The following is a 72,089-nucleotide window of genomic DNA, read 5'->3' on the forward strand; positions in this document are numbered from 1 at the left end:
TTTAATCGTTTTTCTTTTATGTACAGTGCCAGGTTTCTCTCTTTCTAAACACCAGCAGTAGTCGGCCATCATGCTTGTATTCCACCTTCCCTGGTACCACTGCTCCATTTCCTTTACGTCCTGATGGAATCTCTCCCCTTGTTCTTCGCTCATCTGTGCAAGACTAGACTTTCGGGGGAAAAATCAAGATGGGAATGCAAAAAGTGAATTTTGACGCTCATATTGCAACCTAAATTGCGAAGCTTTTCGAGCATATTTTGAACAATTTTCTCATAATCCTTTGGTTTATGATTTCCTAGAAAGATTTCCATTACACTTTTAAAAGCAATCAAGGCTTCCCTTTCAGATGAACAGTAATGAAACTACTATGACATCAGTCATAGTAGTTTCATTGCTGTTCATCACTGACGTCTGACTAGAAGGAAGACAGCATTCACTAACAGATTTTCATATCTCTGAGTTAATCGTTCAGAAAGAGAACTTGATCCAGGATTTCTGTATTTTGGGCTCTGAGCCTTCTATTCTCAGCATTTAGGCAAGCAAGGGAGTCCATTGTTGGAGACAGGACCTCCCCTAAGTTGATCTTGAAACCCTGAGGGAGGGCATTGAGCGTAATGGGGGTTGTCATTTAACACGTCTTTCATTTCCAAAATTTCTAAGGGGATATTCACCGGGGAGTCCGTAGCGGAGACCACAGGAGCGAAATCGTATTCCCGTTCCAAAAAGGCATCATCTATCCCAACCGGTAAGTTTGCATTCTCGATGTAGGCGATGATGTAGAGCTGCCGACATTCGAACATAACCCCTGAATCAACCCAGAGGAAGCAGAAGGACTTGCCTCGGTAAGGGTGATAGAGCGTACCTCTTCCTCCGAGATATCCGCCGGTTTTAAGTTACTTGCACAGAGATGGCAAAGCCGTTTTTCTTCTCCTTTGTTTGCTCAACCGTTTAAGTTTAGGAGTTTGGCAATTACGGCAGAAGATTCTCTGGCATGAAAAGCAACGTATCGTGGGGGTCTCCGGTTTACTCTCACAATCGGCACAGGACATTTGCTGAACACCCGTTCTATCCTTTATTGTATCAATCTTAACTGGAAGTGAAGGCGCTGGCTTAAGAGGGGATGAAGAGTATTGCTAGTTAGGCAGTAATCAAGAAAGTGAGAAAGCAGGGCGAAAGAAACTGTCTTGATGCCAATTCGACAAATTAGCAGCTTGAAACGCAGTATAAATTCCGAGAAAGCTCACAATTAACAGTCAACGTAAAAGTGGTCTGTTGAGAGTGCTGTCCAAGGCAAAAAGCTGACAATTTCCAAAATTTGGTTTCTAGGCATATAGCAGACAAATAACCAAACGCTTGATTGCCAAATTTCTTCCGACTCGTGGCTGGAAGCAGTCTCACAAGTAGGGCTGGAGCGTAAATAGGTCGGAGTTGTAAACATCGTGCACTACAGGGGGTCTGCTGGCGAATAATTCCCAACACAATCTAGATCGTAGGTATAGCTTAGCTTAATTTTTCAGCACTCACCTCATAGTAATCCGCTTAGTTGGTGAAACGTTTTACCACATATATAGTGGTTATGTGATTCTAATAACTTACGGGGATTATAATTTTAAAAACTAAGTTATGGGCTTTAAAAATTTTGCTAAGAAAGGAAAGTGCACCTAACTCTGCCCCTTTATCCGAAATCTATCTCGCTTCTATTGAAGAAACAATACTCCAATCCTTTCCCCCGGGATTAAACTATATATGAGATAGGCAGATGACGTCCTGTTAATAGGCAACAGAACCACCATCGATACTTTGCTGAACACGTTTAATACATCACATGAGAGACTCAAATTAACCCTCGAAGTAGAAAACGATAATAAAATTAATTTTCTAAACCTCACTATATACAAAATAGGTACATCTTTAGGCACCAAATTATACATAAAGAATACACATACAAGTAAATTCCTACATTACCACTCACACCACCCTCTATTGGTCCTTGAGGTTGTCACAGACATTCTCTCAGATATGCCAGACAAGCTGTATTTGCTACCTGGGAGTCTAAAACGCTGATGGAATTGATATTCGGGTGACACTCAAGTCAAGTGGACCCAATTTCGGCGAAGTCTGGACGGTCTGTGACAGCCAAATCCTCTGCTTGCACATTCACGATGGTGGCACTAATAGTAATCCTAGGTATAACCTCCATGCACAAGTACATGGTGGGTGACCACCCAGGTGTGAACCAAGGTAAGCAGGGGTCGAGGTGTGGCGCCCACACCACATGGAGGAACGCCGCCCCTCTATGTTACCAGGCAGTACTAGGTGGTAGATGACCCTCATCAACCGGTGCAATACCACCACTTTGCTTACTGGAGGTGTGAAGTGGTGGATCCCATGTTTAGTCTCTAGAGCTAAGTTCTGGCCAACCCTTCCTATCTCTTCCATCATTCAGTATGATTGATGACCGTTGAGGTTATGATGAACGTCGTGGTGAGATCCAATATTCCTTACATTTCGAGGCTACAGCTCTAAAACGGTGTTCGCAGGCCGGCCGCTAGTTAGTACACCGGACCGAACCTATTGGTAACTCTCTAGGAAGCTTCCGGATCAGCTAGTGTATAATCTTGCTACCTCTACTCTGCCAGATAGTGACTGGAGGGAGTCCGAGTAGTGTGTATGCAGGGATTATTGTCGAGGCCACGTTATATCAAGGATCTGGGTATATTCTTACCACATGTACGCCATATGCAAAAATTTCATTACTTCATACAGCATGTCCAACCTACTTTTTCTTACTATTGAATACACCATGAATTGTCAAACTAATAGAGCAAGCTTATCTGCGAAAAGATCTAGACCTCCCAAGTACTTCCTAATTCATTTCACAAATATACGTGGTCTCAATTCTAATCTCAACGATGTCCATTTCCAATTGCAGTCTGCCAAACCCCATGTACTTTTTCTGACAGAATCTCAGTTATCGGTTGATTCATCTACTGCTCATCTCAGATACCCAAATTATTCGCTGTATGATTCCTTTCGCCTCAAAGGTGGTACTTAGTATTAGTATTAGTATTAGTATTAGTAACGGCCGTATAGTGCAAGAAAGCCTATGGCTTATGCTGCACAAGCCAAAAAAAAAAAAAAAAAAAAAATCCGAACAAAACAATGATAAAAACAAAAATTAAATAAATAAATAAATAAATAATAATAATTAATAAATAAATAAAAATAATAAAATGAAATAAAAAATAAATAAAAAGGAAATTAATCCTATCATCCTATGCGCTTCCCTTACCCGAAAGTACTATCCAGATGACCTTTGAATTTCCCCAAACTGTCGGCCTCTACCACCCATGAAGGCAACTTATTCCAGTAATTTATAACTCGCTGGCTAAAATAAAACTTCCTGCAGTCCAATCTAAACATTTCCCCACGTAACTTGAATTTATGTCCCCTAGTTCTAGCATCATTTATAATCTCGAAAATTTTGTCCTCATTCATTTTACTGATGCCTCTCAGAGCCTTAAACACCTCAATCAAATCTCCTCTAAGGTGTCTAGTTTCCAAACTCTGCAACCCACTTATTCGAAGTCTTTCTTCATAAGGACGCCCTTTTGACGATCTCACCAAGCGAGTTACCCTTCTTTGCACCCTTTCAAGAAGCTCGATGTCTTTCTTTAGGTGCGGTCTCCATACTTGAACACAGTATTCCAAGTGTGGTCTAACATAAGCCTTATATAATGGGATTATCACGTCCCTATCTCTACTTGCAAAGGTTCGATAGATCATCGATAGGACACCATGGGCCTTCCTTGCAACCAGTTTACAATGCTCAGAGAATTTCATGTCTGACCGTATCGTAACACCCAAGTCCCTTTCGTCCAGTACTGGGTTTAGTTGAACTCCACCAAGTGAATAAGTTATTTTGGGATTACTGTTTCCCAGGTGTAATACCTTACACTTTGTTGGATTAAAGCACAGCTGCCATTTTTCTGACCATTCTTGAAGTCTATCTAGGTCTCTCTGAAGAAGCTCAGCTTGACAGTGATCATTAACTACTCTACCAATTTTAACATCATCTGCAAATTTAGACAAAACGCCCTCTATCCCTTCATCAATGTCGTTTATGAAAGTTAAAAACAACAGTGGTCCTAATACTGATCCTTGGGGAACCCCACTTCTTACATCAACCCAATCTGAGGAATAGCCATTTATCACAACCATTTATCACAACCATTGCCACCTGCCCTGAAGCCATCCTTCTATCCATCTAAGGATTTTCCCAGTGATTCCAACCTGTTCCAGCTTATAAAGCAACCGCTCATGTGGGACTGAGTCAAAAGCTTTGCTGAAATCTAAATAAACAATGTCGAAATTATTCCCTAAATCCAGCTCGTGAGTGACCCTTTCGAAAGAGCGAACCAGATTTGTTAAACATGATTTTCCCTTTACAAAACCATGCTGAGTATCCCTGAGAATTTCAATTCGATCCATATGATCCTAAATTCCACCCTTGATCATTGCCTCCATGATTTTCCCTACTACTGAAGTCAGACTGACAGGTCGATAATTTCCCACTACTTGTGCATATGTCCGTTCTGATATTCCCTGTCAGAGACTTGGCAATTTGGAATCACCTCTCTTTCATTTTCTCTGGCTTAAAATCTCTCTACCTCATTGTGTCAAATCCATCTGTTGTCTCTACCGTTCTCCCAACTCCACTAATCACTTGGAGCTCTTTGACTTCCCCTCTTTGCAATTGACTTTCTCCCGTCCAACTATCCTAACAGTGAAGTAATTTTCCTTGGTGATTTTAATGTTCACAACTCCAGCTGGCTTCCGTTTTCTAGTCACACTGACCCAGCAGGTCGAGATGCTGAGGCTTTTGCAATTAATAATGACCTAGCACAGATGTTCATTTACCTACAAGAATACTGGACAATCCTAATCATACAGCCAATACGCTTGATCTTTTTCTCACAAACAACCCTTCTAAGTACACGGTCGAAGTGAGAGGTCTTTACGCACTTCAGACCACAACTTGGTGATTGTCTCATCTCCAATGGAACCTTTATCTCATGGCTATTCCCAACCACGTGTTGTTTGGCATTACAAGAATGCAAAATATAATGACCTGCGAGACTTCTTTTCTTCTTTTCCTTGGTCAGATTACTGTTTCAAAACTTCTGTTTGCTCAGATCGTGTCAGGGAAATTATTCTTGCACGAATGGAATCCCTTATCCCACCACTCCACTTTAAAATATCGTCCTTTATCTAAACCTTGGTTTTCCAATAAATGTGCTAAGGCTGTCCAAGAGAAGAATGTTGCATATAGTAATTGGCATGTTACTAATTCTTCAGTTTCATTTTCTGCCTACACCAAAGCTCGCAACAGTTGTAAAGCAGTTATTAATCAGTCCAAATTAGTGTTTGAACAGGCTAAGAGTAGAAAACTTGCTTCTTGCCCTAATGGTAGCCGAGCATTCTGGTAACTTACCAAACCAATTGGCCGCAACTTTTGCCCATCTTTTCTCCCACCTCTGTCCAAACCAGATGGTTCTGTTGCCACTTCAGCCAATGATAAAGCTGACCTGCTAGCATCCCATTTTTCTTCCAGCTCATGTATTAATGATCTTGGTAAAACACCTCCCACCATTCCCAACACGCTCCATTCAATGCCTCCTGTGGTCTTCCGTCAAAAGGTTATCAGAAGGATTTTGATGAATCTTGATGCTAAGAAAGCTCCAGGTCCTGATGGTATTTCACCACTTGTTCTCAAAACCTGTGTTCCTGAACTTACTCCTATTCTTTGCCGCCTTTTTTCACTTTCTTATTCCAAAGGTCTTTTTCCTTCTGCTTGGAAATTTGATCATATCCAGCCAATTCCTAAAAAGGGTGACAAATCCCTTCAATCCAATTATCGTCACATTGCAATTACTTCTACTCTTTCTAAAGTAATGGAGAAATCAATTAACCGCCAACTCTTAATCTACCTAGAAACCTTCTGTCTGATCAACGATCACCAGTATGGATTCCGTCAGTGTCGATCCACTGGAGATATTGTGGCTTATGTTACCCATTTATGGACTAATTCAATGGAAAGGTTCGGTGAAACACAAGTAGTTGCTCTTGACATCTCAAAGGCTTTTGATCGTGTTTGGCATAAAGGTCTTCTAAACAAGCTTCCATCTTATGGTTTGCCAACTGTTTCTAGTAATTGGTTATCCAGTTTTCTCTCTGATCGCTCACTGAGGGTGATGGTAGATGGCTCTCTGTCTTCTAACTTCTCCACTAATGCCGGTGTCCCCCAAGGTTCAGTTCTTTCCCCCACTCTTTTCCTCTTGTATATCAATGACCTTCTTCCATTGACTGGAAATCCTATCCATAGTTTTGCCGATGATAGCACATTGCATTCCACTTTCCATTTTGAGAAACCTTGTCCTGCTCAATCAGCTTCAACTTCTCGAAAATCTGCTACCAATTTCTTAAATGCCGATCTTTAGGTAATTCTCCAGTGGGGCAAAGACAACTTAGTTGATTTCAACCCTTCTAAAACTCAGTCTTGTGTTATATCTCGCACAAAGGATTCTTCTGCTCCTATGCTTATCTTTAGTGACACTCCGATTTCTAGGCAAAATCATATATCTCTTTTGGGGATTACCCTGACTTCTAATCTTTCTTGGCACAAGCACATTACAAATATTGCTTCCTCTGCCTCTAAAAAACTTGGTTTTCTCTTTCGCCCTCGGCGTTACTTTTTTTCCAAACAGCTGCTCACTCTGTATAAATCGCAAATCCGCTCTGCCATGGAATATTGTTCTACATCTAGGGTGGTGCCCCCAAAACCTCTCTCAGGCTTCTTGATTCCATTCAGAAGAGGGCAGTTAGGTTAATTAATAATTCATCTCTAACAGAGTCTCTCCTCTCGCTTTCTCATAGACGCACTGTTTTTGCTGGATGCCTCTTCTACAGATACTTCTATGGGCACTGTTCTTCTGAATTGGCTTCTATAATTCCCGCTCTCTCTTTCAAAACAGTCCGAACACGTGCCGCCACCAGCCAACATCCATTTACTGTCCAACTCCAAACCCACAGAACCAACTTTTCATCTTCCTCATTTATTCATTCAACTGCCGTTTTCTGGAGCAACCTTCCTTCATACGTATTTCCTGAAAATTTCAGTCTACAGAAGTTCAAGTCCAATGTCAAGAAATATCTTCTTTCGTCTTCTTAGCCGACCGGGCTAGCCGGGTGGGTAACCCAAAGGCTGCGGGTTCGATTCCCGCCTCGGGCTTGGATCAAAGTACTGCAAAAACCGTGGGAGGTGCATTATGGCCATAGAAGCTTATGCGCCAACAACTACAAAAAAAAAATAATAATAAAAAAAATAAAAATAAAAATAAATAAATAAATAAAAATCGACTTCTTAACCTCCAACCCAAGCACGGTACTAACTACTATAGGTTCTAATACCTACCGTGTTTGGGGTTCACATAAAAAAAAAAAAAAAAAATACATCAAAAAAGCATTTCTATACAATAAGATATACAAGGCTTTTAAATATAGCCACACAGAAACAGACCTATCTGTAGAATTGCAAAACCTCACCAAAAAATTCATCGACAGAAAATACCCACACAACTAATAAAAGAAACCATCACCAAAGTCCATAATAACACTAATAACCCAAGCAAAATTAATAACCCGGCGAATAAGAATAAGATACATAAACCCTTATCACGCTCCCAAATCATCAACACTATGCTAGAAGACTTCAACAGATTTTTATGAATACAGATAACAAATTAATCTTCACATCTTATAACAAATTAAGTTCCAAATTCAATTCACACAAGACAGCACACGAGTACGAGACACAAAATCATAACAACATTATATATTTGATCAGATGCCAATCAGATTGCCAAGTAGGTTACATAAGCAATACAACAGCAAAATTCGGGACATCAAAAATTTCCAACACGCGTGCATAGTACCATTTTAATAGCTTCGAATCTAATCTAGCAAGTACAGAACAATAACAACACGTCCAATCTTATAATCATAACCCACTCATCGATTCAGCGATCACAGTACTCAAATCAAATCCAGGGACTCACATCTGGTGAGTATGGGTTTGGCACACCCAGGGTCCTCAGCTGGATATCATCATTCTTCTCTTTCTTGGTGATTCCCTTCTACTTCTGACTCTCTCTCTCTCTCTCTCTCTCTCTCTCTCTCTCTCTCTCTCTCTCTCTCTCTCTCTCTCTCTCTCTCTCTCTCTCTCTCTCAGGGTAACTTGGAAAGTTTCTTTTGGCTGGTGCAGCATAAGCCTCAGACTTCCTTGCCCTATATGGCTAGTAATAAAATAATAATAAATAATAATAAATTCCAGCTATAAAATCCTTCAAAACGAGCCCTCGTCATTGAATGGTTTAAGCGCCATACATCACTCAACGTATTAAACAAAAAGATTCCCGCCAACTTCTCCCCCATTTAGAATTTACACGTATTAAGTTTCCACATGCACTGAAATGCATTTCGAGAACCCGACCCGTATATAACACAGTCGCGCGCTCTTTCCTCCCCACTATAGCTAACTGAAGACGATTTGGAAAGTCGCTCGTGCGTGGCTATTAGCTTTTATGTCGCTTCATTTAATTTATTTTAATTAGACAACCATAAAGTGGAAGGTGCACTTTCCTTTCTTAGAAAAATTTTTAAAGCCCATAACTTAGTTTTTAAATTTCTAATCCCCGTAAGTTTTTAGAATCTCATAACCACTATAAAAAAAAAAAAAAAAAAAATGTATGTGGTTAAACTTCCCACCAACTAAGCGGATTACTATGAGGTGGGTGCTTCTTAACCCATCAATCGGTGAATCAATCAATCGGTGTTGACTGTGAAGTGCGCGTCGGTGTGTCGGCTGTCTGATCTTAAGCTCCTCAAGTTTTCAGTGTTTAATGCACTTTTTTTTAGCGAGTGTCAAAAATAATAATTTGGTATAGTGACTTCCTGAGTTAACCTCTGCATCATTGATGACGACGAATACCACGAAACTTTAGGTAATTATTGTTTTCACATGATTTGTTTCTTGCCTGCTGTATTCATATTTGCCACATTTGCTTGTCTCAAAGGCCCGGATGTTAACGCCTTGGTTACTACCCTTCACTGTTCTCTAACCCTTGCCCGCTACCGGCTGTACCACAAGGTCAAGCAGTTGCATTGTGTTGTGGGCCTTGATATTTTAAGCATGCACTCTGTTGTATTTGAGGCAAATATTTGATAGTGATCACGAATATAGGGGCATAAAACTTGTAAACCATTGCAGAAACTATAGTTATGTACACATCTGCGTATAATGCCTAGGTAATATTTTGTTAGTGAATTGTGAAAAATCTTTACGTGATAGAAACAAACGGACTTCGGTTTAGTAATCAGTAAACATGTACAAATAGCTGTCACATACTTTTACTCAAACCCCACATACACTGTAAACCAGTGAAATCAATAAAATACTCTTCCAGAAACATGTGAAAGCATTTTAAATACATTTCCTCATTATTTATCTGATATTCCGAGAATAATAAATTTACGTATTATATCAGGGTCACCAGGACAGCAACTTTCAACCACCCATGTGTGTTGTGTCTCTAAATTTGCATGGGTTCTCTGGTCGATTTGCCTGCTGCTGTAGGAAAAAAACCCCACTTTCTGTAGGGGGGAGGGGGACCTTGTTATCTACGCCAGAGACCGACTAACTAAACAGTGACTCGGAAAACAATGGAAGACGTAATAATTTAGAAAAAAATGAAGTCGACGAGAAAGATCACGAAAATTATGACCATGAACGAACAAATGACTGTTTAAAGGATGTTAATGGGAAACATACGAGCTGAGGACTCGATTCTGACATTTTAAACGTCCTTGGTTGTGACACTGTCCCGAGGACTGTCTTCATGCAAATCCCCCTGCCAGCCCACAGGCAAACCCACCTAAGGCTATGGCTAATCGGGCGGACACCGCCTTTCTCAGTGGCACGAAACAAATGCTCAAAAGCGTAACAGATGAAGTATTTGGGGAATTTCTTAAACCCTGGAGCCTTTTCTGGCGCGGAATCAGAATTTTATTTCCTACGCCGATGATATAAAGTATTCTGTTGTCTCTAACGAAGGATCTCTGGTGTCCGACGTCAATTTCCATGCCAACGCTAAGCTGTATGAACTGGAGACATACTTGCGAAAAATCGGTTTGTGGCTAAACTCAGACAAGTCAACACAACTGACAATAACTAATAAGAAGATAAAAAATGAAATCAAATTATCTATTAATGGAGCACAGATTAAGAAAGTAAACTCATACACCGACCTTGGAGTGACGAGGGCCTTACCTTCCAAAGGCACTTTCAGAACATGAGAACAAAACCCTTGCTGCCATATGGGCTGTAAGACAGGAAATAAATGGGATTCGAAACCAGCAGCTAGTGACCCAATATATCCAACGATATGGGCTGTAAGATAGGAAATAAATGGGATTCGAAACCAGTAGCTAGCGACCCAATATATTCAAAGATGTATCGTTCCTGTATCCTTATATGCTTCGACAATTCGGTCTTCTGCCCCAAATAGTTATATCAGGAAATTTCTCAGCCTGTAATATTGGCTGCTCCGGTGGTTAAATAGGATTGCCGGGAAGCCCTTCACAATTTCGAAATCCGTACTGTACGAAACTTGAACATAGCTCCATGGATTCATATGTTCACAATACGTAACATCTGCACTCTAGCACAACTTCTGAGTGGGAGTTTAGATGCCCCTCAAATTGAAAATCTTGTAGTAAGGCCCCGCCCTGGAGCCCGCCTCCACAACCCTCATATTCTCCGAAGCGCTCTTAATAACGCGGTGGATTAAGGCGGATGTTTCCTGCCAATACTCTGGAGCCCTTGAGAGACCTCAAAATAGACCCGGGCAGATACTGCCATGAGAAAACTTACAAGAAGCTTATTGTAGCGGATCTGTATACGAAACTACAAATATGATGAAGAACGTAATTGAAGAAGGACTTCAAGTGCCCTCGAACTCATAAAAATCTTAAATGAACGATATATTGTGTTTCCAAAAGACTCCTGTAGGACTGAGGGAATTCCTTTTGTTCAGAAAATGACAATGAGGACCAATTCATAGTGTAAATGACGATGTCATTTTTTTATGCATGCATATTGTTTTGTAATTTTGTAAGTTTTCTATGAATGTATATATGTAATTTTTCCTCTTTGTTTATATATCTTATGTATTTGCTGATATTTTATCCTACGTTACACTCTAATAAGTTTAGTTGGATGTACGTATGCGCCACCCTCCTAGATAATTTCTGTACGGGGGTGTTTGTTAAATAAACTGATGATGATAATAATAATAATAACTCAGCCTCCGAGTGAAAAAAGGTCTTTAAAGTTCCTCGCGTCATCGACGGGATACGAACTGGGGCTTTTTCCACCCGGTTTGGGGGTGGACGGTGATATACTACTGTGCTGCTGCACATACTATCAAAAATCTATCAACATACTATTCACAGTGTCGAATGCAGTTATTAGCATTAACTCAAAAAACCATTGGTTCATGGAAGAGCTAGGCTATAGCTAGACCATCCAAAAAAAAAAATAATAATAAATAATAATAATAATAATAATAATAAAATAAATAATCGAACAAGCAAAGTCGAAATGAAATATATCTTTAAGATTATATCTTTATTGCGCAACCTATGATCAATCAACCGTGCGTACCCAGGTAACTATGGGAACAGCTCGTATGGTGTCCTCGATTATGAAGTGAGATTTAGGCAAGGAAAGAAGCAGTTTCGTTGTGACAGCAGCGGAAGAATAACATTTATTACTCCGGATACGTTTCGAGCTATAAAGCTTCTAGCTATCGAAGTTTATCACTTTTTTATTTTTAGGTTTGTCTCTACAGTTGGGTTCTAAATCATGCATTTGCACTGCTTGTACGATAGAATTTATTAGTGCTGAGCTCAGCATGAATTTTTCTCAGAAAAAAAGTTTGTTTTTTCCCCCTAAAGGAAAAAAAGTATACCAAATACGGTCGAGACAGAACGAAAAAACTTGAGAACTGCATTCGCGGCAGAGATGAATATAATACAGTGCGCTTTATTTTACTGATATTATTATAAAGATACGCGTATATATATTTTTTCTTCGTAGCAAGTTTGTATCAAACTCGCTAAAAGATTGAATGACTGCAGGTCTACTCGGGCATGTAAAACAGACATTTAAAATTACTCTCAACAGCCTTAATTTGTTATTTGTTTTAATAAACTTGAGTATAGAAAACGGAGTTCATTTAATTAGATCAGTGATGTGACCGAAGAAAGAAGCACACCTTTCAACACACAAGCCCGTATTTTGGGAGCCTTTTCAGATGTAGTTCTGCAACAGTGAATGCTAGGAAAGTCTGAATAACCAGCGTATACAAGAGACTGTCTCTTGAAGAAGGTATCCATGTTATAATTGAACGTATCATAGAGAGAAGTGTCCAAACGGATAAAAGGGGTGAAAAGTGATTTTTGAGTGGAGAAAACGTCTCCGCTTCTTAAAATGTACTTTACAATGTTAAAACAAAGGATGGACCTGCAAAGAGAGAGAAACAGTTACCATATAATTGGCCAATTTCTCTCCCTTACGTCCAACTGTAAACAGAAGGAAGTGGAAGTAATATGCTTTTGAAGCGCTCCTCATAAGAGAATATTTAGTAGAAAGTTGTACTTCTGTAATAGCAGGAGAAAGCGCGCAAAAGACAGATTATTTCTGCGTATTAGCTTAAAATACATTCAATCTGCCACGAGGAGGTATTAGGTCGAGTCCGTTACAAGGACCTTCTCTTTGGGAGCGCAAACATGGTTCTAATGAGCGAACTCATTAGGGAGTTACTTAAGTAGCTTGCAGACAGGAGATGTGAAAGAACGGAAATATGCTACTGCCCAGCTGGTTACCAGCGAAGAAATTAAGTCCTATCACGCGACACTATTACACCGCCATCGAGCTCACGTACTGTATACAGACCTCAATGGATTTGTCATCCTGCCCATCTTTATACTGCAACGTACAATGTTGCTTACAGTTATACGCGCTCCAAGGACAGTGTCGACAAATGCCTTACAGGTTATTGCAGGTACCATCCCCTTGGATTTACACATTATTTTCCGAGGTATTGTATATAACTTAAAGAAGGGAAGGGCGTTACAAATATTGAATATCACCTCTAATCCAAATAACAACATAAAGGAGGAAAAACGTAGAATTTGGGGTGAGCTTGTGAATTGCTGGCAGCAACGTTGGGATTTGAGTGAGTATGGAACCATTACAAGAGGCTTCATTCCAGCCGTAAGCTTTGCAATGGACAGGAGGGTGTCGTCTTGGTTTGCTCCCACCATGACCACGAGTTACTTAATCACTGGACATGGCTTAAGGGCCAAACTATTTGAAAGAGGATTAGAACCTGACCCCTACTGTTCGTGCGGTGAGGTGGAATCTTGGAGACATGTCATCCTTGAATGCGGACTGTATACTTCAGACAGGCAGGAATTACTAAATAGGTTGCCAAACCTCACGGAGAATAATTTACCTCTCTTGGTTCAGAGGTGGGACATCTTTGCTTTGCTTCAGGAATTCTCGGCCAAAGTTTTTAAAAGAAGACAGGAGCTAAGAAATCTATTGCAGGATACCAATTAAGGGAAGTGCTGCACATTTGACGACAGAACACTTCGTGTAATGTCATCTTTATAGGATGTTTCTTGTCTACAGCGAGATGATCTTCTGCTCCTGGACACCCAATTGCAGGCTTGCATTTGTGGATGGACTGTAAAGTGGAGATAATGTTAATGTTATTGTTTCTAAGTGTTAAGTTAATGTCATTCTAAGTGTATGTATTTGCTATTTACATGTAAATAGTCGTATAATGTTGCTTTTGTTCAACAAGTGTACATTGTTCTTAGTTGGAAAATTTTTATTTTATTTTATTTTATTTATTTATTTTTTTTCGCTGGCCTCCAAGTTTGGGCAGCCTTGGGGGCGGGATTGCTGGCACCTACCAGTATAGCACTACTTCCGGTAGGTGCAGGATTTGTGCATTACAGCACACATAGAGAATGGCGGATCCAGGTGTTAGTTAATCCCTGGTGGCTAAATGGCCTGACATAATGCTCTTTTTTTCAGGCCTGTTTTGCAGACGTTCTGAGCTTTCTCAGGAGTAAAAGGTGGAGATGGGCTTGTGTCTAGGAGCCACCCTTTATATCAGGACACACACAATCAATGTACAGAAAGACTACAGTATTTATAAGAGCATGTATTTAAATCTGTATATAAATATTGTATATAAATTGATTAATATTGTATATAAATTGATTAATATTGTATATAAATTGATTAAGATATCTTGAGAATGTATATACAGTTGTGTGTTAATAAATAAAATATAAATAAAAAAAATGCCCATCTTTATAAAATGTACAGAGAATAAATGAACTGGGGTGAAAAAGACTGAGACTAGGAAATCATGTATATATGTTAATATAATTGTTACAATTGTTTTGCAGAACATCATGTATATAACTACTAGTGTTTTTTTTTTTTTCTTAGCTGGCTGTCCGGTAAGGGCAACCTGGGAGCGAGATTGCAGGAACTCGCCAGTATTGCACTCCCTCTGGCGGGTGCGAGATTTTCGGTGGTAATAACCCCGGTATAGAAGGACTGTTGACCCAGGCCCGGTGCTAGGGATGGGCACCAGGCAGCAGCTGCCCATACGTTGGCTGCACCCTGGTGGCATAATAGCCTGTCACAAACAAAAGAACACACATACACTGACACTTTTCAGGCCCATTATGCAGAGTTTCTGCACCATAACAGAGTACAAAGGTGGAGATGGGCTAAGGCCTAGGAGCCTCCCCGATATAAGAACACACATGCAAACACACACAGTACCTTGATTACCATTATATAGAATGGATATATATATATACAAATATGATAATGTCCATAAAACTGTATATAATCTTGTATATAAATTGTTTATATCATGAGAATGTACATAAAATTGTGTGTGTAAATAAATGGAAATAAATGGAAATGGAAATGCCCATCTTTATATTATTTTTTTATTTTATTTTTTTTTCTCTCTCTTCGCGTTCTACAATCAGTCACATGGTTGTTGTTTTTTGTTTCCCGTTTTACAGTGATATCTTTTTCTTTTTTTCTTTTTTTTTGCACCACGGGAAAATCTAAATATATATATATATATTTTTTTTTTTCTCTCTCTCTCCTCTGGAGTGCGCCCCTAGAGGAATCTGGCCACATTTTTTTGGCAACATCAGGTGGATCAGAGTCTCGTATTGAGATAGTACGTGTTTAGCTGAGACTGGCCCATCTTCCCGAGGTGTGGACGAGTACCCAGAATCATCTGTCCAGGTGACTGATGCTTCTGGGTAGCAAAGTGATCAGAACATAACAACAGAACACACGCATAATACACACAAACTGACGTCACACACACATATCTGGCCCATTTGTAGTGATACTGATCTTCACAGAGATACGAGGCGGAGTTGAACTAACGTTCTAGGAGCCGCCCTTTACATATCCACCACATGTCCACACATGCCACATCTTATTACACAGTGCGCATCGCTAATACTTGAAAAATAATTCTTAAGATCCCAATAGACGCAGTCCCAGCACCACAATGCCGAATTCGTCGAAAAAGAGCTACAACTGAAGAATATTCATATAAAGGAACCACTAGGAGGAAGTGTCTACAGTGTACTGATTTGGGATTTACGTAAGAGATATAATTACCATCAGGGATAAAGGGAAGAGATTTTTCTTCCGTAAAGGTGACTACAGTGGTCTCAGACAGTTTTCAAATTCTGTATAGTGGGACTAACTGATGGTGTCACCAACAGCAAATTCTAAGTGGGAAGAATTCAGGGAACTAATCGTGGAAGCTACTAGGCTTTTCATGCAAACTAAGAAATACCGTTCAAGGTTTAGGCCTAAATGGTTATCAAATGAACTAATGAGACTCGTGGCAGAGAATCGAAATCAATGGGATGCATGTAAATTATCAGGCGACACAGAAGCCTATGGCAGATATAAACTAGTCTGTAATCAAGTCATAAAGGAGGTTAGGCACGCGAAAGCAGATTATGAGAAATCCTTGGCAAAAGATGCTAAGAAAAAGAGCAAGGACATAGAAGGAAGGGGATGAATCAAATTGGTCCACTTGATGTCGATGGTTCAACTATTGATGAACCTGCTCAGATAGCTGAAAATTTGAATGAATATTTTGCATCTGTATTCACACATGAGGAGTTCTTAAGGGAGGAATATGCCAGAAGTCGATCAACTGTAACAGGGTGCTTAATGATTTTGTAATAACTGAGAGCAAAGTGGAGGAGAAATTGTTGAAGTTAAACATAAGAAGGGCACCTGGGATGAAGGAATCTATCCAGTTATATTAAAGGAGGCGGAAAATGAAGTAAGCAAACCATTAACCACAATTAGGAGAGCATCCTTAGATTTACGGGTGGACTCGATGGATTGGAGATGCGTAAATGTATCCCCAATTCACAAAGGGGGAATATAAGAGTTACATGGGTAATTACGCTATTCAACAAAAAAATTCTTGGAATTTGTTTCTTTTCTTAAAATAAGCAAATTTTAATAATTTTGGGTCGAGAAAAACGAATATGACTTCAGAAATATTTTATTAGTTCTAATTTTCGAGATACAGTACTTTCACTGTTGTCTAAGAATACAGTAATTTCAGTAGTAGTGGGAGTGAAAAGTAATATTAAAACAATCTCATATTTACATTTTCTTGATACAACATAAATCACAGTTGTTTTTAATTAAAACGTAAAAAACAAGAACACAAGAAAACTGCAAAAGAACCGAAAGCGTTTTCTCAAAATGTGGCCTATTCACGACAGCACCTTCTTTTCGCTTGTAAACGACTTCCGATTCCTGCAGATTCAGTTTTCGATATCAGCCCGATAGAACTTGGACGAAGGAAGTGAATTTCAGTTCAATTGAGCTTCGATGAGGTCATGTGGGCAAGTGCAAAGTGCAAAGTGTGTTAGTTGTCTGACGGCACCAGGGGTTTCCGCCATTGCCGTGTTGTGTACTTTGTGTAGCACAGAACTCTGTGAAGGCCAGAGATTTAAAAAGTGTGGGGAGTGGACGGATGTGTAGTGTTGTGTATCGTTGTTCTTCTGACCATTTAGCCGTTGGGCCCCTGTTGGGACCCACCGTTACTGCACTTGGCCCCAGGGAGGCGGATCAGGTGTCCAGTAGATTTTCTGTACTCTGGCAGACCCTGCCACATAGTTTCCAAAGATTTCATTGGCAAGGACCTATGTAAAAAAAAAAAATAAATAAATAGGAAAAGGGTTTAACGCTAGAATATAAAAGGCCATGAGAAGTTTATGTAAGCATGGTTTAAATTTAGACGTTATTAACTGATAAGTTGTGTGGGGTGTACACTGCGAGTTAAACAGAATAGGGGGGGGAGACTGAAGTTTGGGGGAAAATGACAGAAGTATGGGGCTATAGAGAAGACGACTCCAGAAATTCAGTGAAGCAGGCCCATGCCTCACCAGGCGGAAGAAGGGAGTGGCAGGGGGAGGAGACAGGAACTAATATCTCCCCGGCCCGGGAGAAGAGAGTAAAAGAAAACTAGGCTAGAATGCTCGGTTTGATTGCCAATGTGGCTTGTGGCAGAAAAGCTGCTGGTGTCTCCAATGTCTGGACTTGGAGTCTTGAGTGGGATCAGGTACCAGTTGCTCTTGCCTGCAAATTCAGTTGCAGATATCAGCCCGTTGGAATTTGGATGAAGGAAATGAATTTTAGTTCAATTGAGCTTCGAAAAAGGTTGCCGGTTGATGCTACTGGAGAGGGGTGCCCAGAATCTGTCTCAAGTTATTAGTCTTTGTAGTTTAGGCTCCTTAAGTTTCTTCGTCCGTTGAAGACATCCTGTGCAAAAGTGGTGAAGTATTTATAATTGTCATGGGTATGAATCAGTACATGTTCTTGGTCCTTTGGCAAATTAATAATCTTTGTGATCAGTATAGATCTGAAGTCTTCATAGTCAGGGTAGTCAATCATACATTATATGGTACCAAGATTCGTCAGTACCACAGTGGCAGCGAGGATCATCTGTGATGCCCAGAGACGTTAATTTTTCTTGTATCGACCCGTGGCTTGTGAGGAGGTACGTTATATACAGGCCAGGGGAAAACCAGCTTGGGGCTTCTGGGTACGTGAACGTTACTTCAGGGATGAAGTTCTTTGTAATTGCTCCCTTAGTGGACGTCGTCCGTCTGTCCTGCCAGGCCTGTTGCAGGTGTGCAATAAGGCTCCTTTTCTCTGTCTTGCGATTGATTTCTAGGTTGGTGAATCCAATGGTGGTAGTGGAGATTCCTTTGTGGACAGCATGGCCTAGAGAAATTGAAGGAAGAGCGTTGCCATTGTGGAGCAAAACAGCTTTTAAGCTTAGCTTTGATGAGTCTCTGAATACCCTCAAGTCCTCTGAGTTGTGCTCCACATTCAACGCAGTCATAGAACCATTGACATCACAGCAGGCAACAAGGTTGTTTTCACTTTTAAAATATGGAGTCAAAGCATTCTGCCTTCTCCTGTACACGGACACCTTGAAATTTGGTTGCAGAAGATTCCACTATTAGAGCCTTGATCCCAGAAGCTTTATCTTTCGATAGTTCTAGGTCTAGAATTAGATCACTTAGTTCACCTTGAGTGAATCTGTGTGACTCACTCAGCGACTCAGGTTCTATCACAAAATCAGGATTCTGTGATGTTGAAGACCCAGGTTGACCATCATTCCTCACGCTGTCCCCATCTTCATCAGACTCCAAAGTGTACTCTTCTGAAGGGTGAGGTACAGTCAGACCATCCAGATGTGCCATTGGTTGGATAGCTGACGGGATGTTGGGGTATTCCACAGTCCACTTCCTTTTTTTTTTGATATGCCATGATGAAGAGGAGGCATCATGCCAAAATAACAGTCATTTACATGATTTGAAGGTTCCCTCCAAATCATTGGGATGGCAAAATTCATTGAACGTCCTTTGTTATTCAACAATCCATGGAGATTTACAGCACATGTGTTGCAACAAATATGAGGTGCCCAGGGTTGGTCTTCATCCCGCTCATCGCCTACCTTACAGCCAAAATAATGGCAGTAGATTGTCTTCGCAAGTGCAGTTAATTGGCGTTTCTCAGTGGAAAATGTGACATCAACACACACATAACAAAAATTGTCAACACTAGTAACATATCAAGTGGCATCCTGGCTTTTTACATAATTTTTGTCCATAAATCTGAAAAAAAAAAAAAATGAAGGCCACTTGCAAAGTAAATGATAAACAGAAAAACAAATACAGAAATACAAAAAAAAAAAAAAAAAACACATGGCGTACGGTTCCTGTTTCAATGTTACCAACCTATCTATTCTCTAGACTCCAAAATTCTCTGGTATTCGCCAATATTCCCCCAAATCATAAGTGGCCATATCGTAGAACCGAGAGCTAACTAAGCGTTTTAAATGTTATATTTGTTTTTCTCATGCTGAAATTCAGAAAAATTGACTATTTTCAAGCCAGAACCATTTTTAGTGTTGACCAGTTTTGCCGACCAGTTAGTTTGGCTTCTGTTCCTGGTAAAATAATGGAGTAATTGGTTAAAGATGCATTGCAGGATCATCTAGACAAGACTGTAGTAATAATTCAGACAAAGCATGGGTTCGTTAAGGGAAAGTCTTGTCTGACCAATTTGATTGGATACTACAATGTGGTCACAAAGAAAGTGGTTGCAGAAACTAATTTTGATATAATATACTTGGATTTCAGGAAAGCTTTTGACACTGTTCAGCATGGAAGACTACTGTACAAATTGGAGCATTGTGATATGAAGGGTTGCTCTACAATGGATAAAAGGATTTTCAGTGGGAGAAGACACTGGTAATCAATGGACGGTGCTCTTTGGGCACTAATGTTATTAGTGGAGTCCCCCGGGGTTCGGCGTTGGGCCCACTGTTGTTTTGCTTATTTATCAATGATAACGATATCGGGCTTAATGTCGAAGTTTGCAGATGATACAAAGATTGGTAGGGTTGTTAATGACAGTAAAGAGGCTATGCTACTGCAATAGAATCTAGAAAATTTGGACAGATGCGCTGAGAAGTGGCAACCGAAGTTTAATATTAACAAATGCAAAGCACTGCATATAGGTAGAAGTAACCCCAGGGAAGAGTACCAACTGGGTGGTGTTACACTCACGGTAGTGGAGAATGAGAAATACCTGGGAGTAATTGTGCAGTCAGATATGAAGTTTTCTGAGCAATGTAGATAGGCTGGCAGGGCAGGTCATGGGGTTTTGTCAATGATGTACAAAAATTTTGTAACAGGGAAAAGGAGGTGATTGTCCCCCTGTATAAGGCAATGGTGGGGCCACGCCAAAATGAGGGCTCCAGACCTGTACTGCGTACAGATCTGGAGGCCTCATTTTAGGAAAGATGTAGATTTGCTTGAGCGCATACAGAGAAGGGCAACAATATTGGTGAGGGGAAATGAAGGGATCCTCTTACCAAGAAAGGCTCAAGTTTTGCAAATTGCAGAGGCTCAAGAATAGTCACCTGCGAGTGATCTGATTGAGGCGTATCATGCCGTGAATGGGTTGAGCACGCTGAATTCTGATGGGATTCTTCCACTTTTTCAGATTACGAACCTGTTGGGGGCATAAATTCAAATTGAGGAAAGACAGTTGTACAATAGATGTGCGGATATTTGCCTTTTGCGAGCTGATGGTTAATTGCAGGGACAAACTTCTATCTGTCGTTGTGCAAGTTGATAACTGCACCGAAAGTGGATTAAAAATTCTTTTTCAGCAACTTCTTTTTTTTTTCAAAACTTCACAAAAAAAAAAAAAAAAAAAAAAAGAACTGTGAATCCAGGGAAGCCTTGGCAGGAAATTGTTTTCCACATAATGCTAATTGTTCATGTTTGTAGCGTTTCGAGCTGCTGAAAGATTAGGCATCAATTTCCAGGGAGTTGTTCATCCCAAAGTATTTGCCGGAAACACTGATGTAAGGTAATACACGTTTTGCAGAGAAGATTATGGCAAGGTGTTGAAGAGCACAGGGAGCGTTCTGAGGTGCTGAACTGCACCGGGCTCGTTCTGAGATGTTCAACTGCACCGGGTTCGTTCTCCCTGTTTAGCCAGGGAGATGGGCTACACTTTTACCATCTCTAGGAGCGTGCTCTATGCACATCTTGTCATGAAATCCTGGGAAACCATCATCAAAGAGCGGAACCTGTCCACGATCTTCCCCGCAAATTATGCAATTCCTTAGATCCCAGTTTTCGGAAAATAAGTTCTGAATGTATACCTCTCTGGGGATTGATACCCCAACTTTCTGTAGCTCGAAGCGATATAGACAGGACATCCTGAAAGAAGTCTATCAATATGAACAAGAATCATTATGTGGAAATAATTCCCTGCTAAGGCTTCCCTGGATTCATCGTTTTGACGTTAAAAACGTTTTTACTGCCGTTATTCCAAAAATTTTGTAACGAAAAAAACTACTTATCCTTGTAGTTTTAAACCCAGCAGAGGCGACTCCCTTGCTTCGTGGTTTTCGCTCTAGGATAAGTCGACCAGATAAAGTTGCACAACGTGTTTTAACTATTTTTCTTTTTTTTTTTCTTTAAGAACCTTTTTTTTTCTGAAATTTTATTACAGGCTGCATTTGTCGTAAAACATGCCAAAAAATAAAATAAGACCCAAACAAATGTGCATTCTCACCCAGAAAAATAAATATGGCGAAGAAATTTTTCGAAACTGTTATCTTCAAAACGTTTCCAAGATTAATTAGCTAAATACGTGGTTTACTGGGGAGTGCAACTTTCGACCGCGTAACTAAAACTCGTGCAAGAAAGACCACAAAAATAAAGGCAGTACCTTCGTTAATGACCCTTCCAATTAAGCTTTACAAGACGTGGGTTTCACCACTGCTTGAATGCCTCATCATCTGGCTGTTGGATCATGCTTTCCATTTTTCACGGCCATCTGTAACTCGCTTTCAATGCTATCTGAAGTGTTTTTTCATTTTTTTCGTAATTTAAATAGTGATGCACTTTTCATATGAGGGAGACCTTTCCCTGTATTTATGGCCGCTGGAGAGAAATATGTAAAAAGAGAGCAGAGGGATCCGGCAAGAGGCGCTTCCATATTTCCTCCGACTTGAGAGATTAAGTATCCGAGGTCACACATTTAACTTTTTCTTTGGAAGTTTCAATCGAGGATTTACAGCATCTAATGGCAATTGTAGCGCGTTACTGCAAAATTTAAATTTGATATTTAGAACGTACGCGATGCTGAGTCAATATGCAAATGAAGCAAATCCATCGCACTACGTATTTGGCTACTTTGGAGTATTTCGGTTACAACGCTTTCGTCTTTATGACGAAATTCGCAGGTTTTCGAAGACAAAATCGCGGGAGCAACAAGGCAAATCCAAAGTTGCTTTTAGATCCAATGTAAATTTTAATTTTCAACAGGAGTTCGACAACAAAAAAAAAAAAAAAAAAAAACGCTTTCTTTCCCCAGAAGACTGTCGGGAACGACCTGCGACCCACTTCCGCGTAGCAAATATCGATGGGATGAAAATAAACGAACGGGATGATATTTGAATGAACAGGCAAGTTAAAGCGCACGGGGCTCCCTTCTCCCTCTCTGTTTGTTTGTGTTTAAGGCGAGCGGGGTGGATGTCTATGAGAGATTAATTTATCCAATGCGTGCGCTCCATTCATCAAAGCCATCAAAACAGCGTCGTCACACCGACAGCTACTCCATCAAAATGACGTCGCCAGGTTGCTTTCAGGAAGGGTTCTGTTTAGGTCTCTACACAGAAAATTTTAGTACTAAACACGCATCGGCTGTCTCTTCTTTTTTAGTAACCCCAGCTCGAAAAATATTAGAACCTGCGGTGGAGTACTCTATCAGTACGCGTAATTTGAAGCTGACCAGGAAGAAAATGCCCTGGAAGATTTTAGACTCGAACAACTGTAGATGTAATTTTCAGGATCTACGTGCGAAGCAGAGTCGCCCGAAAAACAGAAGGAAGGAGTGAGGAAATGCTGGTTCTGAGAGTGCGAATATTCGTCTTCAAAAGATCTCTGCCATATATCAGAGGCCTTGCGATGTTTAGGAATTGGCGTGCTGCAGCCAAAGAATTCTTATTGCTGTTGCGGTTTTAATTATGGCATCTTGGCCACATTGAATAGACACTAGTGAACATAAAGACAAACAATAGATTTCACTTGTCACTCGCTTGGAAAGGCTGGCTTAAAATTCCTTAGGAGACTGAAGAAATTATTTAAATCTCTTCAGCAATGCTGTATTGTAGTTAATCTATTTCAAGGGAGATTTGTAGACTTTCCTCCGAAACGTCTTCAAAGCCGTTTATTCTGCACAACATGCAAACCAGCTGTGAACAAAGGCACAAATGAAGAGACCAAATGAATTAGAGTACTGTAGAAACTGACTTCTCAGATGTGGACATGGTGTGGCCTGACGTGGAGAGATAGGTTTACATGAGGTTTACATTCATTTACGAGTCAATGAATGAGCAACGTCCTAGCGTGAGAGAAGCTCTCAGAACATTCCCAATAGCAACTACTGGTGATGCGCAGTATTGCGTATGGGAGACGAAAAGAGGAAGAGATCAGCAATGGCTCGTCATGTAGCAGAGAACTTGTGATGGTGAGGAACTGGCTTGCTGTAGCCAAAGTAATCGATCCTCCGGAAACAAAAACCACAAAACAACTTCTGTGCTTTTTATTTATTTTATTTATTTTATTAAATCTGTTTATTGCTCTGCCAAAGAGCCACCCCCTGGACAGCTAGAAGCTAGGGGGGTGATATTACACACAGAGGTTAAGACAGGGACATGTGCCTGGTGGTTACATGGGGCCCATGTATGCTTAACCCGACAGGTACAGAACTTAGTGTTTATTATTTTACATAATTAAAAGAATTAAAGGATATTATTTTCTCTAAATTGCTATAAATTACATAAGCATGAGGGAAATATACAAAATATAAAGAAATGAGGCAGTCCTTCACCGGTTGTTGCACATGGTATCTCTTCAATTCTTCAATATTGAACGTAATATTGCAGCCAGGCGTCTTTGGAGTAGTAGATTCTAAGTAAGAGAGGACCTGTGATGGCTTCACCTATCTTTAACGGGATGCATTGTGGTGGCATTTTCCTTCTGGTGGCGTCTCATAAGTGTATGTTTGCATATGTGTCCTTTAGCTTCTGACGTCTGTATGAATGCTGTTCGCAGAATCTATCCAGGTCGATGGCTAGATTGTTCATCAATTCTACCGTGTTTCCTGGGAACATGCGTCTCAATCCTTTCAGGTTGTTCAAGCTGATTGTGAGTGGGAGCCTTGGGTCCATTTGATTCCTTCCGGCAATGCGTGGAGTTTTTATTAAATCAGTGATGTCAGGGGTGTCGAGTCGTCTTGTGATTAGTCTGGCAAGTGTAAGAAGATTTTCTGCCACAATCTGTTGTTTCCATGGAGTGACTTCCAGATTTATGTAGAACTGAGCCCTAGAAATGGTGTATTGGTTGCCAGTCCGCCAGTTGAGCCATTTCAGGAGCCAGTATTCCAGGCTGAGGAACTTGTTGAAGTGTGTTGTGGGAGCAGAGGACCAAATGGTTGCGGCATAGAGAGGTATAGGATAGAAACATCGGACAACATATTTCTTTACCAGGTCGGCGTCATGAATTCCCGTTAGTTCCTGGCGGATCGCCCACATAGCGGAGTACATTTTTGTTTTTGTGTTCAGGAGGTGAGCCTGGAATGTCAGCCCATCATCCCACACTAATCCGAGATCTTTATGCGTTTTAACTTTCTGAATGGGTGATCCATTGATAGTAAGATTAATGTCATTGCGTGACTTCTTCCAGGTGAAGGACATGGAGGAACTCTCCATCGTCTGCATTCCTCAAGCCACACGAGTAGCGCAATAATTATAACCACCATCCGCGCAGTGGAAAAGTCCAGAGTTCGAATCCCGTCAAGGAAGGAAGGAATTTTTAACAACGTGGTTGAATTAATCGAACTCGGATGAGAGTTCCATGATTTTAACTTCCGGAAACATGGTTTTTTATGCCAAACACCAAACTAACTAAAAATACATGCAGTTTCAGACGTAAATATTAATATTGATGCCTCATAGCCACAGTTGTTATGGCGTTTAACGCACACTTGATTCCCTGAAATTTATAGCCTTCTTTCAGAAATTAAACACCGATGCCAGCATTGTTTTTCCGCTGAAGATTGCTCAACCATCCATGTTAAGTACTCTCTCTCTCTCTCTCTCTCTCTCTCTCTCTCTCTCTCTCTCTCTGCGCCTCCTTTCTCAGTTACTTCTTCCAATCCATTGTTTTTGGAAGTTTTGCTTTAATTAAGAATTTGATACAAACGTTTGCCTGAGCATCAGTTTCATCTTTTACTTTGTGAGAACTTATTTTCCCCTAATCGAGACAGCAAAGCAGAAATTATTCAGGTCGTTGCCGACGCGATACAAAGACAGAGTCATCGTCTAAACGGATGACACTTGACTCACGACTGACGTGTCACATGCTAAAGGTGAAGTTTGCTAAGCCTTTTCCGCAACGAAGGCTTCCACCTCCATGCCCCTCTTTGCATTATGGCCAGGCTGCTGCACTCCTTTATCGGCACTGTCGAGCCCATGTTTACAGAGAGCAACTCGCTTTTTAACAACGCCGCACTTTGCCTGTCGCTGATCTCTCGACAGCTCTCGCTAAGCGAGCTATCACTTTGCAAGTAGCAACCCGCGAACTCGAACAAAAACGACATTTCCTTATCAGCGAGGCGCGCGATGATGTTTTATGCATCGCTTTCCCCGATACCCATTCCGAATATCACCAGCAGACGTTGTTAAAATACATGTTTCATGGAGCCTGCGCACTTTTTTCCGCTCCGATCGCCTACATTACCCCGCCACGTGCGGCCTTCGTTGTTACATTATTAAATCCGGAGGCCGTTTGATCTCCATTTATGATATATAAACTCGGAAACAACGCGCTGAACTTTCCGTCGGTGTTATGCACTCTGGAGGATGCAAATACCAAACCCATCCGCATATGATTGTGAGCGCAAATGGACGCGGAGAAGTCAACGTCCAACAGAGAGTCCCTTTTATTCTTGCAGATGCCACCCTCCCTCTCTTCACTGCGCACAGAGGTCTTCGTAATTTGCAATAATCGGATTCGTTACCCTCCATGGACCGCGAAAGAGCGAACTTGTTTTGTGAGCAGCCCACTTTCTCTGATGTTTATCTTGAACTTAGCATTGATTAATGCGACAGAGATAAAAACTGCACCGAATGTTTTGCTTCGACCTCATTAATGTTTGCTACAAAAGTTTTCTTCTCTCATTACACCCCTCCACTTGTAAGGGCATGAAGCGCCTAATTCATCAGAAGGTTTGGCAAATCATTAATCAAACTGTTCCACGGGGTAATTAAGGACACTCGCTCTACTCACACACTGAAATGCGAGATCTCTCTGTCTCTCTCTCTCTCTCTCTCTCTCTCTCTCTCTCCATCCATCCATCTAACTCCTCATTATCTTGCTTGCATTGGCCCTGAATTAAACACATTCTGCTCCTCTTTCATTATCCATCTCAAAAGAAATGATCGCTTCAGAGAAATCTTATTTACTGACCTCCACAATGTTCAAATATTTAATAAGGCACGTGGAATTTTACCACATCCGTTTATCTGTTGTTGAGGGTGGTCCTTCTCTAATATTTTCGGGCAGTTTTGTTTTCCGTCGCTTATATCTTAATGATGTAAATTCGATATCCCACAGAAGGGGGATCAGTTAGGTGGCGGAGATGACAACAGTGTAAAATTCCGCGCTCTGTCTTTTCGGATATTGATTATAATTGGTTATATTGGTCAGCGATACATTGGTTGTAATTAGTACTGAATGAAAGCTCAGAAGTGTCTCTTTCTGAATATACGAACAGAAGACAATAAGAATGTCCAGGTATTATTAATCTTAATTTGTACGCGTAAATTAAGTATTCGGTACGGCAATACATAATCTTCTTCTGTAGCAATCACTAAGTCAATCACTTAGCCCCCCCTCCCCCCTCAAACCTCTGATCCTCCATCAAGTCCGAAACCTAAAGCTGCAATTTAAGTGCAACCTGCCCGGCGCAGAAAGTTCTTCAGTTTTAGCTGCCACGTTTTCATGAAGAATTAGGCGAAGTATCTATAGACTAAAATTACAGTGCTCTTCCTCCTCCTTCTGTCTCATTCACTTTAGGCAAGGAAAAGAAACCACTAGATATGAGGAAACAGTCGTGTTGCAAATATAAAAATGCAAATAAATACATCATTATGTGGTGGTCACGATGTAACAGCGTAACTGCGAGGGATTGCTGTTCCCCATTTAGCATCGTACAATTAAAGCCGACAAAGTAGTTCCTTTTCTCAAGATTCCGGCCCTCCAACGAGAATGACAGAACAGAACGGAATGGAATAAAACAACTGAAGGCGAATCATGTGGCACAGATACTAATGACTCGGAAACTGGAGAACACTCCGCACAGGTTTCCCATTACATCACTGTAACGGTGCTGAGCCGGAAGCTAAATAATCTATTAGCTGAAATAGGCCGTCACGAGTGCGATTGTTAACACAAGAAAATGTGTGATGAAACCCAAGGTGTAAATAACACTCCCGACTCCAAAAAATTCGTTTATAAACATTCCAAGCAGTAATAAGCGGGCTGCAGTACTGCTTGGAATGTTTTTGAGTGAAAAACAAATCTTGTTCGCTGAAAACACGACACACAAATGCGAAAAGAGTTACTTGAAGAATTCTTCCTTCCACTATTTACTAACAGGGAATCCAAGAATTAAACAACGAATTGAAGGAACAAAATAATAAAAAAACTGCCAAACAGAAGCTAATTTATGAAAAATCAACACAATCCTCACACAACTGCAAGTAATTAACAGATGAAGCGGACGAGATAACCAGATATCCAAAAACCCACACGCTTGCTCACGAGAATATGCGTTCAAGTAATAGGAACAGCACGCTTACATTTTTTTTTTCTCTTTTAGCATTAGCATTAGTTGGGGCATGTGAGGCAAGAAAGCAAGCTTATACAGAATCAGCAAAAAAAAAAAAAAAAAACTTTCCCATTTCACCAATCCGGTCCCTCCAAATGTTTGTCTAGTTCAGCCTTAAATTTATTTAAACTATCAACTGACACAACAACAGATGGAAGTCTGTGCCAGCAATCAACTACCCGCTGGCTAAAGGCCAACTTCCACAAATCGATTCTTAAACTGTCTTTCCTCAATTCCAATCTATGCCCCATCAGGTTCTTAATTTGGGGAAGCGGAAGTATCCCGTCAACATTGAGCCTACTCAAACCATTCAAGGCCTTATACACCTCGATCAGATCACCTCGCAGATCATGATTGCAACATCTAGTCTCCAGATGTTGCAACGTTCAGAATCTAAGCCTTTCTTCTTAAGCGCACCTCTTTGTTCCTCTCACCAATTTAAGTTGCCCTTCTCTGTACTCGTTCTATCAACTCTTCATCCTTCTTAAAATGAGGCCTCCCGACCTGTATGCAGTACTCCATGTGTGGCCTGGCCATTGCCTTATACAAAGGGACAATCACCTCCTTGTCTCTGCTAGAAAAATTCATATAATATATATCATTGACAAAACTCCATTACCTGCGCTGAGATCCCGTCTGCACTGCGCAGAGAACTTCATATCTGAGTACACAATTACCCTCAGGTCTTTTTCATTCTCCACCTCCCTGAGTATACTACCACACAGTTGGTACGTTTCTCTTAGGGTATTGCTACCCATATGCAGTACTTTTTATTTGTCAATGTTAAACTTCAGTTGCCACTTCTCAGCCGATCTGCCTAACTTTTCTAGATCTTGTTGCAGTAGCATACTGTCGTTACTGTCATTAACACCGTGCCAACCTTTGTATTATCTGCAAAATTGGACATTAAGCCTGATATAGCTTAATCGATATCATCAATAAATACACAAAACAACAATAGGCCCAGCAACGAACCCTGGGGGACTTCGCTAATAACTTAGTCAACGCAGAGCATTTTCCATTTATTACCATTATCTGCCGTCTCCAACTCAACCATCCCTTCATCCATTGTAGCAACTTATTTTTAATGCACTCCCCAAAATTCAGGCACTGCTCCTTTTTATAGTCGACCTTCAGAAATTGGCTACTGACTACAAATACCGTCACATGCTCCTCGAGTGGATTCCATCTGTGGAACTAGGATAATTTCCTCCATATGACGTTTAGTCCTCATTTTTTCATTATTATGATATACATGTAACGGTATTTTTTTTCCTTTTGCCAATTAATTTCATTTATAATGTATAACTCCTGGCCATGTTGCCGTGTTGAGTATTATTGTCTCTAGTACATGTCCTGTACTTATTAGCAATAAAGAATTTATTTATTTATTTATAACTCTCTAATTTGTACAGCAGTCTTCCATGTGCAACAATATTCTAAGCGTTCCTGAAATCCAAGTATACGATATCAAAATTACGTTTTACATCCAGTTCCTTTGTGAGCACATCATAGTATCCAAACCAATTGGTCAGACAAGACCTCCCTTTAACAAACCCATTCTATGTCTGAATTATTACTGCAGTCTTGTCTAGATGATCCTGCAATGCTTCTTTAACCAGTGATTCCATTATTTTTCCTGGAACACAAGTTAAACTAACAGGTCTGTAGTTACTTCTGTCACCTTTTGAACTCTCTTTGTGAATTGGGGACACATTTGCACATGTCCAATCCATAGGTACCTCCTCTGAGTCCAAGGAAGCTCTCATATTTATGGCTAAGGGTTTGCTTACTTCCCTTGGTGCTTCCTTCATTATAATGGAATCATTCTGAATAGATTCCATCCGTCCCACGTGCCTTTTTGTTTCACTCAACAATTCTCCTTCTCTTCTCTCTCTCTCAGTTATTAGAATATCACTTAGCTCCCTGTTAGAATTTGATAAACTTCTGGAATTCCCCTCCTTGAATAACACCCCATTTGTGAATGTAGATGCAAAATACTCATTCAGTTTGTTTGCTATCTGAGCATGATCATCAAGAGTCAACCCATCTATGTTAAATGGTCCAATCCGATTCATCCCTTTCCTTCTAGAGCATAGGTTCCCAAACTTTTTCGGGCCACCGCCCACTTTGCAAGACATAAATTTTGTAACGCCCCCCATTATAACAGTTTTCCGCGTTCAAGCCGTTTGATATTTTCAACGTAAATAGCAACTAATGATACATTATGCCGTTAAATTATTGAAAAAGTAGTGGCCAATATGTGCTTCATCTTGAACACAGTTATTGCTATTCCGATTTTGATGAAACATAGCCCATATGTAAAGATTGTAAAGTGTATGCTCGAATAACATTATGCACTGTTTCATACAATGGTTTAAATATGAAAATTCGGAATACACATTAGGAGATCGTATTACATTAGTAAGAATCTTATTGTAATAATTAAAACACCATCAAATGTATTAGAAAATTGTTTATTTCGAACTTACAAAGTAAAAATAAAAAGAAAAAAATAACAAATTAATGTGAAGGATAAGCCTGATGCATTTTTAAAAGTTTGTTAATATTGGGTTCAACTTTAGTTAAAAACAGTCGTAAATCACCACGCTCAGTTTTATGCAATCGGTTACTTTTCTTAGATAGTAAATTCGCTACAGCACTAAACCCATGCTCAGCCAAATAAGAAGATGGAAATGCAATTAAAAATTTCTGCACTATTTCCCATAATTCAGGGTACAGTGTCGGTATTGATTTCTGAAGCCAGAACTCTTGGTATCCACTTTTGAATTTTATTTTTAGTTCTTCATTTGTTGTGAGTTCTATGAGTTCCTCTTCTAAATTTGATGATCCTGCTGTGTTTGCATATGAGAAAGGATCTAGAACCCAATTTGGTATATTCATGTTTAGAATATCCTTGAATTGCTCATTAAAATCAGCATGGAGAACCTCCAAATGTTGGCAGTATGTAAGTAAATATTCCTTTTTGAGAGACACTGCTGATAAATTTGAAAAGTGGCTATATTCCCCTCGACCTAGATTCCACTTGAACAGAAGAAGTGTCCCCACAAAAGTGGCAGTAACATTTTTTGTTTTAATTAAATTCCATTCATCACCTTGTAATTGTAGATTGAGTTCATTAAATATTTTATAGAGGTCTCTCAAATAAGCGATGTCATTTTTGGATGTAATCAGGTTGGCCCGCAATCTGTCGTGTCTGTTTTCTAGGGACTCTAGTACTGAATCAAACAAATTGTAAAATCGATTCAGACAAATACCTTTTGAAAGCCAACGAACTTCTGTGTGAAGCAACAAACGATTGAAATCTTCATCGTTTTCACTACAAAGTTGGCTAAACAATCTGTCACCCAATGAATTGCTTCTAATCTTGTTGACTGCTCTAATAACGTAATGGAGTGACGTATGCAAGCGTTCACTTAAATTCTTCGCAACCAAATGTTGACGATGAAGAACACAGTGTATAGTGAGTACATTTGGTACTGCTTGTTTCAAATGCACTATGAAACCCTTGTGGCGCCCTGTCATTGCTGGAGCACCATCAGTAGCAGCAGACAAAATATTACGAATAGGAATGTCTTTCTTTTGAAAAAACTTATTCATGGTATTAAATATAGATTCTCCTTTTGTATCCGCTTCCAAATTTTTAGAAAATAATAATTCTTGACAAAGTTTTTCTTCTTTTATGAATCGTACGTATAATAAGAGTAGTACTTCATTATTTGGGGGAGTTGATTCATCGAGTTGAATGGAAAATTGGCATGTCTTCAAATAATCGCAAAATGGGTTTTCAACGTCTTCAGCCATTTCATCGATTCTTCTTTGCACTGAATTATTGCTCAAAGGAATTTTCCTGATGATATCTGACGCTAGCTTATGAAGCACAGTGTTTATTACTTCTTTTACTGCAGGCAAGATTAATTACTCACCAATTGTGTGTGGTTTTCCCGCTTTTGCGATTAATAATTACTTCTAGCCAAAGTAATCACTGGAATTTATGAATCATCTGATATCCTGAGTAAAATAAACTTTAATGCTCCCTGTAGACAAGTCAGGAACCTTACACCGTTTCGCCTTGACTCTGCGAACACGGACTTTATAAAGTCCGTGTTCGCAGGAATCTAACGGATTAATCTGTCCACTGAACAGAATCAGCAAATGACTCTCGCATTGACTTCTTTGACAACTCCCAATCACTGATGAACTCCATCCACAAGTTTGCCTCTTCTCTTAAACTGCAAAGTGACTAGCTCACATCTAATTATTGTAGCTTATTATTTGTTATATTATTTTTCTATTCTCTAACGGATTAATTATTACTTGTTTTACCGGTAACTTAACTTGATTGCATCCCCTTTTGTACATATGCTTTTATTGTTTGAATCTGTATCAATGTTTATCGTCCTGTTGGATTTCATATTATTGTTATTATGTTTATTGATCTGATCTCAGATACACTCTTCATGGTTACCTGTTGTGTATCTTCCTATTAATAAAATAAAATAAAATAAAATAATGAAATATTATAAGAAGCTTGTAATCCGTCATTATCTTGTTTAGTGGACGACGCAAAAGGTTTTGATATAGTTGGACGATTAAAATATTTTTCTTCTAGTACTAGAAAATAGGACAAATCTTTATACTTTTCGTCAGCATGCATTTTAGTCAAATGCTCTTCATTGCTTCATTTGAAAATACTTTTTGGTAAATCAAGTACATAGGTAATAATTGGTTCGTAGGAGACTGAATAAAGCCGTATTTCAAATACTCAATACTGTACTGTCGACATTTCTTCTTAGATTCACACATAATGAAGTAATAAAATTTGCAACAATATTCACAAAATAAAAGATTCAATTTACACTTTGTATGACTCCACTTATCTGTCACACTTTCGACTGATGATTGTAATGAAACTTATTCCTAAACAGCAAAAATGTACGCCTTTCAAAAACAGTTGTTGCTACTGTTTCGCTTTTTTGTTTCTTATGTTAACTCACAGTAGCTCGCGTTGTCGCGTTTCAAAGGCCCTAGGCTAATTAGGGTGGGATTAGATTTTGGTTTGGTTTTTTTTTTTTTTTTTAGGAGCATTAGCAACTAAGGCCATGTTGCTCCGGGATATGCGGTGGTCATTGCCTGACCTTTCCGCATCCTCCGTATTTGGTGGTGACGGGCTCGAACCCCGGTCGCACTGCTGCTCTTTCTCACTTGGCTACGGAGGCGCCTCTGGTGGGATTAGAAAAATAACAGAGAGAGGCCTAAAAAAAAATACACACTTGATGTCACATTTTTGTGATTTGCGTGAAATTCAATAGAAGGTTTTGAAAATTGAAGTGGGAAAATCAAAGAAACAGTTCTGGCTTCACCATAGCGAATTTCAGCTGTGTCCATAGAGTAAAAATTATAGAATTTATTAGTTGACCTTTGAACTGGGTCCACTGGATCCCGAGGAGATAAAAATACGGATAAGGAGCCACCGACCCCTAGACCGCCTCAATGCTCCCAATTGCTTCTGAACCCACTATCGCCCCCCCCCAGAAGGCTTCAGCGCCCACTGGGGGGCGGTACCGCCCACTTTGGGAACCTATGTTCTAGAGTTTACCTAAGTAAAGAACTCTTTGCTGTTTTTCTTTGCATCCTTTGCCAAAGATTTCTTGCAATCTGCCTTCGCCGGCGAAATCTCCTTTGTGACTTGATTACAGATTAGTTTCTACATGCTCTGGGCTTCTGTGTCACCTGATAATTTATATGCATCCCATGCATTTTACTTCTCTGCCGCGAGCCTTATAAATTCCTCCAACATCCATTTAGGCCTAAACCTTGAACAATATTTCTAAGTTATAGATATCGCGCGTGCACGGCTGCCTGAGCTTGAGCTCCTCAAGTTTTCAGTGCTTAATGTATTTTTTAGCGAGTCTCAGTAATATTTTCGTATAGCGACTTTCGTAATGAATACCACGGAACTTTAGCTAATTATTGTTTTTACGTGATTTGTTTCTTGCCTGTTGTACTGTATTCATATATGCTGCCTTTTCTTGTCTCAAGGCACGTATGTTAGTTCCTTGGTTACTAGCCTTCACTGCTCGCTAACCCTTGTGATACCAGTTGTAACACAAGGTCAAGCAGTTGCATTGTGTTGGGAGATATTCGCCTTGTATTGCAAGACGTTTATAACTCTAATCTATTTACGCTCCCGCCCTACTTGTGAGACTGCCTCCGGAACAAGTTGGAAGAAATTTGGAAATCAAGCGTTTCGTCATTTGTTTGCTATATGCCTGGCAACCAAGTTTTGGAAATTGTCAGCTTTTTGCCTTGGACAACACTCTCAACAGACCACTTTTACTTTGACTATTAATTGTGAGCTTTCTCGGAATTTATACTGCGCTTCAAGCTGCTAAGTTGTCGAATTGGCATCAAGACAGTTTCTTTCGCCCTGCCTTCTCACTTTCTTGATTACTGCCCAACTAGCAATACCCTTCATCCCCTCTTAAGCCAGCGTCTTCACTTCCAATTCAGATTGATACAATGAAGGATAGAACGGGTGTTCAGCAAATTTCCTGCGCCAATTGTGAGAGTAAACAGGGGGCCCCGACGATATGTTGCTTTTCATGCCGGAGAATCTTCTGCCGTAATTGCCATTTTCCATTTGTTTCCATTTATTTGTACACACAATTATTTACAAATTTTCAAGCTTCATTAGCATTCTCATTATACATATATAAAATACTATATTATATATGGACACGTGTGTGTGTGTGTGTGTGTGTGTGTGTGTGTGTGTGTGTGTGTGTGTGTGTGTGTGTGTGTTTTACCTGTATCAAGGGTGGCTCCTAGGCCTAAGCCCATCTCCACCTTGCACGTCTGTGTTGGTGCAGAAACTCGGCAAACTTTTAATCGCTTGTGTACGTCCACCTTGCCACCAGGGAGCACCCAACAACTACAGCCGCTGCTCGCCCCCAGGCACAAGCAGCCAAGTCTGGGTCCACTATCATCTTTAGTGTCTTCTGCACAATCCCGCACCCACTGGAGATAGTGCAATACCCGTGGGTGCCAGCAATCCCGTCTCCAGTTTGCCCAAACCTGGAAAGCAGCAAAAAAAAAAAAAAAAAAAAGGGAAAATATCAATATCAAACCACAGCAGAATCAAGACAATTTGGATAACTCCAATAAACTTAGCAAAGTAAAGATTTACATTTGTACAAGATAATAGAATTTTAACTCTAAATCCTAGCAATACAATTCAATTTACATATCTTACAACAAGTCATTCTATTTATATTTAATGGGACACAAACATATATATTAACTTCTCAGCCCATATAAGCTGTCAGATTTCTATTCGATTTTGGATTTCAGTTCTTATTTCAAGTCTTTTCTTAAAGACCGATTCTGCAAAGGTCTGGAAAGTCTCAAAGTTTGTTTTGTTCTCAACCAGTCGTTTTACATTGTCCTCAGCTAGACCTGGAACCTGATTAAGTAGCAATACTCGGTGGTCTGTATATTGCAGACAAAATAGTAAAACATGGATCCAGTCCTCCATTTGACCACAGGTGCAAAAAAGGATCCGGCTCCAAACCTCTGTAGAAAAGTTTGGCCCTCAAAAATCCATGGCCTGTTAATAAATACGTCGTAAACATGCTTGGTGCAAACCACGAAACAGAAGGTTGAGTAGAAGCAAACTCAACATTTTCAATATACTTCTTTGTGACTTCACCATGCACAGACTCATTCCATCTACTTTGCCAAATACTAACCACTTCACTCCATAATCTTTTCCGTTGTCTTCAAGTTACTAACTGGGTCGGTTGTACTTCCCATAATAGATACCTGCAGACCTTCCTTATGTTTATAAATCATGCCACGGTATAAGATGAATAAATCTAAAGGCAGTTCTCCTCCAAGGATTTGGAGAGCATTGTTCGATACTGTACGAGGGGCATTATTTAGTGCCAGAAGCACTGTTCTTTGAATTGATAGTAGTTTTTTTTTTTTGATTTTCATCTCAACGATGTTCTGGTGCCAAATACCTGCTCCGCACGAAACTATAGGCAGAAATATTGCTTTATAATATAGTTTCATGGTCTTTTTATTCAAACCCCAGTCTCTTTTGGCGATTCTTATGACTGAAGCAGTAAAATTTCTAAGTTTTTCCTTCAGTTTTGTGACATGAGGGAAAAAAGGTTAATTTATCATCGAGGGTTATGCCAAGATATTTGTTTTGAGGAATATAAGGTATCTGTGAACCATTCAGTTGAATTCTTGGTGGTCTTCCATAATTAAAGTGGTTTTTAAATGTCATGAAATTTGTTTTACTCGGAGTTATCCTACCACATAGGGTATTACCTATCGGTAATACCCTACGTGACCTTCCTTCTATGGCAATCACGAGTTCATCCTTCCTTCTATGGCAATCACGAGTTCATCGGCGTAGGCCAACTTTAGAGAATCCTCGTGTGTTCTCATGAGCCACTGATCTAATACGGCATTCCAGAGGAGAGGCCCCAACACCGACCCCTGGTGGCATCCTCTCGAAATCTGGGCCTTATAAAACAGATGCTTTGCCTTGACCATGATGTATCTCTCATTAAAGTATTATCTCAGTACCCTGTACACATAATTATCACATTTAGCCAGCCTAATTGCCGTAATTGCCAGACACCTATCAAACGGTTGAGTAAACAAAGGAGAGGAAAATGGCTTTGCCACCTCTGCATCTTCAGCAGGTAACCCTAAACCGCCGGATATCTTGGAGGAAAAGGTACCTTCTATCACCCTTACCGAGGCAACTCTTTCCGCTTTCTCGGGATTGTTTCAGGGGCTATGTTCGAATGTCCGAAGCTCTACATCATCGCCTGCATCGAGAACGCCTCGTAATGCAAGCTTACCGTTTGGGATAGATGATGCCTTTTTGGAACGAGAATACCATTTCTCTCCTGCCGTCTCCGTGACGATCTACCCGGTGAATATCCCCTCAGAAATTTTGAAATAAAAAACGTTTTAAGGGACAACACCGTTACACTCAATGCCCTCTCTGAGGGTTTCAAAGTCAGCTTAGGGGAGATCCTGTCTCCAATAATGGATTCTCTTGCTTGCCTTAATGCTGAGATTAGAAGGCTGAGAGCCCAAAATACAGAAATCCTGGATCACGTTCGCTTGTTGAACGATCAACTCAGAGATTTGAAAATCATTGTTAGTGAATGCTGTCTTCCTTCTTGTCAGACGACAGTTTGTTTGTTTGTTTGTTATTTGGATTTTAGGAGCATTAGCAACTAAGGCCATATTGCTCCATGATATGCGGTGGTCATTCCCTGACCTTTCCGCATCCTCCGTATTTGGTGGTGACGGGCTCGAACCCCGGTCTAATCAAGAAGCGTGTGCTACGCACTGCTGCTCCTTCCCACCTGGCTACGGAGGCGCCAGACGACAGTGATGAACCATCAGGAACCTCTGGAGCGTTTACGTGAAGTGGATGAGGCTCCCCCGCGATCCTCAACCCGAACTGTTCGATCCCAGCAAATAACAACTAATTCAAAAAAATTACAAGTTCACCTCTACCTGCAGAGAGGTGGACTCAGCAGATCGTCTCTCCTGCCGTTCATATGGACCCACTGGATACGCATCCCTCGTATTCTGAACACATTGAGCTTGATCTGCCTATGGTTGCTGATAGTCAACGTACCTAGGATCAATGTTGGAATCTAGTTGAACCTAATTCGTATCAACCTTGCGGATTACAACAGAAAAAGCATGGTTGGCTGGTTCCGAATTAGCCTAACAACATGATGGAGATGGGACCCCCAACGCCAAAACCCGAATGGACGGATCTTTGATCAGGTGGTTGCCTCAAGTCATCTTCATAAATTAAACCCTCAAGTACAATCTTATAGCCATAAACCCCAAAGGGTTATTTCCACCCAAGATATTTTGACAGTGGAACCCCCAAGGGAACAGAATACCAAAACAGGAGGCACAAGTTTCTACCCCTCGCCAACCAGTTTCAGCCACCCAGTCAAGAAGACTGGAGGAGATTTATAATATATCAGCTGTACAGACCAGAGAAAGAATTTTTGTTTCGAGACTGCATCCTTCTACGCAAGCAGAAAGTATCAAGGCTCTCTTTGCCCATGAACATTGAGTTAAGATTGATGCAAAGGCTATCGAAACGAGCTTTCCGAACTACTCTTCCTTTATCATCTCCTGCGCAGCGAATGCGAAGCATATTGTCTTGGATTCTAGCTGCTGACCCTTAGGCACCCTCATTAAGCTGTATCAAGAGAAGAGTAGACCGATCGCGTACTACGGATCCAGACAGGACATACAGTCATAGCAAAAAAAGGGCCATATGCAACCAGGTTCACGAGGCAGAAAGCTTTTATGGTTCTTGAAGAATGTAAGCAGCATAAAAAACAAGCTTCACTCCCTCCAGACCCTTCTGTTTCTTGACGAGTTTGACATCATTTGTCTTACTGAAACATGGCTATCGGCGGATAGGCAGCTTGATCTTATGCCTCTTAACACTCCCTACAAGCATATTCGGCATTCAAGAAACACCAGACGATGTGATGGTGTAGAAATCGTTTTTAACGGTCGTTTTCAGCCAATAAGACCAGAGTAAGTCAGTCGAACACTTTTATGCAATAGATTTTTTTCCTAGAGGCGAAATTCTCACCTCAACTACCAGACCTGATGGAAGCTTTACTTACACCTGGCAGGTTTCTGTTATCAATATACTGGATATCCTTTTCCGAATGATACAACACCAGTAACTGAGGAACAGCAATCAGTTGTACTCACCAGTGATACTTATACCACTGAGAGTGCGAAGCACAGAAATTGAACTCAACGCTGCGCTGGACAAAACTCAAGAAAATAAGACCTCCTTGAGGTGAATGTTGTGAAGAAATTTTCTGACCGTTATCCAAACTTTCCGCTTGATATTTAAGTGTCTCGCAGACGGTAACTTTCCAATCATCTGAAAAGAAACTATTCTTTCCTTGGTAACCCACTAATCACGGATATACACGACTTTCCACAACAAGTAGCCCTGCTTACCTCCTACCGATATGTACTGGCAACGTTGGGTCTCATCTAAGTCCCTGCAGCCAAAAGCCAGAACACAACAACAGAACTCAACATAATACTATTCACATACCACACACAACATTTTGTTTTGGCTCTTACCCAGTACTGTGCACTTCACAAGAGTATTTATGGAATAGATGTTAGAACCATCAGTGGCACCCTTCCCCAAACAATATGTACGATGTAATTCGATCTGTTCGCACACACACACGTCCTAAAATACTTATGAAATAAATAACACCGAGTGGAATTTGTTCTCGGCAGAATTTATTCAGTACTCCTTTAATGACCGCAATTCAGTGGTATTAACAACAGTACTCAGAACCCATCTTCGTAGACGATATAAATTTATCCTCTGCACTTAAACTCCTGCACTTAAACTCCTCGTCCTCCATGGAATGCTCGTACTTTACATTTCCAGAAGGCCATTAATAGAGTCAAAATTTGAGCAAATGACAACAAAATCCACCCCTCAAATTGCAGAAACCTGTCTTTCAAAGAATGTATACGCTGCATTCCGCATTCATACTTAATCAAGTCGGGCGAGATCAAAAGAGTCTCTCTTGCCAGCAGCCTTGGTATCAAATTAGAGGACACGCGCACACACCCTGAACAGGCAAATTTGCAAAATTTTAGTCGAATTTGTAAACAAGTCGGTTTCATCAAAAGGAATGATTTCCGCTTCAAAGATCCTTTCTGCGCTGAGCTTCTATTTAAAGTTCTTCTAATTGAAAAAGTTTCCTCACCTAATGAACCTTGCACTGCCTGAAACATACGAGCACAGGATGCGCTTATGTTTAAGGCAGTGCGGGTTCAATTAGGTGGAGAATGTGTAAACTTAGGATGTACGATGGAAGTCTTCGGACAAGTCGGGAATTTCCTACTGCAGGCAACTCGATTTTCGTCTGTCTACTGCTTGACCAAAACAACAAAAAAAAAAAAAAAAAAAAAAAAAAACGCACCTCAGTGAGAGTGAGAGAGAGAGAGACAAATGTCGAGCGTTGGAAATATTTCATTAGCAGGACTGTACTGGTGAACACGCTCAGAATATGAATATGAATACGAGCCGTTTTAAGTTAACCAAGAGTATGAGTGGATGAAATTTAACCTTACCTCAATGTCACACACTGTGGCCTCACTGTCTAACTTTCTTTGAGTGTTGCTGTTTTTTGTTTTTTTTTTGTATGTTTTTGAAGTTTCGTGTGCAGCAGTCATCTGCCGACTAATTGTTTTTTTTTTTTTTTTTTCCCCTTTCGTCATTTATTTTTAACATTGAGAGATCACCGAGTTTGCTGTTGCAAATGACTTTCGTCTTCAACAGTAACTTTTTGTAGGACCCCATCACGAAAAAAAAGTATGAAACTATTTCTATTAAGCTTAGTATTTTATTTGCTTATTTATCTTCCAATAATCGTTTCCTTCTGCTCTTGTTAAAAGCATCTTCTGATAGTTTCTTAATCTAGTTTCTGCCGAAAAATTAATCCTATAGCATATCCTTCGTTAATATTTAATCCATTGGGGCATGATAAGTAGCCTTTAATTTCTGGAGGGAAAGAACTCTACGTAAATAAGTGAGTTGCTTAAAGCGCCACACCGATAATAAAAATAAAAAAAGGTTTCATAAACGTTCAGCAGAAAATAATTGGCTTCCATCATATGTCTAGTAGGCCATACATTTCGAACGGAGTCTTTTCCTTTAAAGATAAATTGTTGTAGTAGGGTTTAAGGAGAATCATTGCGCGCGTTCTGAAGTAGATTTTCAGTTTTGCTGGAAAGCATTGTCCCTGAAACCCCTAGTTTCAGGGACCATGCTACCCTCGTCTGAAACCAACGAACTCAGCCACGTTGTGAAAAAGGCCCATAAAAATTTCTCACCTCATCGACGACACTCGAACTCAAGTATTTTCCACCCGGTGTGGGAAGGACGGCGATTCTACCAACTGCGTTTCCCACGAGGAACTTTAAAGATAGAAACTAAGCTGTTACGTTAGTGGCACAGTTATATCAGTGGCGCAGGTAAATCGAAATGGAAAACTGTGAAAATCTAAGCAATTCTGCTTGAGCAGGGTAAAAGCTGTCTCTAATTTCTTGATAGAATATAAATGATTCTCAGTGATTCGGTGGTACTTACTTCCTTTGTAGCACTTCTTCAGTTAATGAACTGCTGTCCATATTTCACTTCCACTTTAAACATAAAAAAAAAAAAAAAAACTAGTGTATTAGCGTTATCCGGTTATTTCTTACATATATCCATATATGTATTATCCCTGTAAATTGCGTCTGTTCAAGTCGATTTGCCTGTTTTTCTGGACGCAAAACCCCAGTTACTGGAGGAAACAAACTTGCTATCTACTCCTGAGATCCTTTTAACATAAACAGCAATGCAATCACAGAAGAAATCACAGAATCACTTGCGTGTATGTACACCAAGTATTCATCAAGTTTAGTAAATAAATTTGATGAATTTGAGGTATTGCTCAAAACATCAAAGGCAGATATTGTTGGGATATCACAGACGTGGTGTCACACAGATATAAGGGATGCAGAACTGCAATTTGGGGAGTACAACGTCTACAGAAAGGATAGACAGGATAGGAAGGGGAGGGGTTATGCTATTAGTTAAGAAACACATAAAAACCAAGGAAGTGAAGCCAGTCGACATCGCTGGACAGTGCAGTGTTGAGTCAGTTTGGTGTGACATAAGCATTGGGAGATCAAAATTGAGAGTAGGAGTGTGCTATAGGCCTAATGACTCTGATGAGTATAATAAGAAACTGTACAGGGAAATAGAGTGGGCCAGTAAATAGAGTAAATCAGAGAGTCTTATAATGGGAGATTTTAATTTCCCAGATATTGACTGGAATTTGAGGGGTGGTTACTCACACACTAGCAGGGCTTTTGTGGATTTATTGGATGATTGTTTTCTACATCAGCATGTTCGGGAGGCAACTAAAGGGAGTAATACTCTTGATTTGATTATCAGCAGTGATTCTTCATGCATTAAGAATCTGCAGATAAATGAACCACTAGGTGGCAGTGATCACAGTGTGCTGAACTTGGATTTACTCAAAGAGGTAACTACCATTAGGGGTAAAGGGAAGGGTTATTGCTTCCGTAAAGGCGAGTACGATGAACTGAGACAGTATTTAAATTCTATACAGTGGGACCAACTGATGATGTTACCAACAGCAAATTCAAAATGGGAAGCATTCAAAGAACTTATCTTGGAAGCTACTAGGCTTTACATACCAACTAAGAAATATTGTTCAAGGTTTAGGCCAAAATGGATGTCAGATGAACTAATAACGCATATGGCAGAGAAGAAAAATGCATGGGATACTTACAAATTAACACATGACACAGAAGCCTATGATAGATACAAGTTGATATGCAACCAAGTTACAAAGGAGGTTAGGCAGGCGAAGGCAGATTACGAGAAATCCTTGGCAAGGGATGCAAAGAAAAACAGCAAAGAGTTCTTTACTTATGTAAACTTTAGAAGGAAGAAGATGAATCAGATTGGTCCACTTGATATTGATGGGTCAACTGTTGATGATCCTGCTCAGGTAGCTAACAAACTAAATGAATATTTTCCATCGACATTCACACATGAGGAGTTATTCAGCCAGGGGAATGCCATGGGTGTATTCAACTCTAGCAGTAAGCTACAGAATCTTGAAATAACTGGGAGTAAAGTGGAGGAGAAACTGTTGAAGATAAACACAAGAAAGACACCCGGGGTGGATGGGATCTATCCAGTTATATTAAAGGAGGCAGCAAAGGAAGTAAACAAACCCTTAGCCATAATTATGAGAGCTTCCTTGGACTCAGGGGAGGTACCCTGAGTCCAAGACTGGAAATGTACAAATATGACGCCAATTCACAAAGGAGGATCAAAGGCTGACACAAATAATTATAGACCTGTGAGCTTAACTTCTGTTCCAGGAAAATTAATGGAGGCACTGGTTAAAGAAGCACTGCAGGATCATTTAGACAAGACCTCAGTTATAGCTCAGACACAGCATGGTTTTGTTAAGGGGAAGTCTTGCCTGACCAACTTGATTGGATACTATGATGCAGTCATAAAAGAACTGGATTCAGGGAATAACTTTGATATATACTTGGATCTTAGAAAGGCTTTTGATACTGTTGCACATGGAAGACTGCTACACAAATTGGAGCAGTGTGACATTGGAGGCAAATTGCTGCTATGGATAAAGGGGTGGTTGAGGGGGAGAAGACAGAGAGTGAAAATCAATGGACACTGCTCATCGTGGACTAATGTTATTAGTGGAGTCCCTCAGGGCTCAGTGTTGGGTCCATTATTGTTTTCTGTATTTATAAATGATATTGATGATGGTATATCAAGCTTAATGTCCACGTTTGCAGATGATACAAAGGTTGGCAGGGTTGTCAAAGACACTACTGACACTATGCTGCTGCAACAGGATCTGGAAAGGTTGAACAGATGGGCTGAGAGGTGGCAAATGAAGTTTAACATTGACAAATGTAAAGTACTACACATGGGAAACAGCAACCCCAGAGCAACGTATCAACTATGTGGTACTACACTGACAGTGGTAGAGAATGAAAGGGACTTGGGGGTGGTTGTGCAGGCAGATATGAAGTTCTCTGAGCAGTGCAGACAGGCTGCAAGAGTAGCTCATGGAGTATTGTCAATGATATACAGGAATGTTTCTAGCAGGGATAAGGAGGTGTTATTCTATTGTATAAGGCAGTGGTCAGGCCACACCTAGAGTACTGTATACAGGTCTGGAGGCCTCATTTCAAGAAGGATGTAGAGCTGCTGGAACGAGTACAGAGAAGGGCAACAAGATTAGTGAATGGAACAAAGGGGTGCTCTTACGAAGAAAGGCTTAAGTTTTGCAAATTACAGTGTCTGGAGACTAGGCACCAGCGAGGTGATCTGATAGAGGTGTATAAAGCCTTGAATGGTTTAAGCATGCTCAATGCTGATGGGATTCTTCCTCTAGCTCAGAAAAATCGCCTGAGAGGGCATAAATTCAAATTGAGGAAAGACAGATGTAGGATAGACGTGCGGAAATTTGCCTTTAGCCAGCAGGTGGTTGGTTGGTGGAACAGACTTCCATCCCTTTTGGTGGAGGTTGATAATTTAAATAAGTTTAAGGCTCAGCTGGACAGGTATTTTGAACGAACAGAGGGGTGAAGTGGAAGTTATATCTCTTTTGGGGATTACCCTGACTTCTAAACTCTCTTGGCACAAGCACATTACAAATATTGCTTCCTCTGCATCTAAAAAACTTGGTTTTCTCTTTCGCTCTCGGCGTTACTTTTCTTCCAAACAGCTGCTCACTCTGTATAAATCGCAAATTCGCCCTGCCATGGAATATTGTTCCCATATCTGGGGTGGTGCCCCCAAAACCTCTCTCCGGCTTCTTGATTCCATTCAGAAGAGGGCAGTTAGGTTAATTAATGATTCATCTCTAACAGTGTCTCTTCACTCACTTTCTCATAGACGCACTGTTTCTGCTGCATGCCTCTTCTACAGATACTTCCATGGGCACTGTTCTTCTGAATTGGCCTCTATAATTCCTGCTCTCTCTTTCAAAACAATCCGAATACGTGCCGCCACCAGCCAACATCCATTTACTGTCCAACTTCAAACCCACAGAACCAACTTTTCATCTTCCTCATTTATTCATTCAACTGCCGTTTTCTGGAACAACCTTCCTTCATACGTATTTCCTGAAAATTACAATCTACAGAAGTTCAAGTCCAATGTCAACAAATATCTTCTTTCGTCTTCTCAACCTCCAACCCAAGCACGGTACTAAGTACTATAGGTTCTAATACCTCTCGTGTTTGGGGTTCTCATAAAAAAAAAAAAAAAAAAAAAAAAAAAGTGAGTTTTTTTTTTTTTTTTTTTTTTTGTCTGATGCTGCATAAGCTTGCTTTCTTGCATCAAATGCCTCTACTAATGCTAATGTTAATGCTAAAGAAGTAACATGAAACTTATGAGAATTATATTTCTTATAGAAATTAAATTCGCAGGTTGAAGTGCTCAGTTTTTACCATCCTCCAAAACAACTGCAACGCATTTTATTAGAGTAAAAATACAGAAACAGAGTTTGTAAGTCAAAGAGAAAACTTAGGATGACGCGAATTTTGGTTCAAGTCCAACATTATGAAATTTTGTTATTATTGCACACAAATTCGAACAACGACGATTTAGAAACAATGCAACCATTTAATGATATTATCAGAATTTTCCAATTAAATTTAATCATAGTTCAATTTCCTGTTTATAGTCAGGGACGACTGTGCTGCAATAGGAACAGTTCAAAGCGCATCGTAGTGTACAGTGGCCAGCGCGTTTACCGGTACACCCTCTTGCTGATCGATCGTTCTGCTACGACGCGACTTGTGATTGTTCACGCAGTTTAGATACACATCACAACCGTTATCGGGGGAACTGCGTTCCCCATGTCGTCCGAATGAAGCAGATCAATGCTACAATCGGAACAATTATGGTCGATACATCCAATAATGTCAGCTTCATAATCGTTCTCTGTCTTCAGAATTATTTAAATCCAAGGTTGTCAAAACGAGCATGGGCCATAGAACAAACAGCCGCACTCTGCCTGTTTGTCTCCTCCAGTTTCTCTTTTCCTTTACTCCAACCTGTGGCCCGAATTCATAATTTAATTACGCTAAGCTCCTCGATGCTCCTGTCCCTTAATGCATAATGTGTACATTCGTTAATCAACTCTGACAATCCAGCATTGTAATTCTAGAATGCCGGATTAGCAACAAAATCATATTCACTTATAAATAAAATAACAGAGTGATTACTCGGTGGACACAAACGTTGGACTCTAAAATTGAAACTGATACTTATGTTTATTTTTATTAATTTTTTTGGCCAAAGCATCAAAATCCTATGGCTTACTTGCACTATATGGCTGATAGTAATAATAATACCTAAAGAACCTCTATTTTTCTATTGATTACCTATATTTTATATCTCAAATGGATTAGAGAGAAAATTTCAAGACAGCTTTTCATGAATAAAGGAGTTACACAAGAATTAGCTCTTGGGCTTCTTTAGCCACGATTTGTGTAATGTATCTGCCAGACTTTGTACAGAGAGAGAGAGAGAGAGAGAGAGAGAGAGAGAGAGAGAGAGAGAGAGAGGTGGTATCACATTATTAATGTTAGATGATGATGTAAACACTTTACTCTATGATCAATAGGCAAATTGTTACAAATCACCTTCAAGTCGCTTTTCGATTCTAAAGATAAATAAATTCTTTATTGCTGATAAGTACAGCACATGTACAAGAGACAATAATACTCATCACGGCGACATGGCCAGAAGTTTTACATTATAAATGAGATTAATTGGCAAAAAAAAAAGAAAAAAAAATACCATTACATGGAAATTATTAGTTACACAAAATTAAACATGTAAAAATGAAATTATAATAAAGAAAAAATGAGGACTGAACGTCATATGGAGGAAATTATCCCAGTTCCACAGATGGAATCCACTCGAGGAGAATGTGACGGTATTTGTAGTCGGTAGCCAATTTCTGAAGGTCGACTCCAAGACGGAGCAGTGCCTGAATTTTGGGGAGTGCCTGGGCAGGTAGGAACCAACTACACAGTTTCAACCGGTTGTATTTGAGGGTTAGTGTGGGCTCCGACCTCAAGGATGGCGGAGGATTGTGCCACTGACAAAAATCTCAGATGTTTGGGGCGTTTATCACTCCTGTGTACATTTTTACTGAAGTCATTAAACGCCTGCGTCAATTAACCTCGGAAGCCTGGGTACATTTAGCTGCTCAGCCATGCCAGTTGTTCTCAATTGAGGGGGTCGGCGATGCTTATTTGTGGCCCATTTCAGGGTCCAGTATTCACACGAGAACACCGGTTTTTGAAGTGAGGGCGACGCAGATGCCCAAATTTCAGTAGCGTCTATAATAGCCGGATGAACAGTGGCTTGAAGATATCTGGTAGTGGTTGCGGCATCGTTGCAATGAAGTAAGTGTTGTTTCGCTCTCCAGCGTAGGGTGTTAAAACGCTTGCGGAGGTATTCTGTGTGAACATTAAATTTCAGGTTCGGATCAAAATAGACACCGAGATCTTTATGGCAGGTAACCACTGGAATTAGAATACCTAAAACTAAAGGTTGAATTATTGTTGGTTGCTGTTTCAATGAGTAAGTCATTATTGCAGATTTTGACGGGTTAGGGTTTAATCCAAAGACCTTCAAGTAAGTTGAAAGAGTGGTCAAGTTCTCTGTGATGGAAGACATAATTGCCATTGGGTTTGCAGACGGTGAGATTAAGGTAAGAAACTTTATATCGTCGGCATATATTAGAGCATCATTACGAGGACTCATGAAAGGAATCCGAATGGCTGAGAAGAGAGGCCAGACAGGACACCACCTTGTGGGACTCCTGCATTGTTTTTTCTTGTAAAGTAGGTCTTCTTCAAAGTGAGGTGGACGTTTCTATTCCGCAATAAGGCGGTGAGGAAAGCTAGTAGGTCTCCATTAATCCTGAAGAAGAATTGCAGAAGACTGAGAAGGGCTGTGACGTCTAGGCTGTCAAAAGCAGCTTCAATATCGGCGTACACTATCTGAGATCTGAGAATCATATTTGATACTTCGAAACGATCAAGCAAAAAAGCAAACTGGTTTCATGAGGAGTCAGATATATAGATTCACATAGCCTATCGGCTCCCTGTACATTTGTTAAAAGCAACTGTCCTTACAACACTGAAGTTTCAGTCCAGATAAGGAATCCTCGCTGTACAACTTGCAAAAAAATATCATTGCAATATATATCATCAAATCTTCCATCCAAATCTCTGCTCCTATTTCATGTGGAAATCTTTGGAAACAATGTGAACTGTCCTGGACCTTAAGCTGCTGAATCATATTTTCTTTGGTTCAGCGTCCTCTGTCATCTTAAATTTCATGCCCCAACAGTAGCTACAAATAAGAAGATCATTTCAGATATCCAAATTAGGCCGATGCTTAAGAAATTTATTTTTCTAACTTTTCTTGAAGCAAAGGGGGGTTTCCTCTCCTCCCTTCCAAGACCCACAAGCTATCCGCTACGCAGTTAATCGGCATCCTTTCTTACTCACTCCTTTGTTATTAAGGTTTTGTATCAGAAGATCCAAGTTACTTGCAAATACAGATGTGAGGATACAGTTTCAGCACCTTGTTAGGCCAGGCACAAGCCACTGGGCTTTAGGAAACCCGACCTCATCAATGTGTAAGGATTGACCTACCTACACAACTCTAATCCCCACAGAAGAAGAAGACTGCTGGAAAATTTAACTTTAAAATTTTTATTTTGCCGTATCACGGTCATTCCTCTTGTTTCATATGCTGTACGTTGTTTGGCTGTAAATATTTGTGTTTATGTAAATATGGTGAAACTCTTCCCACTTGTGTGTGTTTAAGCAGAAGGTATGCTTCAATTGTCACGGTATGTTCTTACCAGTTTACAGTAGTTAAGTAGTAAAAGTATTTGCGAATAATTAATAACTCAAATAGTGTCTTTTCCAGATAAAATGTAGTTATAAATCAGATATTATGTATTTCATGTATTTTATAATTGTAACATAGATGTATTTTTGTAACATAGTGGTATATGTATTTTCACCCTCTAGCCAGTAGCTGTAACCGGGTGTTCTCCTAAGAGAAATATAAGTTGGAGGAAATACTAATTTTCTCTTATTTTTGTTATTATCTCCCCGTGCTAGAATAGTTCCTGACTTACAGTTAATGCTTGGTGTCAATATCACACATAAGGGACCTGGGGGTGGTTGTGCAGGCAGATATGAAGTTTTCTGAGCAGTGCAGACAGGCGGCAAGAGTAGCTCATGGTGTATTGTCAATGATATACAGGAATTTTTCCAGCAGGGATAAGGAGGTGATTATTCCCTTGTATAAGGCAATGGTCAGGCCACACCTAGAGTACTGTATACAGGTCTGGAGGCTTCATTTCAAGAAGGATGTAGAGCTGCTGGAACGACTACAGAGAAGGGCAACAAGATTAGTGAATGGAACAAAGGGGTGCTCTTACGAAGAAAGGCTTAAGTTTTGCAAATTACAGTGTCTGGAGACTAGGCACCAGCGAGGTGATCTGATAGAGGTGTATAAAGCTTTGAATGGTTTGAGCATGCTCAATGCTGATGGGATTCTTCCTCTAGCTCAGAATAATCACCTGAGAGGGCATAAATTCAAATTGAGGAAAGACAGATGTAGGATAGACGTGAGGAAATTTGCTTTTAGCCAGCGAGTGGTTGGTTGGTGGAACAGACTTCTACCCCTTGTCGTGGAAGTTAATAGCGTAAATAAGTTTAAGTCTCAGCTGGACAGGTATTTTGAACGAACAGAGGGGTCAAGTGGAAGTGGTTATTTTTTATTTATTTATTTTACTTTATTTATTTTATTTTATTTTTGGCTGATGCTGCATAAGCTTGCTTTCTTGCATCAAATGCCTCTACTAATGCTAATGCTAATGCTAATAAGGCTCATGTTAAAACAAACTACTTTTATTTACTTGTTTATACAAGATATTTACACACACTATATAATTCATAATATCAAATTTCTAACAATCCACTAATTATTATACATGTCATGATGTCTACACCCATCTTTGTTCTCCTAACAATAATTTGTAACTTCCACATCTGCTATGAATGCTAATAGCCTAGCCAATACAATCAGGTTATGCATATGTACTTATAATATACAAGGGGTAATTCGATTAAGTTTCACTTTCATCCTATATACTTTAGAGAAGAATGTTCTACAGAATAAATATTATACACTGTTATTACTAGTTATACATTCCATGAACTTGACCTTTTTCAGGTTTAACAACTTTCCTTATTTTTCAGATACTTCTAATCACAGATGAGTAACACTTACACACACACTTTCTTTCTCTCTTTCTGCCTATTATTGATTCTAATTTCTATCACTTACAATATAGTTTTCATCTGGTTTCAATTCTTTACTGACTATCCTGTCCATTACTTTTTCTTTCGTTTATGTCTTTATAACACCGTTTCTGTTAATAAATATTCTACATAAACTTACTTGCTTTCCTTTTCTACCACCTCGATGAGTTTTCTTTCTTTTACTTCTTCCGCTATTTCCTCGCTGGGCTTGGCCACCGCAGACTCGCTTGATGTGCTCCTGGCTCGACCTCAGACGTTCCTACCGCGCACTGGATCTTTCTCCAGGACTGTTGCTTTTAGCCCTCCGTGGATAACTCGAACGGCCTTCCTTATTCTCTGACCCTTTCGCCTTTTTTTTGCTATTATTTTTCCCACTATACTATCATATTTTTACGGAACCTTCTATATGCGTTTCTCGCACTCTCAAAAATATCTTTCCGCCACTCTCACGCCTCTCCCCGGAATTTTCTCCGGATCCGTTCCTTCCAGGTTTCGGGAGTCTGACTTTCGGGCTCTGGCTCTCGTCTTCTTCCTGCATCAGATTTTTGTTTCCAACGCTCCCTTATTTTTCGTCCAATCATTAGTTATCTCTCCCTCTTCATCTTTAATTTCATTCGCTCATTTTTTTCCATATCGTCCCGACCCGCGTCAGGTAGGTCGAGCTCCCTTCTTTGTGTCGAGAACATCCGGGTGCTAAGCAATCTGAAGAACTATCCTTGGGATGACCATTTCTATTTACTTCTTCCGTCACGCTTCCTTAAGAGATGCCGCCTGTGAAATTATTGAGCGCTTCCCGTGTCGGCCTGTTTGTACTTTGTTTACAGCTCGAACACGGTGAGCTCTCTGATCTGGGTCTTCCCCTGGATGGAGTCCGAAACCGTGTAAGGTGTGTGGGCGTTAATTTGGTAAATTATAATTTACTAAAATATATGTAAAAATAGTTCTTACACAAGAACTCCTTTAAAAGATATATGGCGTTTAAGAACTAAACATGATGTGAAACGTTCTTTGGACAGGAAAATGTTTCAAAGTGCTATCTGCGATTGGTTATCTGCTTAATGGATTGCTTATATATGACGTTTCTTATGCCATGGGATTAAAGGCAGCAGTGAATATTTTGCATTCTTTTCTTAGACGTAGACTGATTTCCTCATAAAACTGTACCATCTTTATGCATGTTGTTTAAAGTATTTTAAAAGTTTCTTATTAAAATATTAATAACAGGAAATAAGCAAAACCTTAGCCATTATTATGAGAGCTTCCTTGGACTCAGGGGTGGTCCCCATGGACTGCAGGTGTGCAAATGTATCACCAATTCACAAAAATGGGTTCAAAAGGTGGCACAAGTAACTATAGACCTATTAGTTTAACTTTTGTTCCGGGGAAAATAATGGAATCGCTGGTTAATGAAACATTGCAGGATCATCTAGACAAGACTGCAGTAATAGTTAACACAAGACTGCAGTAATAGTCATAGGTTTGTTAATGGAATGTCTTGTCTGACCAATTTTATTGGATACTATTATGTGGTCACAAAGGAACTGAATGCCAAAAATAATTATGATATCATATACTTGGATTTTAGGATTGCTTTTGACACTGTTGCACAGGGAAAACTGCTGCACAAGTTGGAGCAGAATGGTGGGTAAGTCGCTATAATGGATAAAGGGATAGTTGAGTGGTAATCAATGGACACTGCTCTTCGTAGACAAATGTTATTAGTGGAGTTCCCCAGGGTTCGGTGCTGGGCCCATTGTTGTTTTGTATATTCATCAGTGATATTGATGAAGATATATCAGGTTCAATGTCCAACTTTGCAGATGATATAAATGTTGGATAGGATTGTTAACGACAGTAAAGACAGTATATTCCTGGCCATGTCGCCGTGATGAGTATTATTGTTTCTAGTGCATGTTCTGTACTTATCAGCAATAATAAAGAATTTATTATACTAATCAAGCTGGATCTAGACAAGTTGGGAAAATAGGCTGAGTAGTGGCAACTGAAGTTTAACATTCTTCTTCTTCTTTAATGCTGCCGAATGGCGTTTGCGACTTCGTTTTGATATTGTTCTCTGTCTAGCGCTGCGTGTAGAATTTGTGCTGTTGTCATGTGAAGCCAGGTGTTGATGTTATCTAGCCATGCCATTTTCGGTCTGCCTGGGCGTTTCTTGCCTTCGATCTTTCCCTCCAGGATGAGTGGTAGTAGGTGGTATTTTTGTTGGTTCCTAGCGATGTGACCTAGGTATTTGCATTTCCTGCTGATGATGGTTTTGAGCAGGTCCCGTTCCGTGTGCATGTCCTACAGGACCTGTGCGTTGGTTATCTTGGCTGTCCACGGAATTTTCAGCATTCTTCGGTAGAGCCACATTTCGAAGGCCTGGAGCTTTTTTGTAGTGGCTGATGTTAGAGTCCAGGTTTCTACACCGTAGAGCAGTATTGGCCAGATGTAGCATTTCAATGTGCGTAATTTGAGCATGATGTTCAAGCTTCTGTCGGTGAGGAGGGTTCTCCATTTGGTGAATGCCTGCCTGGCTTGTTCAATTCTGCTTTTGATATCGGCCTCATGGTTCAGCTGGTCATCAATGAGTACATTGATGACCAGTTTAACATTGACAAATGCAAAATACTGCATATAGCAGCAATAACCCAAGAGAAACGTACCAACTGTGTGGTACTGTGGGGGGGAAGGAGATTTTATTTAATTTTCTTATTTATATTATGATTTATTTTCTTTTTCTTTATTCCCCTACATATATTATTCCCTTTTTTATTATTATATCCCCCACTTACACATCTGACTTATGACTTCTCAAAAGCATTCAGGTTCAGGGGAATCTTTTTAATTATGTATAATTCCCCTCAGGTTGGCTAAGGGTTCAGAATAACAATGCACACCAAATATTATAAAACACATTGTTTATTGTACATATTTACAACAGAATAAATGATCATTTCTCAAACATATAATAATATTTGACATTATAGTCGACTTAGAACCTGTTATAAGTAATTTATGCGTATTAATTTACAATGGTAGGGTTTCTTCTCTCTCTAACATATTAATAATAACGCCTTTAGGGAAATTGGTAATATTTCTCCTTCACTACAAATCAGATTCTTACTCTACAAATCAATTTGAGTGTTTATACTCATATCTTCTGATTTATTGAATACCTTCTTATTGCCTAGAGATATAATTTGCAGACTTTCTTAATCAAAGCTAATTCATACAAATTGGCATTAACTTTCGGACTAGTGCTTGTCCGTATGATTATGACTACAACAACGTTTAGCTATTATACTCTTATTGGACCTTTACATTACAACAGGGACTACATAGAGTAATATATTTATCTCTAATGGTTCTCCTATCCGTCCCCTCTAAAATTTCTTTAATTATACATCTGCTATCGTTCATATCGCTTCTCCTATCTTTCCCTTCCAAAATTTCTTTAATAATACCTCTGCTAAAACCATAGCAATTATCGTATAACCTATTCCCTTTTGTTTAACGTCTTTCAACACTAACTCTTCACTAACCTATTCTTACATTTATGTACTTCTTTGCATATTTCACACATAATCTTTCTTAAATTTCCTTTAATTCATTATCAATGAAGGTACTACTACAATCTAGCCACTTACTTATAGAACTCGGCAGGGCGTCATCTTTCGTCTTTCCTGTCAGGTACCGCTTATCTTCACTGTCTGGGACGACGTCTTACTATTTCCGGAGAATTTGGCACGAGTAGTAGGGCTGCTATGTAGGTTTCGGCTTCATTCATTCAGCCCGCTTGATGCATTTCTTCTGTTACAGAATGGCTACTCTCATGTCGGTCGGGCTTCCGATTCCATCCGGTTCTGCACCTTGCCTTCCAAGATTTCAGGAATCTTGGTCTTTAACGGCGGACTTGGTTTTACCTTTTCCTTGTGAGAGACTATTTTTATCTTTCACTCTCTCCACTATTTCTTCTCAACTCCTAGACTTTCCAAAGAGCTAACATTGACTATGTTTCTTTTTCTCCTCGTCCACTTATTTGTCACAGGCACTTGCTATCGACACTTCCTTTCCCCTTCATTGTTCTTACTGCTCGATCCCCAGTACACTACACTACGCTACAGTACTTTACGCTCTTCTACATTCTTCTATACGTACTTCTTTACACATTTCGACTTCTCTACACATCTCGACTTCTCTAAACATCTCGACTGCCCGACTTACTTTCTTCAAATTTATCTCTCTCCTCCTCTTTACCTACTCTGCTCCATTCTACAGCGTACTCTCAGGCTGCCACGACTAATTTTGAGGAAACATCCAATCCTATCACTACCATCAAGCTTTGTTCCGTTTCATTTGCTAGTATTTCTTCTCTCAGACTGCCCCATAGCACGTGTCTCGATCTTCTTTTTTTTAATATTCTCCCTGTTCCTTTCCCAGACCGTACAGGCGACTATCCCCCTAAAACACTCAATCTCATATAACGCCTTTCCCTTAATAACGTCGGAAAACACACATCCCAATCTGTTAACCATTCTAATTTAGGAACCGATTGCTGGACAAGTACCCACATCCGGTTTGTTCACACGGGTGTTGTTCGATTAAAGTAAACGCCCTGACTATACTAATCTCCACTCCCCTTCCCGTGTAAGTCACCGAACAACCCTATTTCGCCTGTTCGCAAATGACTCCCTGCTGCTTTGCTCGTAGTCCTTGTTTTGTAGTCTGAATATGTTGGTAGTTAGCTTTGTCCCTGCTATTATTACTTTCCCCTCATTAAATTTATCTTACCTCTAAATTAATCTTTCTAGTGAAATCTCCATTATTATTATCTTATTTGAACTTGTAACAAAAATTCTTAAAAAATATCAAAAAACTTCAAAGTCTTTATTCAGCTTAGTTTGTAAGATTTTGTATCTTACAATACTACACTCAGGGAGGTGGAAAGTGAAAAAGACATAGAGGTAATTGTGCAATCAATTACGAAGTTCGCTGAGCAGTGCAGATGGGTAAAATTCTTATATATCATTGACAAGACTCCATGACTTGCCCTGGCAGGTCATGGAGTCTTGTCAATGATATATAGGAATTTTGCTAGAAGGGACAGGGAGGTGATTATCCCTTTATACAAGGAAATGGTCAGGCCACGCCTAGAGTACTGTTTACAGGTCAAGAGGCCTCATTTTAGGAAGGATGCAGCATTGCTAGAGCGAGTACAAAGAAGGGCAACAAGATTGGTGAGGGGAACAAAGGGGTGCTCTTACCAAGAAAGGCTTAAGTTCTGAAATTGCAGCGCCTGGAGAGTAGGAACCTGCGAGGTGATCTGATGCAGATGTACAAGGCCTTGAATGGTTTGAGCAGGCTGAATGCTGATGGGATATTTCCGCTTGCTCAGATTAAGAACCTGAGGGGGGCACAGATTCAAATTGAGGAAAGACAGTTGTAGAATAGATGTGCGGAAATTTGCCTTTAGCCAGCGGGTAGTTGATTGGTGGAACAGACTTCCATCATTCGTTGTGGAAGTTAATAGCCTAAATAAATTTGAGGCTAAACTGGACAGGAATTTGGAACGAATGGAGAGGTGAAATGTGACGGTTTTTTTTTTTTTTTTTTTTTTTTGGGATGATGTTGCATAAGCTTGCTTTCAAACATCATATGTCTCTACTAATGCTAATAATTAAACTTTATTTGTCCTACCAAATTTAAAATATAGGTATACATTGTTAAGTGACAAATTCCCTTCATGGCAGAAAATGCCAGGGGTTTACAATAAAATGTGAATGTCTAAAAATGTCATAAAATGTCTAAAATATACAAGAAAGGTTAAATATACAAGAAAGGTTAAATATACACGAAAAGATTAAATATAAACTGCATTACTTATCACTACATTTCTGTGTAGAGTCCAGGCAATTGTAATACAAAAGTTCACCTTAACCTCATCCACTGAATCGACTTGTGTGAGATATACACTATTCAATTGCGTATACCACACACACACACACACACACACACACACACACACACACACACACACACACACACACACACACACAGAGAGAAATTCACACAACTACGTAGCCTCAGCGAACCACACTGCGGTTTGTTTGCTATATTTGAGATCTTCAATGAGCCTTAATAGGTCAATTCCTATACGCATTAGGCACTGAATTGATTATAACGCACTGGCGGGTATAAACCTGTCGGCCATCTTCAGTCTGTTGATCTTCGTTCTCAAGGATTTGGAGCTTCTTAATGGAGATGGCAGGATGTGCCACTCACAAAGCTGCCAGAAGCATGGTGATGATATCGTGCCAGTCATCATTTTGATTGTAGTCATTAAACGTTTCCAGGCAATGATGTCTGGTAAACGCTGCAGTTTAAGCTGCTCAGAGAGCTGCGTGGTTCTTAACTGTTGAGGGAGATGGTGCTTATGGTTTGCCCACTTCAGCAGCCAGAATTCACTCGCATATATTCTCCTAATTTGGGTAGGGGTGGCTGACGCCCACAATTCGGTGCCATACAAAATGGCCGAATATCCGTGGTTCTTAAATATCGTGCGGTTGTTGTAGTCTGTTTCACGTGCAAGAGGTGCTGTTTTGTTGTCCAGTAGTTCATTTTCTTGACAATCAGGTCAATGTGAGACTTGAACGTAAGTTTAGTATCAAAAGTTACTCGCAGATCTCTATGCGTTTCAACAACTGGGATAGGTTTGCCATTAAGTTTCGGGTGTACGAGCGTAGGCGATTTTTTGAGTGAGTACACCATGATTACAGTCTTATGCGGATTTAGGGCCAAGCCAAATTTGTCAAAGTACACGAATAAGTTCAGAAGCTTATAATTATGTTAATGCTAATAATAATCCCCTGGCATTTACTGTCGTGAAGGAAGTTTTTCACTCACCAATGTAACACTTTATTTAATATGGTAGGACATATAAAGATTTAAAGTCGTGGTGCCGCAACAACATTCCACGGGTGACCGTCTAATTGGGGTTTAAGTTACTAAACTTATTATATATATTTTAAAATTTATATGTTTATTTCATTATAAAAAGATGTACAGTATCTCTTTAATTTTGTGGCGATCTATAATTGATGTTTACTTAGTACCTCTATATAAAGAATAAAATTATTATATTAGTATATATAATTTTAATATTTTATTACGTAATATAATAATATTATACCGTAATATAATAATATTATACCGTAATATAATAATATTATATTACGGCATCCCTACTCAATTTTATATAGTATATAAAATTGAGTAGGGATGCCGTAATATAAAATAAATTACTCAGGGGCGCCGTTATTAAAAGAAGGTTGAAAACCCCTGATTTAGAGATTTATTTATTAAATAACATCTACAACTAGACAACATATATTACTTCCATAACTACTGGCACGAGAGGTCCAGCTTCAATCACCTGTTTCCCAACAATGTACAAGATCCTGACCACTGCATAACTAAGAAGATATCAGACCACTTGGAGAAAACATGGACATCATGGCCCAGGATATCGACGATGCCACTTGGTTCCGAAACGATCCACTACATCACCGCAGGATACAGAGTGATCACCCGAAGTGCAATTATAGGCACAACTGCAATTAGTTGCAACTATAATGCAATTATAGGCACAGTAGTTAGTAAGGAAATTATGAGAAAGCGTACAGATCTGAGAAGATACAGGAAACTTCTACAGTTGTATGTGATGTACCATCACATACAACTGTAGAAGTTTCCTGATTATCTCCTTCAGGATGGAATCTCCCATGAACTCTACTTTACTGATGAATTAATTTGTTTTAAATCATTATGTGTTTTGTATGTATATGTATTAGCTGTAAATGCATATATTAGGACGCGTATGTTTTTATATGTCTCTATCTTTTGCTTGTGTCACTGTATATATTTATATCTGCTTTATTTGCTCACTTTAGATGTACGATTTCTATGTTTGCTCTCTAACTTATAATGTATAAATGTATTAGGCACCCTCCTAGCTGAAGGCTGTTCAGGGGTGAAGCATATGTAATAAAATGAATAAATAATAATAATAAAAAATACCAGTTGATCTAATTATCTATAGGAGGGTACAAGAACTTCATTCCTAGAGATGCAAGTACTGATTATGAGAGTTTAAATAAAACGAAGGACTAAGTATTGTCCACGTGACGAGACGCAACAACATTTAAAATCGCTTTCCATAATTAATTTGTGTTTTCACCGTAAAGTTTCATAATTTTCTTTTGGCTTATGCCTCTGTCTTCTCTTCTGCTTGGTAGCTGCATCTAGATAAGACAAATTCATAAGAAAATTTTGAAAAAAAAACAGGTTGTTTAAGAAAAAAAAAAAAAAAAAAACTAAACTGAGACAATTCATAACAAGTGATTGCATTGTGTCAGGTAGAAAAATTCATGGTATTGAATTGTGATACACACTGAGAACGAATTGACCTTCTACGAGAGAATCTGGGATAAAAGGACATCGACATTGCTCTGTGGTACAGCACTGTAAATAGGTTGCAGGTTGCAGGAAAGCTACCTTTGCCCGCATAGCAGAATAAAATTATAAAAAAAAAAAAAAAACGTCCATTAGAGAAACCAAAACGAAAAATAAATATGCTGATTTAGAACGGCGAATTATCTATGCTTCTAAGAAGCGTGTCTACTTAAATTAAAACTGCTTCAGAAATAGTTCGCTTTAATCATTAATATTAGCGTTAATATTACCGATTGTTTCCCATTCTGAACCTGGGAAAAATTCAAGTTGTGTCTGTGAGAAGGGATGTTTAATAAATCGACTTGTTTCACAAAGGGATGTAACTGTTCCAATGTTGAATGTTCTTAACAGAATTTTAAATAATTTCGCTCAAAACGAGTGTGCTGAAGCACGCCCTGTTGGACACGTTGTCTCGAATAAAGCGACATGTTCTACGCCACCACACTCTGTGTTAGGCAAGTGAGCGTGCACTTGCTAACTACTTGTAGGGGCAGTTCAAAAGTCTCTTTCCTTTCCTGATTTGGGTTATGAGCTGCGGATATGATGCCAGCTGCACCGTTAGTACTGCTAGAGATGTAGAACTCAGTCAAGGATTGTCGCGATGTCAGCTGTCACTGGGGAAGAGGTCAAACACAATTTTAATGGCTGCAAACGTAGGTCGGACGAAACGATGTTCATTCACTTCGAGCGGCGATGTCGGCGAGCAGCATATGCAGCGTAAAAGACGTGGTTGTGCTGTCATCAAGGATGAGAGAGAAGAGCAGCGGAAAGGTGATCCGTAGGACTTATCTTCTCTAAGAATTATGGCGATTACAACTGTAGAAATAATACTATATATATATTCAAAGGTCATGTGGACATGTGTTTTTGTAAAGGGCGGCTCCTAGAACGTTTGTTCAACTCCGCCTCGTATCTCTGTGAAGAACAGTAGCACTACAAATGGGCCAGATATGTGTGTGACGTCGGTTTGTGTGTATTATGTGTGTGTTCTGTTGTTCTGTTCTGGCCGCTTGGCTACCCAGAAGCATCAGTCACCTGGACAGATGATTCTGGGTACTCGTCCACACCACAGGAAGGTGGGCCAGTCTATGTAAAGCACGTACTGTCTCAAGAGAGACTCTGACCCACCTAATGTTGTCAGAAGGTAGGCCAGGATCCTCTGGGGGCCCATTCCAGAGGGGGAAAAAAAAAAAAAAAAAAAGGATCACCCGTGGTGCTGGATTTGGAACCAAAATTATTAAAATAAAACATTTATGTAACTAAATAATAAAATAAATAAAATTAAAAAATAAAAATAAATAAAAATAAAATTAAAAAAAAAAAAAAAAAAGGAAGAAAGCACTTAATTTTGTCTGCAGGCCGAGGAAAATTTCATTTCTTGAGGATTTGAGTTTATGTATTATTAAAGGAGATCTAACCAGCTATGCATCAGCAGGACCGTTGTGCTGCATTCTGTTGAGATCTGTCGACACTGAACGCCTTCGAAGAAATACGCCTTGAGCGAAAGCCTGAAGAATCTGAAATGACTCCGAGCTTTGAAGCAGAGACGACTCCTGTCCCGATTGAAAATTAGTAAGTGCTTGAAGAGGAAGTCTGAGATCGTCATACAGGGAGCAATGAAACAAGATGTGATCCCAACTCTCTGGTGATCCACACGAACAGAGGTCTGTTTGTGATAAATTGAACCTAAGAAGACTCTGGTTCATCGATCCATGTCCTGTCAACAGGTACGACGTGAATATGTCCATGCAGAACCACAATCGAACACGTTTATCTAGGAGAAATGAAACTTGTGGTATAAATTTTCTCGTTGTTGCACCAACGGGAGCTGTGTCCCATCGAGACTGCCAAATGTTTACTAACTCGTTCCACAGTCTCTTTCTTTCTCTTTTAGCATCTTCTCGAAGGTTGATGGTTATTCCAAGAAATTCGGTCTCAATCTGCCTTTTCAGTCTGTATAAAAAGCCTCTATAAGTAACTTGCAAGTCTAAAGGTAATGTTCCGGCTAGTACTTGCAGAGCTTGCGTCGAGACTGTCCTGCATGCCTTAACTAAACACCGCAAGATGGTTCTCTGCAATGAGACGAGTTTTGCAAGTGTTTGAGCCGTGCCCTGTGAAACCATGCACCGGCAGCATACGTGATTAGAGGGAGGAAAACTGCATTGTAATAGACCCTTAAAGTTTTTTTGGAGAGCCCCCATTCAACACGGGACACCCTAACAATTGCACCAGTAAATCTACGTATTTTAGATGATAAGTTTGTCAAATGAGGAATAAAATTGAGACTGGAATCAATTACCACTCCTAGAACCTTGTACTCTTTAACTATGGGGAGACGAATGTTGTTGATCTTGACCAACGGAGGACGAGTGATATCCAACTTTGATCCAAGAATCATCATCTTTGTTTTTGACAAGCTGATTTTAAGCTTATTGGCCACAGTCCAATCGTAGAGATCCCGGAGAACAAAATTTGCGGTATTTTCCAGATTGGCCCTAGAGTTACCATTTACCAAGATGGTGAGATCGTCTGCATACGCTATTATTTTTACGTTACCGAAAGATCGGGAGAGCCACTGCTGCAGCACCATGTTCCACGTAAAAGGACCCAATATAGAACCTTGTGGGCACCCTCTAGATACTGATCTTGATACTTGGCTATGTTTAGCCTTGACTATTATGGTTCTATTGGCAAAATAATTGCGGATTAAAAGGTAAAGGTGGTTGGAGCACCTAGCCGATCGCAGACGCTCCAGGACGCTCTCCCACCAAAGGGAGTCGAAGGCACCCTCGAAGTCGATGAAAACGGCCAGGGTATATTTATGTACCGAGTTTTGAACTGAAGAGACAAAGTCCACAAGAGCATCCTCGCAGGAACGTCCGGGACAGAACCCATATTGACTTCTTGAAAGCAGATCCTGTTCTACCAGTAGGGTATTCAATCTAATGGCCATTAGTCGCTCTAGCAATTTACCCAAGTTAGCCAGCAGAGCGATCGGCCTGTACGATCTAGCCGCTCCAGGAGGCTTATCCGGCTTTCTGATCAACTTAACTAGAGCGACCTTCCAAATTTCCGGAAAAGTTTCTTCCTGAAGGCATCTGTTGAATAAGTTTAGAAGAACGTAAGGTTTTAATTTCAAGACTCTGATGATGAAAATGTTTTCTATAAGATCTAGTCCTGGGCACTTCTGAACATTAACTTTATGGGAGACAGCCTGCAGTTCATCCAACGTAAAAGGTTCGGTGGTTGTTGAGGACACATAAAATTCATTGTCTGATCGGATTTTAGAGTGAATAGGTAAGTCTGAGGTAGGATCATCCAACGGAAAAAGAGCATCTAAGATTGCATTTGTAGAATCATGCCAGCTCAGTGTTTCCACGGAGTCTGCCACAATTGAGCCAAATATGTTAGAACTAGAGGTTTTTCCTCTTACAATCTTGTATAGAAGACCCCAAGGGTTAGCATTTCCAGAGGTGTGAACGAAATTCATCCACGTTTCACGCTTTCGAGAGGCAATGGCCTTCACGTAGCTTTTCCTCAAAGAAGAATACTGCTGGTAAAAACGATTAACGTCGGCTTGGGGCCAGTCTCTATGCCTTTGGTAGTACCTACGGGCTCGATGAACTTCTCTTCTTAACTGCGATAACTCCTGCGTCCACCATGAGCACGTCTTCTGGTTAACCCTCTTTTTCCTAGAAGACTTATATGACGCTTTTATTATAGCATTTTGAATATAGTTCACTTGATGAGAAATAGGTGAGGTTTCAAAAGAAGCAAGTTTCTGTTCGTCAAGGTTCAGAAGAATGGAAGAGTCAAAAGCATTCCAGTCAATGTTTCTGATGGAAAATCGTATTAATTCTGGCTGTGAGAAAGTGTGTGAAGATGGAACGGTAGAATCAGGGGAAAGCATATAATAGATGACTCTATGGTCACTGGTGCACCAGTCCGTATACACGGTCCAGTCAGTAATCCGCAAATCGAAGTGAGAGTTTGTCATCGTTATATCTATATTAGATTCTCCTGCATAACTTGAGAAAGTATGAGGGTGATTAGGCTTGTTGTGAATTGAAACACAATGATTAATTATGAACTCCTCCAAGAGAAGGCCACGTGCATCTGTACAAGAGCTGTGCCAAAAGTTTGATTTTGCGTTGACGTCCGATGAGATCAATATATTGCTGTTCGGTCCCAAAGTATTTATGACAGTCTCTAGGTAAGCAAGAGAGTGATTAAAGTCCTCCGATGGAGGACTTTAATCACTCTCTTGCTTACCTAGACCATATTCAAAGGTCAAGTGGATAGTTACCTATGTGAAGAGGGAATCGAGGGAAGCGCATAATTTGTAATTTCTTACCTACTTTTTTTTTTTTTTTTTTTTGGCCGGTTCAGCAAGTGCCTTTGGCTTTCTTGCGCTACATGGCATCGGTTACACAAGTAACCGATGCTGAAAAATGACATTTAAAAAGTTTTATGGTTCTAGATTTGCGGTTTGCAGCTAGAAATTAGAAATCCAGGTGCTGATTTTAAGCTTTTTCATGTCTTTAATACGTGGGATCTTCGCAAGATTCTGATTTTTATTTTTATACGTAACCATAGGGAAAGTGCTTATTTTGTTCATGTCTAAAGACAATACCTAAAGAAAGATGGAGCGTCCGGAATTTGCTGGCGAGGGGTACTAATGGATGCCAATATGAAGAAGGGCTGAGCTGGTGCGAAGGATGAAGCTTAGCAACTAAAGAAATCTCGAGCGGGGATATAAATTACTCAGTAAAATGAATAAAAACTGAAATATATTATCACTGGCACAAGAATCAAGTTAGTTAATGTGCCACACTTCAGGCCGATTAGCCAATAGTAATAATTCGTGATTTATAACAAAATGAGTCAACCCGGCGACATGAAAATATTTTATAAAGTTTCCTAAAATATTCAAAGTCAACTTTGAAATATTGAAATGGATTTGTGCAGATGAAACCAGGAATACTACGAAATCGAAATTGGAACCTTACAAATTGGAAACTTAGAACCAGCCCACGAGAAGAGAATGCTGTTATTAATACCTTCACTGCAATCAACGAAAAGTTTTACATGGATGCCTGATTCAATACCGATATCAGCAAAAATTCTAGGGGATTTAACATAAAACGGTTATCTCAAAGGATTTGCAGGACCAACGAAACGTGAGCTGGAAATGTGATATCGATTGAATTTTTTAAGTAATGTCTTTAACATCCGAATTAATACTTCCATTGCAAGTTACCTAAAGTGCGCGGGGCGTTACATTTCAGGCACATTCTTTTTTTTTTAATCTTTTTCTGTGATTAACTGAAGTCAAAACAATTAACTCCTTATCAATTAATTTCAAAAAGCATAACCTCGTATAATGCGTTTTATAAACTTAGTCATTTAATTTTAATTACGACTCCATATTTGAGTCTCCTTTTTTTTTTTTTTTTTTTTTTGCCTCTTTTTGTATGTACCTCTTAAGAAACGGCATAACGTTCGCGAGTCCAAAAATGATTTTTTTTCCACACAAAATTGTATAGAAAACAAGAAATATTTTTTGGATGGGTTGAAAAATCGTTCTGTATGAACTCAACAAACTTTCGTGGAATTCGGTCCACTAGGAGTCCAGTCATTACCTGGGGACGCTTGGACAGACAGACGGACGCTGTGTGAAGGCAATAGGGGCTTGCGCATTAATGCATCGTTAATATACATATCAAAAAACAGCAATGGGCCCAGTACTGAACCCTGACGGATTCCGCTAATAATATTAATCCAATAAGAACAGCATCTATTGATAACCACCTCTGTAACTTCCGCCGTAGCCTTAGTGGTCAGGCGCGCGGGTGCATAAGTACACGTGACTTGTGTGACCGGGGTTCAAGCCCGTGACTGCTGAATACGGTACTGTTTCTTGTATTCTGTCTATCTTGTGAACTCCTCTAACAGTTTGGTCGTCCCGGAGTATAAACAGAAAATTTATTTATAATTGCCCATTTAACCATTCCTAATTTATCTAGGGCAGGAACTTGCCTTTAATTCCACGCTGCTCCAATTTGTACAGCACTCTTTTGTGTTCGACAGCATCAAAAGCTTTCCTCAAATCCGATATATGATGTCAAAATGTATTTTGTGCGTCCAGTTTCTTCATTACTGCGCCTACTATGATGAAAAGCTGTTCGTTAACACTACAGAGTGCGCCATCAACCAATGCGCATTTATTAAAGCGATGAGGGGCTGTTATTAATAGCATAAGTTAGAGCAGAGGAAAACAAAGAAATGCAACTAAGTGAGTAAGAACTGTTTTACTTCACACCAGTGTTCTGGAATGCTAATCTTAGCTGTCTGGCGTGTGTGTGTGTGTAGTCCATGTGAAGTTGTGCAATAAGGGTATCGAGTGAAGCCTACAGTATTTTGACCTGCGTGGTCCGACAAAAAACCGATCTGTCCTCTTTCGAGCGCCGCCTCTTATACTCGCGCTTTGTGTATTTGAAAAGAGTAAAAATGACCTGTAAAACGAAATCTGTTGGAGTCGTCGAAGGAGGAAATCGGCGCCGTGATTCATCGATTCTGTCCACAACAGTTGCGTGATTTGCAGCCACTGAGACTGAGAATTCTTGCCAGAGATTGCGACAACATTACAGCTACAGAAGTCTGGCTATTTTCCAGCTCTCAAAGGCGTCCACGTTAGAAATATTCCCCTCTATATTTTCGCTTAGTGGGAGGAAAAAGTGCATCAAGTCACTGCTGCGGCTGCTTCAAATTCTTTTTTTGCCTGGAACAGCGAGAATTCTCTTTTGGTGACGACTTTAAAACACCGATGCCCCTTCGATTTCTTCTCAGCCATTTTGCATGCTGCTTTACATTCGATTGTATATGCTTCTTATGTTTCTTAACCGACAGGTTGCATACGGATAAAGCCAACTCTTGGCTTAAAAGACAGACATTTCGTTCATTAATTTATTCATCCCTTGGACGAAAATGAAGGTTATTGTTGTTGTTGTTGTTATTTGGTTTTTAGGAGCATTAGCAACTAAGGCCATATGCGGTGGTCATTCCCTGACCTTTCCGCATCCTTTGTATTTAGTGGTGACGGGACTCGAACCCTGGTCTAATCAAGAAGCGTGTGCTACGCACTGCTGCTCCTTCCCAACTGGCTACGGAGGTGCCGAAAATGAAGATGTCAGCGCCTTCGTGCAAAGGAACTCTGCAATGAAAGCCCCTTAAAGGAACAGGTCGAGAGCACTTCTGTCACAAGAATTGTGCTGGCCATTACATCCGTTCTTAGCAACACTAGATCAGATAGATTTTGCAGAAACCTAAGATATTTAAAAAAAAAAAAAACGTAAGGAAATTGTTTCTTCTTAAGAGAAGAAACTTTTTTCTGTGTAAACACGTTCCTAAACTTGTTATTTTTTCCAAGTAGTGTTAGGGTTAATGAGGGAAGGATGCAAATCCCGACGAAAGTTAGGGGATTCGAAACAATTTCCTCAAATCGGATATTTTCTTTAATCTAAGAATTTCCATTGGTCTTTCATTTTATTTGTATTAAACTACGGAATACGAAGGTAAGCAAGAAGGAGGAGATCTGAGAGTCGATTTTTTTCAGAACGAAATCCTCGCTGTTCTTCATAAAAGTACTTCAAATGTTTGTTAAACACATTTGCCTCCGAAAATTTTGCAGAGGATTAAATTCATGATGTCAGCTAATTTGATAGTTTCTTTTCTTTACGAATCAATAGAATAAATATCCTTTATTTTATTCGGATCCGTTTTTAAGGAGAAGCCGTAGTGTAAAAGAAATTTTCTGAAAATGGTGTTAATATCTTTAAAAAGGCTCGTCATCTTTGCGACTCTTGCTTCTGGTCGTGTTCATCTTCTCACCTTTCATGAATATCGAGTGTTTTGCTGATGTCTGAGTGTATTCCGTGATTTCTTTTTAATCGATTCTTGTTAAACGAAATTCGTTTTCTTTCTCGACTGTCAGATGTCTCACAGGTTCTCCATCTGAGTCCCCATTATTCATTTTTTTCGTTAACGACTTGATAAGTATTAAATTTTAATTTAGAGATCTACCAACTCTTATACTATATCAAACTTTACGAAACTAGTTGAGAAGATAAAAGATACAAAGTAGCGTTGCAGTTAATTTTCTGTAGACTGCAAATTTTCAAGAAATAATACATGCGAAGAAAGGTCTCTCCAAAGAACAGAATAAAAAGGTTAAAGAAAGTAGAAATGAAGCAACGCTACACGCGTTTCTGCCATTTTTACTTCACCGTTTTACCTTTGGCACAGCGAAGTGGAGCTAGAGTTCAGGAGTCGCCCTACATAAGACACAACGGACGTCCATCAATGCAGCGGTCATCAAGATCGTGAACCAAAATAAAATTACCCTAGTCAGTGTACCTTTAGATTCTCACCCCACTCCTATTCACGTGCTGTAAATTTGGTCTGATGCCGATTGTAAACGTGAGATCGATTAATCAGCGCGCTTTCTGCCTCTCAAAAGTATCAGCAGGCTGTAAATTGGAACTGATGTTGCGGTTGAGCTTTGAGAGTGTTTCGGTGCTGTTTTATTATTATTACTATCGTTATGCAAATCTCCTTTATCGATCTGCTCCATATCTTTCCGGCCAGAACAAGCGGCCACGTGGCCACGACATTTTATTTTTTCGATTAAGAAATGCACGTTTTGCGTGATTTATCCGACTGCATTTAGAATGGGAGTTTTCGTCGATCGTTACCTCGGTGGACATTACAAATTACACTAAAGATTACCGATTACAATTAGCCCTTTATACCGTGCGGTATAAAATCCTAGTTGTAATTAATTGAGGAGGGCGGACGCGGCTTCGATCTTCATTTTATCGGCTGCCAGGAAAAAAAGTTGGAATCGTGGAAATAAAAACCGCAATAGAAATTAAACGCTTCCTCTGCAGGAATTTAAATTTGGAAACTCGCAGCCGTTCCGCGCTTCCTGTGGAAAAACGCCTCCGAACACACGTCTCCGCAGGATTCAATAAAGTCGCGAGCGTTACATTCTGGCGGAAGAGTTGCGAGATAAAAAGTGTCGCCGTCATTGCCGAATTGTTTGCCGAAGGAAACACAACCGACTACAATACATCGTGGAAATGAGCGGCTGCATCGCGCCACCGGCTAGCAAAGGTTACCGGCAATAACGAGCAATCTCCAAGTTCGGGTGACACCTTTTACGGTCATTACTGCGGAGCTGCACTTCTTCTCCCCCCCCCCCCGTGGCATCTGCAGAGGAGAAGTCCGCACTGAATTAAAGAGTTGGATGTTTATAACGAAGTGAGTGAGAGAGAGAGAGAAAGAGAGAGAGAGAGAGAGAAGAAGAAGAAGAAGAAGAAGAAGAAAATGGGTCACGGAGAAGACCACTTCCTTTTCCACCGAGAAGGCTTTTCAAGGCGAGTCTCGAGAATTAACAGGGTTGGAGTTGTATCGATGCAGATTAAAAGGCTCACAATTTCCTTATGTGTTCCTGGATTGGCCGGGAAGGCGATTATTTTTCTTCGCCGGCACGAGAGAAGCACCCAAACGCCACACACAAAGGATTCTTCCTCCACTCCTCGGGAACTGAAACGTTCGCTTTAAAAGAAAAAATCGCCGTACAAAAGAAGCCCACGGCGGCAGAATACGGAAGAGTACAATAAATAATGGCGGCCCTAAAATTAGGGGGCTGCCGCACAAGAACACGAGACTCAATCGGAGAGTCGCTGAGCGGACATGTCCTTATTGATGAATGCAGGCTTCTGCGGAACCGTTCTGAAATAATGAGGAGGTCATCTCCAGCAGGTCGTTGTGGGCCCTTCCTTCCACGGAATATATTTCCGCGCACTGACGAATGAGCGCAAAATTTTCTCATAAATTAAAAACTTCTCCACTCAGTTCTTCAATTGTTGCATTTTTATTAGTTTTTAGTACACGTTTTAGCAGAAGACAAGGATAAAGATACGAAATTTCGGACACGAAACGGTTATTCGGGGATACATTCCAGAGCACATCGAATAGCAAGCCGTCGTGGGATGGGGGGGGGGGGGATAAACGTCAGTTATGTTTTGTTTAGCTTTCCAGATTGGCGTCTTTTTGGTGCTTGCAAAGAGGTGCGTGACCGTGAACAACTCATCCCAGGTGACTTCGAAATCGGAAGAGAAACTGATTCTCGTGATAAGGAGACCTCTCAGGGGGTTCCTTTGATACGCTCTGATTGTTGTTAGGAAAGAGAATTGGGTGAATTATAAAGTTTTAATTGTAATTATTATCGCATAATTTTAATTGTCGATCTTTAGAACTTGGTGAATTTTGTGCAATTTATGTCTAAAGCAGTAATCCTGAAATACTGCAAAGTCGGACTGCGCCAATTTGCGAGTTATCTCGACTCTATCGTAATAATAAAAAATTGCTCTAGAGGTCTGCTACAAAATTATGTCAGACGAGTTTAACGTGGAGAAAGTTTACCGTTTTATGCATAAAGATGGCTCTTTGGAGGTGAATGGCTATCAGGAAAGAAAAATCCATCTCCTGGAAGACAGGGACTGTATGGACATTATTCTGCAAAGGAACATCCGACGTCAAAACGCAGAATACGTTGGACATACCATGGAGGGTAACTTTACTACGTTTGAGCTGAGAGACGCCTTCTCGAGAGCAAAGGATAGAAAGCCCAAAGAAATGATGAAATAGGAGTAATGGTCGTTAAGAAGATTGCAGAAACTAAAGTTGCATTTCTTCTACAATTATACGCGTGTTAGATAGGGGTTGATTCCTACAGGGATATTCAGGGATATTCATGCGTTGTTGTGGCGGATCCCAGGGTTTCCCCCATAAGCCGCTATTGTGAGTGTAATATATATATGAAGACCTCCGTGGCCTGCTGTTTACCAAACTACGCTCCATCCTTAGAAATCAAGAGGACATAGTGCTGCAGGAAGAAGAAAACTATAAAGCTTTCACGCTTTTCGCTCAAAATCTCTTCGCGAAGCAAAGAGCACTCCCACCACCTTGAAACAAACTTCAGACTTTGGACCACCGATGGACACAAAAAACACAACTGACCATTGATGACAAGCTGAGTGACTACAGGACTTGAACACAAGTGGTGGGGACAACCTACAGCAACTGAAAGACAACTGAGTCCTAACTGGATGCGACCAAACACTGGGACCTAGATGTAGCTGGCCTGTCACGTGCAGGTGATGCATCCTGGCCTCTGCCGAGACTAAGTCCATTACCTGAAGAGTCAAGGTGAACGACTTAGATTGCAGCCTTGCTGCCAACTAGCCAAATGGCGATCCAGGTCCGACACCTTTCCGGGCCTGCTTTATTTCCTTTTCCCGGCGGGGGGGAGACACCCCTGTCCCCTCCTCTCCCTGCCAAACTCACTTTCCCTCTAGTGTGGCATGGGCATGCACACTGAACATTTGGGGGCCACCTCTATCGGTCTCTTTCTTCTTTTTCTACCCTCCAGCCTTCCTTCTCCCCACCCAAATCTGTCTACCTCCACAGCGCACAGCCCCACATGTCAAAATTGTAACTACCAAAATTGATTTCCCGAGCCTTTTCGGCCAAAAATAAAACTCATCCAGCGTACAATCCCTTCTCGCTCTTAAGGCAAATCTCCATGACCAAAGAAAAGCACCAAAAGCAATTATAGCAATGTTTTTTTTTTTGTTTTTTTTTTATAGGTCTTAGCCACTGAAATCTGAGGAAAGTAAGTGGCAGGACCTGCCAGAGTACTGATTCCTTACTGGTAACACCTGGCTAGCCTCCACGTGGGGCGGTATGGGCAACGTCGGGTCCCATCAGGGGCCCGATGGCCAATAAGCCAGATGAACAATGGCACAACAGACTACACTATACACGATCCACACACTTTAAATCTCTGGCTTGACAGGGTACTGTCACTCGATACAGAGAACACCGCGGATATGGGAGAAATCCCAGGAGCCGCTAGACCCTCAACATACCAAAAAAAAGCCGCTATTGTACTTCTTGTGTTGAAGCTTATACGAAAACCGGCCATTTGTATGTAGTGTGTTGGACGTGTAAGTGTTATGATGTGTTCTGTTGTTGTGTTATCGGCCGGTGCCTGGCTCTTAGCAAATAATAGAATAGAATAGAATAGAATAGAATCTTTAATTGCAGCAATGATAGACATACAATTAGTTCCCGTCACGGCATGGTGGTGCCAGGGGTTTACAAAACATATTTACAAAAGATACATAAGAAGCAGTAACACCTGATCACTACGTCTCACCCCCCATCCCCACCACGTGGAGGTGGCCAGGATCAACTATCTCCTGCTGGGAAAGCCCAGGGCATAACATCTGAGAGTGCCCGAAAAAAGAATGAAGTGGAAAAGGAGGAATACAGAGGGAGAAGTTGGGATCCGGGAAGATAAATGGATAGAATAGTGTAGAATCAACAGAGGGACTGTCCAATAGTTAGAAGTGAGAAGAAGTTAAGCAAGAATAAAGTAGGAAGAAGTGGAGAAGTGGACTAACTTCTCTAACCATGAGAACCTATCCCATGGAAAATCCCACCCTAGCAACTAGGATCAGCAAAACATCTTAATTTACAGTTTGTCTAACCCCTTGTAGGCAGAACGTCTTCAGTTGTTGAAGAAATAATTGATCTTCTAGCAAAAAACACAGTGAAAGCAAATTCCACGAGTTTTGAAAAGCTCCACAGAAAGGCACTATGTGCAATATGTACACTATGTGCAATATATACACTGTGTACAATACGTAATTCCTAGAGAGTAGAAGGCTGCTAGAATAAAAAAAAAAATTGATTTGCCCAGAAAAGGATACAACTGATCCATGTTCATACAGGCCAATAGCCCTGTTACTATGCTCAAAAATACTTTTGGCAGAATTCTCATAGTAAGAATTGAAAAATTTAAAATCATTATGAGCAAAAGAAGTTAGGCTCTTCTAGGCGGTTTGGATTCTAGAGGGGCAGGTCAACTGAGTGTGCTATTAATATACCGGTGGAGAATATCCATATGAGTTTGAACAAGTCCTCGCTGATGTCTCTGTTGACTTTTAGGGAACAAACCTTAAAGTGAAAAGAATAAGGATGAAGAGTTATCGTGGTAACTTTTATAGAGTCAGCCGAGATCATTTTAGAGACAAGTCAGTTGCAATCAGAACAAAGTACGCAGTGGTGGACAAATATGTGACAAGTGGAGCTCGACATGGTTCCA

The sequence above is a fragment of the Mastigoproctus giganteus genome, chromosome 9 (genome assembly GCF_048544385.1).
Source record: "Mastigoproctus giganteus isolate SK-2022 chromosome 9, ASM4854438v1, whole genome shotgun sequence".
Taxonomy (NCBI): domain Eukaryota; kingdom Metazoa; phylum Arthropoda; class Arachnida; order Uropygi; family Thelyphonidae; genus Mastigoproctus; species Mastigoproctus giganteus.